At 44.7% G+C, this 58765-nt stretch overlaps 2 protein-coding genes across 3 annotated transcripts; one reads left to right on the top strand and one right to left on the bottom strand.

The window, feature by feature from the left end:
* The first annotated feature begins 3198 nt into the window (after positions 1–3198).
* Positions 3199–26890, top strand: coq6 (coenzyme Q6 monooxygenase). Its single transcript, XM_078407228.1, has 12 exons — positions 3199–3545; positions 5846–5980; positions 8173–8231; positions 11264–11390; positions 14709–14839; positions 16345–16452; positions 17453–17515; positions 18520–18627; positions 23244–23446; positions 23858–23973; positions 25134–25300; positions 26724–26890. The coding sequence occupies exons 1-12, from the start codon at positions 3314–3316 to the stop codon at positions 26751–26753; spliced, it is 1479 nt and encodes a 492-aa protein (XP_078263354.1). The 5' UTR covers positions 3199–3313; the 3' UTR covers positions 26754–26890.
* Positions 26891–30123: 3233 nt separating this feature from the next.
* On the bottom strand, positions 30124–57963 carry entpd5a (ectonucleoside triphosphate diphosphohydrolase 5a). Of its 2 annotated transcripts, none has more exons than XM_078406890.1 (14): positions 57867–57963; positions 49655–49952; positions 48965–49041; positions 47879–48022; positions 44415–44490; positions 41951–41986; positions 40402–40490; positions 39182–39261; positions 37132–37193; positions 35776–35877; positions 35513–35653; positions 35376–35432; positions 33017–33132; positions 30124–31717 (listed from the first exon to the last, which is right to left on the bottom strand). In XM_078406890.1, the coding sequence occupies exons 2-14, from the start codon at positions 49878–49880 to the stop codon at positions 31631–31633; spliced, it is 1293 nt and encodes a 430-aa protein (XP_078263016.1). In that variant the 5' UTR covers positions 49881–49952; positions 57867–57963; the 3' UTR covers positions 30124–31630. The 2 variants fall into 2 exon arrangements, with proteins under 2 accessions (XP_078263016.1, XP_078263017.1); XM_078406891.1 differs by having other exon boundaries at positions 35776–35874.
* Between the last annotated feature and the right edge of the window lie 802 nt (positions 57964–58765).

The following is a 58765-nucleotide window of genomic DNA, read 5'->3' as shown; positions in this document are numbered from 1 at the left end:
CAGGCAAGCAGGTTAGGGGGAAGATCTGGGATAGATTGGATGGTCGAAGAGATTACATGCGAACAAGGAATGATGCAGCAAGGTAAATGAGAATGGCAATGGAACAAATGATGAAGACCATTCTTCGATACAATGCGATATAACTTTATTTATCCCAGGAGGGAAATTGATCTGCCAAGTCATAAAAACACAAGATACATGAAATCAAAGTGACGACTGGAAAGGATTGGGGATGTGCAAAGATTGGGGAGGAGGAGTCAGTCTACCCACGACTGAAAGGGGAGGAGTTGTACAGTTTGATAGTCACAGGGAAAAAGGATCTGCTGTGGCGTTCTGTACTGCATCTTGATGGAACCAGTCTGTAGCTGTAGGTGCTCCTCAGGTTGACCAGTGTGTCATGAAGGGGGTGAGCTGTATTGTCCAAGATGCTCCGCAGTTTGAGGAGCATCCTCCCCTCAAAGACCACCTCCCATGAATCCACCTCCGCCCCCAGGACAGTGCCAGCCTTCCTGATGAGCTTGTTAATCCTGTTGGCGTCCACAGCCTTCGCCGTGCCGCCCCAGCACATGACAGCAAAGAAGATAGCACTGGCTACCATCGATTGGTAGAACATCTGCAGCATCTTACTGCAGACGTTAAAGGAGCGGAGCCTTCTCAAAAAATAGAGTTGCTGCCTGTCCAGCTGAGTTACCCCAACATTTTGTGTCTACCTGCATCTATTCTTTCTCTCCAGAGTTGCTGCCTGTCCAGCTGAGTTACCCCAGCATTATGTGTCTACCTGCATCTATTCTTTCTCCCCAGAGTTTCTGCCTGTCCAGCTGTTACCCCAACATTTTGTGTCTACCTGAATCTATTCTTTCTCTCCAGAGTTGCTGCCTGTCTTGCTGAGTTACCCCAGCATTATGTGTCTACCTGCATCTATTCTTTCTCTCCAGAGCTGCTGCCTGTCCAGCTGAGTTACCCCAGCATTATGTGTCTACCTGCACATGTTCTTTCTCTCCAGAGTTGCTGCCTGTCCAGCTGAGTAACCCCAGCATTATGTGTCTACCTGCATCTATTCTTTCTCTCCAGAGTTGCTTTCTGTACAGCTGAGTTACCCCAACATTATGTGTCTACCTGCATCTATTCTTTCTCTCCAGAGTTGCTGCCTTTTACCCCAGCATTATGTGTCTACCTGCATCTATTCTTTCTCTCCAGAGCTGCTGCCTGTCCACCCGAGTTACCCCAACATTTTGTGTCTACCTGCATCTATTCTTTCTCTCCAGAGTTGCTGCCTGTCCAGCTGAGTTACTCCAGCATTATGTGTCTACCTGCACCTATTCTTTCTCTCCAGAGTTGCTGCCTGTCCAGCTGAGTTGCCCCAGCATTATGTGTCTACCTGCACCTGTTCTTTCTCTCCAGAGTTGCTGCCTTTTACCCCAACATTATGTGTCTACCTGCATCTATTCTTTCTCCCCAGAGTTGCTGCCTGTCCAGCTAAGTTACTCCAGCATTATGTGTCTACCTGCATCTATTCTTCCTCTCCAGAGTTGCTTTCTGTACAGCTAAGTTACTCCAGCATTATGTGTCTACCTGCATCTATTCTTCCTCTCCAGAGTTGCTTTCTGTACAGCTGAGTTACCCCAACATTATGTGTCTACCTGCATCTATTCTTTCTCTCCAGAGTTGCTTTCTGTACAGCTGAGTTACACCAACATTTTATGTCTACCTGCATCTATTCTTTCTCTCCAGAGTTTCTGCCTGTCCAGCTGAGTTACCCCAGCATGTGTCTACCTGCATCTATTCTTTCTCCCCAGAGTTTCTGCCTGTCCAGCTGAGTTACTCCAGCATTATGTGTCTACCTGCATCTATTCTTTCTCCCCAGAGTTTCTGCCTGTCCAGCTGAGTTACTCCAGCATTATGTGTCTACCTGCATCTATTCTTTCTCTCGAGTTGCTTTCTGTACAGCTGAGTTACCCCAACATTATGTGTCTACCTGCACCTATTCTTTCTCTCCAGAGTTGCTGCCTTTTACCCCAGCATTATGTGTCTACCTGCATCTATTCTTTCTCTCCAGAGTTGCTGCCTGTCCAGCTGAGTTACCCCAACATTATGTGTCTACCTGCATCTATTCTTTCTCTCGAGTTGCTTTCTGTACGGCTAAGTTACTCCAACATTATGTGTCTACCTGCATCTATTCTTTCTCTCGAGTTGCTTTCTGTACGGCTAAGTTACTCCAACATTATGTGTCTACCTGCATCTATTCTTTCTCTCGAGTTGCTTTCTGTACGGCTAAGTTACTCCAACATTATGTGTCTACCTGCATCTATTCTTTCTCCCCAGAGTTTCTGCCTGTCCAGCTGAGTTACTCCAGCATTTTATGTCTACCTGCATCTATTCTTTCTCTCCAGAGTTGCTGCCTGTCCAGCTGAGTTACACCAACATTATGTGTCTACCTGCATCTATTCTTCCTCTCCAGAGTTGCTTTCTGTACAGCTAAGTTACTCCAGCATTATGTGTCTACCTGCATCTATTCTTCCTCTCCAGAGTTGCTTTCTGTACAGCTGAGTTACCCCAACATTATGTGTCTACCTGCATCTATTCTTTCTCTCCAGAGTTGCTTTCTGTACAGCTGAGTTACACCAACATTTTATGTCTACCTGCATCTATTCTTTCTCTCCAGAGTTTCTGCCTGTCCAGCTGAGTTACCCCAGCATGTGTCTACCTGCATCTATTCTTTCTCCCCAGAGTTTCTGCCTGTCCAGCTGAGTTACTCCAGCATTATGTGTCTACCTGCATCTATTCTTTCTCCCCAGAGTTTCTGCCTGTCCAGCTGAGTTACTCCAGCATTATGTGTCTACCTGCATCTATTCTTTCTCTCGAGTTGCTTTCTGTACAGCTGAGTTACCCCAACATTATGTGTCTACCTGCACCTATTCTTTCTCTCCAGAGTTGCTGCCTTTTACCCCAGCATTATGTGTCTACCTGCATCTATTCTTTCTCTCCAGAGTTGCTGCCTGTCCAGCTGAGTTACCCCAACATTATGTGTCTACCTGCATCTATTCTTTCTCTCCAGAGTTGCTTTCTGTACGGCTAAGTTACTCCAACATTATGTGTCTACCTGCACCTGTTCTTCCTCTCCAGAGTTGCTGCCTGTCCAGCTGAGTTACCCCAGCATTATGTGCCTGCCTTCTGTCTGAAGTTCCCTCCTCCACGGAAGTGAACGTGTCTGCCTCTTGCCGCGGTTGGCTGGGTGCTTTCCCCACCCGGATGTGATTCCTCGCACCGTCTCCTGTGAGAGGAAGGTGACCGTCTCCATGGCGGTTGAGCCGCTATGATCCCTTGCAGAGTGTCCGGGCTGCTGCGCGGCCTCCGGGCCCAGGCCAAGGCCCAGGCCCAGGCTTGGTTGTTGGCCGGCAGAGGCCGCAGGAAATGTTCGTCCGCCCAGCAGCAGCAACAACAGCAGGAGGAGGAGGAGGAGGAGGGAAAGTCCGAGGCTCCGGATCTGTACGATGTGGTGATCTCGGGCGGCGGGATGGTGGGCACGGCCATGGCCTGTGCTCTCGGTAAGGCTGGGGCCTGTCTGGGTGCAGGCGGGGGGCGAGGCGAGGTGGGCCCCTCACTACACGGGGCCAGGCGATGGCTGGCTTGTGAGAGGACTGGGCCGCCAACACTACACTACACAAAACAAACTATACAAGACTATACTACACCAAACTAAACAAAACTACACTACACACCACCACGCTACACAAAACCACACTATAAGGTTATACAAGATTATACTACATAAAACTACACACTACATAAATTGAACTATACAAGATTATACAAGACTATACTACACCAAACTTTACAAAACTATACTACACAAAACGACACTAGACAAGGTTATACAAGACTATAAACACCAAACTACACTACACAAAACATTGGACAAGATTATACAAGACTACTACATAAAACTACATTATATTACACAAAACTACACTATTACAAGACTACAATACACCACACTACACAAAACAACACTATCCAAGATTATACAAGGCTATACTACACAAAATGACACTATACAAGATTATACAAGACTATACTACACAAAACCACACTACACAAAACGACACTATCCAAGATTATACAAGACTACATTACACAAAACTACACTACATTACACAAAACAACACAAAACATGACTGTACTACACCAAACTACACAAAAATGGACTGATTGTAATCATGTGTTGTCTTTCTGCTGACTGGTTAGCACGCAACAACGAGCTTTTCACTGTACCTCGGTACACGTGACAATAAACTAAAAACTACACTACACCACACAACATAAACCTCCGTTCTAAACTTCTTTGGACTTTAAAGTTTTTTTTGCACCAGCATTGTGGTAATCAATGTATTGATATTTAGTTTACTATATTATCCGTCTGCTTTAATCTGTTGTTTTCACACCTTACCGTTCTATATCTCTAGTCTACCTCTCAGTCTGAAGAAGGGTCTCTCCGGAGATGCTGCCTGTCTCGCTGAGTTACTCCAGCATTTTGTGTCTATCTTCGGTGTAAATCAGCATCTGTTCCTTCCTACACATTAAGAATATCGTTGTTCAATTGACAGTACTTATGACAATTAAACACTCTTGACTTCTGTGGAAGAGCAGGTGCCAAGGGGCAGTGTACTGAAAAGTAAATGCTCAGCCATGATCTTCCTGATTTGCATAGCAGGTACAGGCAACGTATATTCGCTACTACAAATAGAGTCTTACAGCATGGAAACAGGCCCTTCGGCCCAACTTGTCCACACCGACCAATGTGTCCCATGTAATCCCACCTGCCTGCATTTGGTCCATCTCCCTCCACGTCCTATCCATGTACCTGTCCAACTGTTTCTTAAACGTTGCAAGGCACCTGCCTCAACACCCTCTGGCAGTTCATTCCATACACCCATCACCCTTTGCATTAAAAAAAGTTACCCCTCAGATTTCTATCGAATCTTTCCCACCTCACCTTAAACCAATGTCCTCTGGTTCTCGGTTCGTCTACTCTGGGCAAGTATTTGGATTGTAATGTCTTGAAAAGTTTCTTTGTAGCCTGCTGGTTGTCTGACCGGTTGTTAGTGGGCTTAATATTTTCTCCCCTTTTTTTCTAAATAGGAAGGTAATATATGTAAATACTCCTCTGTATCAGGATAATTGGAAGTTTATGACCTCCCATTCCCCTAAGTCCCTCAAGCTGTCTACCTCCAATGCCTTACTCACCCAAGCTGGCTTCCTCCCATGCTGGCATCTCCGAACCATACACACATGGATAATATAGGGAGCAGATTATGATAATTGGAAGATAGGGTCTCTGCACTTTCCACCCCTATTGTCCTCTGAACAAGATGAGTTTCTAGAAGAATGCCATCATTTTTCAGTGTCTCTCATTTTATTTGTTCTGTTCCCTAACCACTAGTTATACTGGTTTCCCCTTTCAATGTTCCATTGATAGCATTCTCCTCTGCAATGAAGTTAAATAGAGTGTACAAACTCTGTGTCCACCCAAAAAAATTCCATCCTTGTTTGCACCATTCTTCCTTTGATTACAAGCCAAGAAAGTCCCTTTCATAACTTTGGATACCCAAAAACCTTGCAATGAATCACTTCTGGAGGTGTTTTCACTGGCTGCTTGGTATTAGATGGGTGTCATCATTATAAACCATCCATATTATAAAGTCAAATTTTGATTTATTTTGGGAGCTGTTGAGGAATATAAAACATTTGCTATATGTTGAAGAAAAATGCATTTTTGACTGGATCGTTACTCAGTGATGGAATATGGCCAAATGACGTGAAATTTATGCCTTTATCCTTCCCTCAGCCTATGATCAAAATCTCTCTGGGAAAAGGATCCTTCTACTGGAGGCCGGAAATAAAAAATCAGATGGCAAGCTGCCAGACCTGCACAGTAACCGAGTGAGCGCCCTTACTCCAGGATCTGCCGCTTTCTTAGACTGTAAGTTCCAATTACTCCATTTTACCTTCATTCTAAAAACACAACTGCCGAGACTGGAAATCTGAAACGGGAACAAAGTACTGGAAATGCTCAGCAGATCAGATGGCATCTGTGGAGAGGTGATTAATCGTTTAAGGGGAACGATCTGATAAAATATTACTCGCCTAACTATGTATCAATGCACAAAATGATGGAGTAACTCAGCGGGTCAGGCAGCATATCTGGAGAACATGGACAGGCGACGTTTTGTGTCGGGACCCTTCTTCAGACTTGCATCTGTATTGATGCAGGTTTTTAGTATTTCTGGCATTTTAGCACTTATTTTTCCAGGGAGTTTTTGAGCCGAGCATTTGAGTTGAATCATATTGTTGAGGTACAAGTTTTGATTAAATTGTAAATCATGGGAATCCCGTGTTAGTGTGCAGAGGTTGTACCTCTTACTTTTCTGACACTCTAGACCCAAGTACACTAACATCCTGCTTGGTCACTGAAAGGAAGCATGCAGGTACAGCAGGCAGTGAAGAAAGCCAATGGAATGTTGACCTTCATAACAAGAGGAGTTGAGTATAGGAGCAAAGAGGTCCTTCTACAGTTATACTGGGCCCTGGTGAGACCGCACCTGGAGTACTGTGTGCAGTTTTGGTCTCCAAATTTGAGGAAGGATATTCTTGCTATTGAGGGCGTGCAGCGTAGGTTCACCAGGTTAGTTCCCGGAAAGGGGGGACTGTCGTATGTTGAAAGGCTGGAGCAATTAGGCTTGTATACACTGGAATTTAGAAGGATGAGGGGGGATCTTATTGAAACATATAAGATAATTAGGGGATTGGACTCATTAGAGGCAGGAAACATGTTCCCAATGTTGGGGGAGTCCAGAACAAGGGGCCACAGTTTAAGAATAAGGGGTAGGCCATTTAGAACGGAGATGAGGAAGAACTTTTTCAGTCAGAGAGTGGTGAAGGTGTGGAATTCTCTGCCTCAGAAGGCAGTGGAGGCCAGTTCGTTGGATGCTTTCAAGAGAGAGCTGGATAGAGCTCTTAAGGATAGCGGAGTGAGGGGGTATGGGGAGAAGGCAGGAACGGGGTACTGATTGAGAATGATCAGCCATGATCGCATTGAATGGCGGTGTTGGCTCGATGGGCTGAATGGCCTACTCCTGCACCTATTGTCTATTGTCTATTGGTGCTATCCTCCAGAGCTCCTGATCAGGCAGTCTGAACAATTCGCAAGCACCTTAAAGGCCTCTGCTCAGGCTGTGCGTTGCCTGTATGAGACTGAAGGACTGAAAGACTGTATGAAAGAAGACACAAAATGTTGCCTATTCATCTTCTCTGGAGATGCGGCCTGACCCGCTGAGCTACTCCTCTTTGTGTCTTCTTTTGTAAACCAGCATCTGCAGTTCCTTGTATCAACGTGTGTGCTGCCAAGCTAGGAAATCAGGTGCATGTACCTCTACCCACGGCGCAGAAGGCTACTGAGTTTGTTACTGTGCAGAGATCTCGGGGCGAGGAACAGCCATGCAGCCAAACATAGAGGAGGAGGCAGCAGTTTCTATGACATCCAGCAGAAAGTATCGGAAGTGGCCGTAGAGCTTGTAGCTGGGCTGTTGACAGCTGAAGCAGGGTCAGCCCCCAGCAATGGCCCACACTCGCTGAGCTGTTCAGGGTGCAACCCTGAATTTTCACATCTCTGTACCACGCAACCTCACTGTCTACCCGAGCCTGCTCAACACAGCCAGCCTGAGCACACCGTCTCACTTCATGACTCCACACTGAGCCCAGGGCAATACAGTGCCGTGGGAGCTTGCCAGGAGTTTGTGCCAAGGCTTGTCATTCTGAGGAGGTTACAGAGGTGAGACCTCTATAGGATTTGAAAACCAGGATAATGTCTAAAGAAGGGCCGCGACCTGAAACGTTGCCTATCCATGTCCTCCAGAGATGCGCCTAACCTACTGAGTTACTCCAACACTTTGTATCCTATTGAGGATTTTTTTAAAGTTGTTTTTACCAAGTATTAATTGAGGTTAATAAGTGCCTGTGTGTGTTTTGGCTCATTCATTAAATCTGACCAGTGTTTTACTTCATAACAATAAAATGGTCTGGCTTTGCTCACGCACTGTGCACAGCTGTAGTTATTACTAAATTAACCCCTTCCATTGTTTCAGCTTTGCTTTTCAACCACTTTCACTTCTCTAGGTTTTGGAGCTTGGGATGATATTTGCAACATGAGATGCAAGCCGTTCAAGAGGATGCAGGTAGATAGCATCATTGTTATGTTACCGAACTGGTGATTCAGACGCGTTCAAATCTCCATCATGATTACAAGACCACTGGATTGTCATAAAAATCCAACTTGGCCGCTCAGCGGGACAGGCTGCATCTGTGGAGAGAAGGATGGGTAACGTTTTGGGTGGAGACCCTTCTTCGTCACCCACGCCTTCTCTCCGCAGATGCAGCGTGTCCCACTGAGTTACTTCAGCATTTTGTGTCTATCTTTGGTGTAAACTACCATTTTCAGTTCCTTCCTACACATCTTGGTCGCTGTTCTTCAGCCTCTCTTTCTTGCTGGGTCTGACCTGGATGAGATAACTGCATAACACAACTGGAGGGGGAGTCTGAAATTCCGAGCAAGTTGTTCCGTTGAAGTTGACTTAAGGATGGGTGATAAGTGCGGTTTTTTTTAAACCAAAAACCCATGAATGAATTATAAAGCAAATTACAAATTAAATTCATTCTTGGCTTCATGGGATGTTTTTGGATTTGTTCTGCCATTTTATTTATATGCTTTTAAAAAAAAAATCAAAAGGTTAAATTCCACCTCGAGTGTTGATTCTTACCTAATTTGGCCATTGGGAGTCTGAGCTGTACACCCAATGGTTCAGTTGCTTCTCTCGGGTGGGAGTATCCTGCTTCAAATTATTCAAGGATGTCCTTTGTATCTCTAAATTAGCAGTATTCGGGGAATCCCTGCAAAATATCCAGAAGTATATTTCCAGGATTTTCTAGTGGGAGAAATGCTGCTAAAACTGGATTCCTAAGCTTGAACCTCATTTATCTGGTGAACCAGTTTCTTCTCTTCCCCCCCCCCCCTCCAATCCCTTTAAGGTATAATCCAAATTGGCTCCAAATGGTCATCGTCTAGATTTGGATAAGGAAAATTCAAGTATTTTCCTTATTCAAATCTAGACGGTGACCATTTGAGTCATTGCTGGTTATGATACTTAGTCAGCTTATGCCTCTGTTAGGAAATGTGTAGTGAGAAAAGAGGCCCCGGAGGTGTGCATTGTGGCTGCTGGGTGCACTTATTTGACTTCAAACATCTGAGTGCATTAGAACTCACGGAAGACTTCCCGAGTCTAATTTCCAATCTGAATTATTGTGCAATAATGCTCATCTCTTGGATTCATAAGTTGATTGAGCTTTCCGCCTTCAACCACCCTTACCTGACAGACTTGTTCAAAAAGGTACGGTCAAAGGTACGGTAATCAAAAGGTTAAATTCCAGCACGAGTGTTGATTCATACCTAATTTGGCCATTGGGAGTCTGTACACCCAATGATTCAGTTGCTTCTCCCAGGGGTGGGGGGAGGTTAATTTTAGTCTGTACTTCAGTCTTTAGAGATGCAGTGTGGAAACAGGCCCACTGAGTCCGCGCCGACCACCGATCACCCCGTACACTAACACTACCCTACACACACCAGGGATAATTTGCAATTTTACCGTAAGCCGATTACATAGAAAAACATAGAAACATAGAAAATAGGTGCAGGAGTAGGCCATTCGGCCCTTCGAGCCTGCACCGCCATTCAATATGATCATGGCTGATCATCCAGCTCAGTAGCCTGTACCTGCCTTCTCTCCATACCCCCTGATCCCTTTAGCAAAAAGGGCCACATCTAACTCCCTCTTAAATATTAACTTACAAACCTGTACGTCTTTGGAGTATTGGAAGACACCGGAGCACCTGGCGAAAACCCACGGAGAACGTACAAACTCCATTCAGACAGCACCCATAGTCAGGATCGAACCAGGATCCCTGGCGCTGTAAAGCAGCAACTCTACCGCTGCGTCGCCGTGCTGCCCTTATAGTTCCTTGTGTCTCTATATTATTTCCCTACTTCCCAGCTCCCCTCACCCTATGGGGACATCTGCTGCATTATGTTTGGCCTTTGTTCTCTTCTACTTGATCCTGCTTATTATTGGCAAGAGCCCCCACTGTGCCCTTTAAGGGTCGAGTTGGGTTCTGCGATTAATATCTTATGCAGTTTGCTGGCGAGGCAAGTTTAAATAATGCAGCAAGGTCAGCTAATGGAGGTAAAGGAAGGAGATTGCTGATGCGTTTTTCTTTGTGTAGTTAATTTTACAGTTTGGTGACTAAATAAACCAAGCGTTTGCATGTCAGCTTTTGCTCAGCTTGTCGGACTTTCACCTTTTCGGTCAGAAAACCGGAGGTTCAAGTCCTGCCCCAGAGACTTCAGCACAAGCCTCGGGTATCTGTGCTGCCCTTCTGAGACCAGGAGACTTTAGACTTTTGAGACACAGCGTGGAAACAGGCCCTTTGGCCCACCGAGTCCGTGCTGACCCGTGATCACCCCGTACACTAGTACTATCCTACACATTAAGGACCTGGGTTCGATCCTGCCTACGGGTGCTGTCTGTACGGATTTTGTACGTTCTCCCCGTGACCTGTGTGGGTTTTCTCCAGGTGCTCAGGTTTCCTCCCACACTCCAATGATGTACAGGTTTGTAGGTTACTTGGTGTGGTAAAATTGTAAATTGTCCCTAGTGTGTGTAAGACAGTGCTATGTATTATATTTAAAAATTAAGCTATGATGAGCGTTTGTCGGCACTGGGCCTATACGCACTGGTGTTTAGAATAATGAGGGGGGACCTCATTGAAACATACAGAATAGTGAAAGGCTTGGATAGAGTGGATGTGGAGAGGATGTTTCCACCAGTGGGAGAGTCTAGGATTAGAGGTCATAGCCTCAAAATTAAAAGACGTTCTTTTAGGAAGATGAGGAGAAATTTCTTTAGTCACAGGGTAGTGAATCTGTGGAATTCAGAAGGCTGTGAAGGCCAAGTCAGTGGATATTTTTAAGGCAGGGATAGATAGATTCTTGATGAGTACAGTTGTCAGACGTTATGGGGAGAAGGCAGGAGAATGGGGTTAGGAGGGAGAGATAGATCAGCCATGATTGAATGGCGGAGTAAGCTTGATCGGCCGAATGGCCTACCTCTACTCCTCTCACTTATAACCTTATGAAATTTGTGTGTTCTTTGCTCAGGTTTGGGACGAGTGCTCGGATGCAATGATCACCTTCGATAAAGCTGACCTGTTGGAGGACATGGGCTTCATCGTTGAGAACGACGTGGTGTTCATGGCTTTATCAAAGCAGCTGGCAGCTGCCGCTGGTGGGTGCTAACCTTCAAAGCGGGGCGTTCACAGCGGGGACATGGGGGTAGTTTCAGTGGCAGTGAGTGCGTACTCTGCACTTCCATAGACTTTACACCACCTTTTGAATGATCCTGACAAATGCATCTCTATGTTTTGAAAAAGGAAGGAACTGTAGATGCTGGTTTTCACAGAAGATAGAAAGTTAGACCGTAGATCTGTCTAGACCGTAATGGTGTATCCTTATTGTTTTGATGTGTTTATGCTTTATTCTTAATTGTTAACTGTATGTTTGTGTTGTCATTTGTGAGTGGAGCACATTCCTTGTATATGCATACTTGGCCAATAAGCTTATTCATTCATTCATTCATAGGCACAAGATGGTGCAGTAACTCAGCAGGACAGGCAGCATTTTTGGAGAGAAGGAATAGGTTGGGTCCGAAGAAGGGTCTCGTACCGGAAATGTCACCCATTCCTTATCTCCAGAGATGCTGCCTGACCTGCTGAGTTACTCCAGCATTTTGTGTCTACTACGTTTTATATGCTCTTCTGCACCTCCCCTTTAGACGAGACATTAAACTAAGGCCCATCTTCCCTCTTGGGGACATCAGAGGTACTGCAAATGTTCTTTTGAAGAAAAGCAGAGGTGTTGCTGGTGTGACCAAGTATTGATCTCTGCATCATTATTAGCAGGGTATTATCATATTACAGTTCATGCTGTGTGCAGATTTGCTGCTGATATAAAAGTATTTGGAGTGATATGGCGTGGAAAACAGCCCTTCAGCCCAACTTGCCCGCACCGACCTAAATGCCCCATCTACACTAGTCCCACCTGCCTGCTTTTGGCCCATATCCCTCTAAACCTGTCCCATCCACCTACCTGTCTAAATGTTTTTTTAACATTGTGATAGTACCTGCCTCAACTACCTCCAATGGCTCTTTCCATATACCTACCACCCTTTGTGTCTAAACAAAAACAAAGTTGCCCCTCGGGTTTCTATCAAATCTGAAACCTTTTCCCCCCCCCCTCACCTTGAACCCAGGTCCTCTGGTTCTTGATTCCCCTACTCTGGATAAAAGACTGTGCAGTTACCCTATCTCTCCCTCTCATGATCTTAAGCAGCTCTATAAGATCACACCTCATGCACTGCGAGGAGTAAATTAGTGAGTGCCAGCTGGGAGTTTGGTTGTGAGAACGATGGTCAGGTCTAGAGGCAATGTGTAGTAAGGAACTACAGATGCTGGTTTACACCGAAGATAGACACAAAATGCTAAAGCATTTCTCATTCAAGAGAGAGCTAAATAGAGCTCTTTTTATTCACAAAATGCTGGAGTAACTCAGCGGGTCAGGCAGCATCTCGGGAGAGAAGGAATGGGTGACGTTTCGGGTCGAGACCCTTCTTCAGACTGATGTCAGGGGGGCGGGACAAAGGAAGGATATAGGTGGAGACAGGAAGATAGAGGGAGATCTGGGAAGGAGGAGGGGAAGGGAGGGACAGAGGAACTATCTAAAGTTGGAGAAGTCGATGTTCATACCATTGGGCTGCAAACTGCCCAGGCGAAATATGAGGTGCTGTTCCTCCAATTTCCGGTGGGCCTCACTATGGCACTAGAGGAGGCCCATGACAGAAAGGTCAGACTGGGAATGGGAGGGGGAGTTGAAGTGCTCAGCCACCGGGAGATCAGTTTGGTTAATGCAGACCGAGCGCTGGTGTTCAGCGAAATGATCGCCGAGCCTGCGCTTGGTTTTGCCGATGTAAATAAGTTGACATCTAGAGCAGCGGATGCAGTAGATGAGGTTGGAGGAGGTGCAGGTGAACCTTTGTCTCACCTGGAAAGACTGTTTGCTCTTAAGGATAGCGGAGTCAGGGGGTTTGGGGAGAAGGCAGGAACGGGGTACTGATTGAGAATGATCAGCCATGATCACATTGAATGGTGGTGCTGGCTCGAAGGGCCGAATGGCCTACTCCTGCACCTATTGTCTATTGTAACTCAGCAGGACAGGCAGCATCTCTGGATACAAGGAATGGGTGACGTTTCGGGTCAAGACCCTTCTAGTATATAGTGTGAAGAAGGGTCTCGACTGAAATGTCACCCATTCCTTCTCTCCAGAGATTACGCCAGCATTTTGCATTTACCTTAGGTCTAGAGGTAATGTTTATTTAGTTTAGAGATACAGCGCTGAAACAGGCCCTTTGGCCCAGCGAGTCCGCGCCGACCACACATTAACACTACCCTACGGACACTAGGGACAATTTTACATTTGATACCAAGCCAATTAACCAACAAACCTGCACGTCTTTGGAGTGTGGGAGCTAACCGAAGATCTCGGTGAAAACCCACGCATGTCAGAGAGTGGTGAAGGTGTGGAATTCTCTGCCTCAGAAGGCAGTGGAGGCCAGTTCGTTGGATGCTTTCAAGAGAGAGCTGGATAGAGCTCTTAAGGATAGCGGAGTGAGGGGGTATGGGGAGAAGGCAGGAACGGGGTACTGATTGAGAGTGATCAGCCATGATCGCATTGAATGGCGGTGCTGGCTCGAAGGGCTGAATGGCCTACTCCTGCACCTATTGTCTATTGTCAGACAGCACCCGTAGCATCTCTGGAGAGAAGGAATAGGTGATAATTCGCAGTCGAGACCCAGATCCAGGTTGGAAGTTGGGGATGCACTGGATGTTTCCAAGAGAGAGTTAGATTTAGCTCTTAGGGCTAAGGGAATCAAGGGATATGGGGAAAAAGATGGAAGTGGGTACTGATTATGGATGATCAGCCATGATCACATTGAATGGCGGTGCTGGCTCGAAGGGCCGAATGGCCTACTCCTGCACCTATCTTCTATGTTGTCAGGATCGAACAAGGGTCTCTGGTGCCGCCCTGTTTGTGTGGATAGGTGTCTCGAGCAGATGAGCTGAGGCTGAATGAAACCAAATAATATTACAAAGGTCCAAATAAGGCCGCCTTGTCGGTGGTGGCAAGGATGTGGGTTTGCAAACTCAACCTGGTAACTTTATTCTGTGTGTCGCATTCTTTTGGGGCAACATCACATCTCCTCGGGGTTGGAAGTCGTGGAGGTACTGGCGGGAATGTCATTGGTGGGGGACTGATGTAGATCTGAAGGATCTCCGGGGGGGGGGGGGGGCTGTGAAAATGTGGTGTAATAATCGTGGATAGGACAGATAAAGTGAAGGAGTAACTCGGCAGGTCAGGCAACATCTCCAGAGAACGTGGATGTTCTCCAGAGGTGCTATCCATGTTCTGCAGAGATGCTGCCTGACCCGCTGAGTTACTCCAGCACGTTGTGTCCCTTTCTGTAAACCAGCATCCTTTTGTTTTTCCCCAGACAGGGTTCACGTGTTGTACAGGAGCAGAGTGGTGAAGTACACCTGGCCTGACCCCTACCAAGTGCCCGACACCAAACCATGGGTGCAGGTTGAATTGGCGGATGGGAGTAAAGTGGAGACCAAGTTACTGGTGAGCAGCAAGCAACCCATGAAACTGTCTGCAATAGGGAGTGTTTCTTTATTCTCCTTTTCTTCGCTGAAGGTGACCGATCCTGGGGGTGTACATTTCAGTGGGAGTACCAGCCCCTCTTGCTCTATTCTCTACCCCTACTCTATTCATGTGGGCAGCCCCCAGGATGTTGGGTTGGATATCACAGTGGTCCTTAATCTGGCTTTGGCTTGGTCCTATTCATTCGTACTTTCATGACTTGAAACTTGGCAATTAGTTTAATTAAACTGTACCTTGGTACACGTGACAATCAACTGAACTAATCTAGTTCCCCCTATCGGCTTTGATGGGTACAATGTTCCAGCACTGCTTGGCAGAGAATCAGCTCTGAACACGGATAGTTCATGTTCATAAGTGATAAGAGCAGAATCGGGCCATTCAGCCCATCACGTCTACTCCGCCATTCAATCATGGCTGATCTATCTCTCCCTCCTAACCCCATTTTCCTGCCTTCTCCCCATAACCCCTGACACCCGTACTAATCAAGAATCTATCTATCTCTGCCTTAAAAATACCCATTGACTTGGCCTCCACAGAAACGAAACCCATTCCTTCTCTCCTGAGATGCTGCCTGACCTGCTGAGGTACTCCAGCATTTTGTGAATAATGGCCTCCACAGCCTGCTATGGCAATGAATTCCACAGATTCACCACCCTCTGACTATATAGCTTTCAGTAAAACACGGTGCTGGAGTGACTCAGTGGGTCAGGCAACATCTCTGGTGGAACGGGAATAGGTGACTTTTCGTGTTACTTCAACACTTTTGCTTCCCTTGAGATTCCAGTATCTGTAGTTCCTTGCGGCCTCACTGATAGTTTTCAACCTGGGTGTTTCATGCTCTGTATTGTCAGGTCCCTCGCCAATGGTGCATGTGTCCCCACACCGCATGGTGTTTACTCCCATTTCATGGAGGCTCATGTCCCGTCCTCCTCTCAGCAACTCCAGCCTGGCCTCGAGGTGTGAAAGTTGCCCAATGGTCTGCACTCCAGTGCTGGTGTGCCAAAATCAACATGGCTAACGTACTGATCCATTGACTGATAGAAGAATTTCTTTAGCCGGTGGGGGGGCGGGGGGTGAATCTGTGAAGTTCATTGCCACAGACGGCACTGGAGGCCAAGTCATTGATAGATCCTTGATTAGTAAGGGTGTCAAAGGTTTGCGGGGAGAAGGCAGGGGAATGGGGTTGAGAGGGAAAGATAGATCAGCCATGATCGAATGGCGGAGTAGGCTCGATGGTCCGCTGTCCTAATTCTGCTCCTGTGTCTAATGGATTCATCATTCATGTGTTCAGAAAGTGGGATCACTCTTGTCCCTTCCAAAGGTTCCAGGGCTGAGGGAGAACCTAGCTGACTCCGCATAACCAGTAAGGGTCAGGATGGGTGACAGTTCACTGTCTGGTGTTAAGTGATCTTTCTGTTCAATTTGGCTTCACTACATTAAACAGGTTGCATCTCTCCTCCAAGTAGATTGGAGCAGATGGCCCCAACTCCATGGTGCGGCAGTCCGCCGGCATTCAGTCCGTGCAGTGGAAGTACGATCAGTCCGCTGTTGTCGCCACCCTCCATCTTGCTGAGGTAAGCAGACATCCTCTGCCCTCGCTCTGTGTTGTGAATGATTTGGGCAGCGGACGCTCCCGGCCTGTAATGAAGTGTGAGGTTGCCGCGGCGATCGGTTCCCCTCGTGGGCTTTGACGTTGATGTAAATGGGCGAAGATAGACACAAAATGCTGGAGCAACACAGCGTCTCTGGAGAAAAGGAATTGACGTAATAAAAGGAGGGAAATTAGCTGGTTCTGCGGTCGAGGAAGAAACGGAGGGCTTTCGGGCCTTCCCGGTGGGGGATTAGGATGTAGAGTGACCGAACGTCCACAGTGAAGATGAGGGAGTGGGGGCTCGGAAAGTGGAGGTCATTAAAGAGACAAAGGGTATCTTGGACATAGGTCGGGAGGGACTGGACCAGGGGGGATAGGACGGAGTCGAGGTACGTGGAAGTGATTTCAGTGGGACAGGAGCAGGCAGAAACAATGGGTCTGCCTGGGTAATTAGTTGTGTGTAAGAAAATAACTGCAGATGCTGGTACAAATCGATTTATTCACAAAATGCTGGAGTAACTCAGCAGGTCAGGCAGCATCTCGGGAGAGAAGGAATGGGTGACGTTTCGGGTCGAGACCCTTCTTCAGACCCTTCTTCTGAAGAAGGGTCTCGACCCGAAACGTCACCCATTCCTTCTCTCCCGAGATGCTGCCTGACCTGCTGAGTTACTCCAGCATTTTGTGAATAAATAGTTAGTTGTGTGTGTGGAGTTCGGGTACAAGGTAAAACCGGGCCGTGTGGTGCTGGGGAACGATAAGGTTGGAGGCTGTGGAAGGCAGACAGCCGGAAGTGATAAATATCAGAAATGGTCTGAGATTATGGCCTGGTGCTCGTCTGTGGGACCATGGTCCAGGAATAAGTACGAGGAGCGTCCTGGTCGATTTGGATGAGGAGGGCGGGAGCTGATGATACAATGATGAAAATCAACAGCCATTGTGACAGAATACCTTTGTTCCTCTCTGTTCCTCTTTTAAATCGTTAGCCAACGGACAACAACGTGGCCTGGCAGCGGTTCCTGGTGACCGGACCAATCGCAATGCTCCCGGTAGGTTTAAAGTTTTAAGATTTTCCACGTTGAGACGCTTATTGTGCACAGAAAAGTTTGTTACTAAGTCATGGACACTTGATCTTCTTGCTAATGAAATTCTTTCGTTACTCGTTATGCGTAGAATTTGCAGCACATGAATATGTTCATAAGAGATAGGGAAGAATCAGGCCATTCGGCCCAGCCGCCTTTAAATCATGGCTGATCTATCTTTCCCTCTCAACCTCATTCTCCTGCTTTCTCCCTATAAGCCCCGACACCCGTACAAATCAATAATCTATCCCTGTCATCCATTGACAAAAATATCCATTGACTTGCTCTCCACAGCCTTCTTTGGTAATGGATTCCACAGATTCACCTCCCTCTGACTAAAGAAATTCCTCCTCATCTTCCTAAAGGAACGTCCTTTAATTCTGAGGCTATGAACTCTGGTCATAGAATCATAGAGTGATACAGTGTGGAAACAGGCCCTTCGGCCCAACTTACCCACACCGGCCAACATGTCCCAGCTACACTAGTCCCACCTGTCTGTGCTTGGTCCATATCCCTCCAAACCTGTCCTATCCATGCACCTGTCTAACAGTTTCCTAAACATTGGGATAGTCCCAGCCTCAACTACCTCATCTGGCAGCTTGTTCCATACACCCACAACACTTTGTGTGGAAAAAGTTACCCCTCAGATTCCGATTAAATCTTTCCCCTTTCACCTTGAAACTATGTCCTCTAGTCCTTGATTCCCCTACTCTGAGCAAGAGACTCTGTGCATCTACCCGATCTATTCCTCTCATGACCTGGACTCTCCCACTAGTGGAAACATCCACTCCACATCCGTTGGGCCAGACTATGGCAACTGCCACAGGAGCTGCCTGATCACCATGAATCATTTACTCAGTGCCTGTGCTGAGGCTGGTGCATTTTAATAACCTGGCCTGAGGCGTTCCTGCGATGTACTATCAAAGTAATAGTTGAGCCTCTCTCTCTCTCTCTCTCTGTGTCTCTTCTAGCTCTCCGATAATCTCAGCTCCTTGGTGTGGTCCACCTCCCACCAGCACGCGTCTGACCTGCTCAGTGTGGACGAGGAGACGTTTGTGGATGCCATCAATTCCGCTTTTGTAAGTGGATGCAGAGGTTGCTTGCTGCAGAGCAGAGTAGGGATTGACGTTGGTCTGTACAGAGCTCGCTGCTTTCAGCTATTTGGTATTAGCAGTACAGGGCGACACAGCGGTAGAGTTGATGCCTTGCAGCTCCAGAGATCTGAGCTCGATCCTGACTACGGGTGCTGTCTGTATAGAGTTTTGTACGTTCTTGTTGTGACTGCGTGGGTTTTCTCCGGGTGCTCTGGTTTTCTCCCATGCTCTACAGACGTACATGTTTGTAGGTTAATTGGCTTTGGTAAAATTGTAAATCGTCCCCAGCGTGTAGGATGGTGTTAGTGAGCAGGGATCGCTGGTCGGCACATTGTCTGCATGGAAACAATGCAGTTTCCATGCTGTATCTCTAAAGTCTAAAGGTTAGGGGGGGTGGGGGGGGGGGGAAGAAAAAACAGTGATACTGCTTTTGAGTATAGGCTTCCAGGTTTGAGCATGTCTGGAATCAGGCTGCAGCTTAACACCGTCCATATGGGCAGAAGTTTGTAAGTTATAGGAGCAGAATTAGGCCATTCAGCCCATCAAGTCTACTCTGCCATTCAGTCACGGCTGATCTATCTTTCCCTCTCAACCCCATTCTCCTGCCTTCTCCCCGTAACCCCTGACACCCGCACTAATCAAGAAGAATCTTGCGCTGAGATGCTTCTTGTCTCACTCCCAGATTACTTTCTAAAATCCTTTCTAAATTACCTGCATAAACATTCACAATGAAAAACACGCTAACTCTGTTGCTCTGGCCATTAGGTGGCATTGTGGAGAAGAATTTTGAAACATGCCTCAATTTATTAGCTGTGAACTACAGATGCTGGTTATACACTGAACATAGATACAAACTGTTGGGGTAACTCATCGGGACAGGCAGCATCTCTGGAGAGAAGGAATGGGTGACTTTTTGGGTCGAGACCTTTCTTCAAAGTCTAAAGAAGGGTCTAGACCCGAAATGTCACCAGCATTTTGGGACTATCTTCAATGTACTATCTGTTCTGCTCATCAAATAATTAGTGAAATACCAGGGGATGTTTGTCAATGATGATTTAAAAGTGCAGGTACTTGATGCTTATTGCATGGAGCTTCCTCTGCAGAATGAAGGGGGGGGGGGGTAATAAATTGGACGCAACACAGCAGGGATTGCCACCTTGGGGAGGGAGTTAGAGTGAAAATTGACGGAAAAGGATCTGTAGCCTCTGCTGCTGTAAATTTTAGTTTATTTTTGTGTAATTCTGTGAAGGTGAACACTGCAAATCCATCTCCTATTGTTTTCCAGCACAGTTTTTTTTTGTTTTCAGTTGGCAGGGATTGAAACGTCTCTGTCCAAATGCTTTCATTTTGCAAAGCTCTTCTCTTTTGAAGGTTGGTGAGCTGCAACATGGCTCTGCAGGGTCAGTAGCCCTCCAGTTCCCATGTTGGGCCCTTTGATAATGCACGTGCCTGCTGATTATCACTGCCTGTTTAGTTTAGTTTAGAGATACAGCGCAGAAACAGGCCCTTTGGCCCACCGAGTCCGTGCCGACCAGCATATTAACACACATAATGCTGGAGTAACTCAGCAGGTCAGGCAACATCTCAGGAGAGAAGGAATGGGTGACGTTTCGGGTCGAGACCCTTCTTCAGACTGATGTCAGGGGGGCGGGACAAAGGAAGGATATAGGTGGAGACAGGAAGATTGAGAGAGATCTGGGAAGGGGGAGGGGAAGAGAGGGACAGAGGGACTATCTAAAGTTGGAGGACAATGTTCATACCACTGGGCTGCAAGCTGCCCAGGCGAAATATGAGGTGCTGTTCCTCCATTTTCCGGTGGGCCTCACTATGGCACTGGAGGAGGCCCATGACAGAAAGGTCAGACTGGGAATGGGAGGGGGAGTTGAAGTGCTCAGCCACCGGGAGATCAGATTGGTTAATGCGGACTGAGCGCAGGTGTTGAGCGAAGCAATCGCCGAGCCTGCGTTTGGTTTTGCCGATGTAAATAAGTTAACACCATCCTACACACATACTAGGGCAAATTTTTTAGATTTACCAAGCCAATATACCTACAAACTTGTACGTCTTTGGAGTGTGACTGGGGGAAACCAAAGATCTCGGAGAAAACCCACGCGGTCACGGGGAGTACGTACAAACTCCGTTCAGACAAGCACCCGTAGTCGGGATCGAACCCGTGTCTGCGGTGCTGCAAGTGCTGTAAGGCAGCAACTCTACCGCTGCTCCACTGTGCCACCCGTGCCACTGTTGCTCTTAAATACACAACTGAAGTTCGCTCATCCCTTGGACAGTCTTAGATGTGCACATTCTTCCCTCACTGATCCTGTAATGCTATTTTGAGTTTTAAAACTTTTTGTGGTGTGGAGTGTTAGATTTTTAGATTTAGATTTAGAGATACAGCGCAGAAACAGGCCCTTCGGCCCACCGGGTCCGCGCCGCCCAGCGATCCCCGCACACTAACACTATCCTACACTAGGGACAATTTTTACATTTGCCCAGCCAATTAACCTACCTGTACGTCTTTGGAGTGTGGGAGGAAACCGAAGATCTCGGAGAAACCCACGCAGGTCACGGGGAGAACGTACAAACTCTGTACAGACAGCACCCGTAGTCAGGATCGAACGTGAGTCTCCGGCGCTGCATTCACTGTAAGGCAGCAACTCTACCACTGCGATTGCGAATCCTTCCGTGGGAATTTGAGCAATTTTGTTGGGCAGAAAAATATTCTTCTTCAAGGTGCGTGTAAATAAACAATTGGCATAGAGTCCAGTCAGACTGGGTAGTTTAAGTCGAGTGAGACAAGCCATCAATTTAGGAGAGTGTGGCCTGTTTAATTACTTGGTATCTGTACTGTCAGAGGTGGTATCTTTGGGATGAGATTCCGTCTGCATTCTCTGGTCTATATGTAAAAGCTGCTGTGGAGAATTCTCTCTGGGTGCCAGGCTAACATCCTATCCCTCAATAATGTAAAATAGATAATCTGATTGGTTTCACATTCTGTTTGTGGGATCTTGTTGTGTGTCAGAAACCCACTGAGTTTCCCACATTACAGTAGTGATACCTTCCAGAAAACTTCATTCGTTTTAAACTACTCTGGATCATCCTAAGGCATGGAATCCATCTTTTTATTGCATCCAAACGCACATTGAACTGATTGAATGGGTTTCCATTGCCCTATCCTTGGTCTTTTACGTGTACACTCTGTGAAGTAGAGCAACTCAATGATTTTTAACATGTGTTTACTCCGTTCCACTGCAAAACTTATGGCAATCAGGTATGCAAAAGACACACATATCCTGTTCAGGTTAGAGGGGCTTTGTGTCTGACTGACTGAAAGATGGAGCACCCAGAGAAAACTCTCGGAGGTCACAGGGAGAACCTACAAACTCCACACAGACAGCACCCATAGTCAGGATCGAACCCGGCCCACCAAATCCATGCTGAACATTGATCACCCCTTCATACCCGTTCTATGTTATCCCACTTTCTCATACACACTAGGGGCAATTTGACAAAGGCCAAATAATCTGCAAACCTGTAACTCTTTGGGCTGTGGGAGAAAACCGGAGGAAACCCATGCAGTTACAGAGAGCACGTGCAAACTCCACACATACAGCACCCAAGGTGAGGGTCGAACCGGGTCTCTGGTGCTATGAGGCAGCAGCTCTACCACCATACTTGTGATGCCGTATGGCCTCTGCTCAAATTGTGAGATGCTCTAACTGCTTCAGAGATTGACCATTGTACCAAACAAGTATACATGGCAGGGCCCAGCACTTACAGGTTCAGTTTAGTTTATTGTCACGTGTACTGAGGTACGGTGAAAAGCTTTTGTTGCATGCTATCCAGCCAGCGGAAAGACAATACCTGATTATAATCAGTCCATTAATGGTGTATAGATGGTCAGGGTTTGGGTTTTAGATTTAGATTTTAGATTTAGAGATACAGCGCGAAAACAGGCCCTTCGGCCCACCGAGTCCGCGCCGCCCAGCGATCCCCGCACATTAACACTATCCTACACACACTAGGGACAATTTTTATATTTTACCCAGCCAATTAACCTACATACCTGTACGTCTTTGTAGTGTGGGAGGAAACCGAAGATCTCGGAGAAAACCCACTCAGGTCACGGGGAGAACGTACAAACTCCGTACAGACGGCGCCCGTAGTCAGGATCGAACCTGAGTCTCCGGCGCTGCATTCACTGTAAGGCAGCAACTCTACCGCTGCGCCACCGTGCCGTTGTAACGTGCTGATTATTGTTGGACAATCGGTGGCGCAGCGGTAGAGACCCAGGTTTGATCCTGACTGTGTTTTGTGTTTGTGGAGTTTGTACTTTCTCCCAGTGAGTTTTCTCCGGTTGCTCTGGTTTCCTCCCACACTCCAAAGGTTTGCAGGCTAATTGGCTTGGTATAATTGTGAATTGTACGTGTGGGATTGTCGTTAGCATACGACAATCGCCGGTCGGCGCGGACTCGGTGGGCCGAAGGGCCTGTGTCCACGCTGTATCTCTAAACTAAACTAAATTAAATGAATAAAAGAGCCTGATGTTGAATCATGACTAATGATCTATTTTATCTTGTAACGCTATTGATCTGTTTCAGTGGAGTAATGAGAATCATTCTGAATTTGTCACCGCGGCCAACTCCATGTTCAAGACGGCGTTTTCGTTCCTGATGCCGTCGGGCGTGACGGCACGCCAGCTGCCCCCGAGCGTGGCCCGCATCGACCCACAGAGCAGGGCCATGTTCCCCCTCGGCCTGGGCCACGCCACCAAGTATGTCAGGCCGCGGGTTGCCCTCATTGGGTAAGTTCATGGTAACTTCTTTGCACACGTTTTGTTGACCCATGCCAGGGCGGAAGTCGAGGAAGCCAGGCGACGGCCTGGTCTTGCCAATGCTGCCCCCACCCCCCACCAGGACGGGCACAAAACCCAGCTGAGGATGACACTTGTTCGATTCCTGCAGCAGGGTCTAGTTTAGAGATACAGCGCATAAACAGGCCCTTCAGCCCTTCAAATCCACACTGGCCAGCGATTCTTACCACACTCTAAAGACGTACAGGTTTGTAGGTTAATTGGCTTGCTAAGATTGTAAATTGTCCCTCGTGTGTAGGAACGTGCTAGTGTGCGGGGATCGCTGGTCGGAGTTGATGTTGGCTCCAGTAACCTGTGGGCGGATGGTTTCATAATCACAATACCTCTTCCCTCTCGCTTCAGTGACGCTGCCCACAGAGTCCATCCTTTGGCAGGCCAGGGAGTCAACCTGGGCTTCGGAGATGTGGCCTGCCTCTCGCAGCACCTCAGCGAGGCCGCCTTCAATGGCAAGGACTTAGGTAAGAGTCTCCTTGTGCCGTGTGAGCGTTAATCCGGCTCGGTTTTGTGGAGAGGGGAGGCAGAGGAAACCGGGTTATCTTTCTCGGCATTTCAATTGGTCTGGACCTCGAGCCATGCAGCCATTACACTGCAGTTGTAAATCCACTCCAGGGGGTTATGAACCTTTGTGTGACAGCAACACAGTATGTATGAAGGAACTGCAGATGCTGGTTTACACCGATATGCTGGAGTAACTCAGCGGGTCAGGCAACATCGCTGCAGAAAAGGAATAGGTGACGTTTTGGGTCAAGACCCTTCATCAGACTGGGATTCAGGGCAAAGGGACTGTGGGCTCTACCTTTCCTTGATCATCATTACTTTTTGCAATGATTTCATTCATTTGTTCTATATCACTCTATATCACCATCTACATCTCATTTCCCTTTTCCTTGACTCTCAGTCTGAAGAAGGGTCTCGACCCGAGACGCCACTTATTCCTTCTCTCCAGAGATGCTGCCTGACCCGCTGAGCTACTCCAGCATTTTGTGTCTATCTACCACGTGCATGATATTTTCTCCAGTAAATTCTTGTGAATTGCCTGTCCGCCAGGTTTCAAACTATCGTGATGCGAAGAAAAGCAATTGATCATCTAAAATAGACACAAAAAGCTGGAGTAACTCAACGGGACAGGCAGCATCTCTGGAGAGAAGGAATGGGTGACGTTTTGAGTCAAGACCCTTCTTCAGACTGAAAGTCACGGGAAAGGGGAACGAGAAATATAGACGATGATGTAGAGAGATGTAGAACAAATGATCGAAATATATGCAAAGCAGTAACAATGATAAAGGAAACAATTCATTGTTAGGTGTAGCTAGGTGAGAACGAAAGACTAGGGTGTGGGGGGGGGTGGGTGGAGAGAGAGGGAATGCAGGGGTTACTTGAAGTTAGAGCAATCAATATTCATACCGCTGGGTTTTAAGCTGCCCAAGCAGATGCGAAAAATGAGATGATCACGTATGGAATATTGATAATCTATATTTCACGGTAGGCTTTGATCTACTTTTGATGAGACTTTACCTCCTTGAGAAAGGGCACTTGCCCTTCTAGCCAATGTTATCTCTGTGCAATGAAGCTCGCTTTGCTGCCACCACTCCGTCACAGTCTTCTGCTGTTCCTCCAGGGTCCATCGAACATCTGAATGCATTTGAAACGGAGCGCCAGAGACATAATGTTCCAATCATGGCTGCTATAGACCTGCTGAAGAGGCTGTATTCAACCAAAAGTACACCAGTGGTCTTCCTGAGGAGCCTGGGCCTACAGGCAACAAATGTCCTTGCACCCGTTAAGGTAATTAGCGGCACCATTCTGCTGTTGTTATGAGGATAGGCTTGGGTTTTGGCAGGTACTCCTGCAACATTGAAGAAACAATTAGACAGGTACATGGATAGGACGGGTTTGGAGGGATATGGGCGTACAGGCAGGCAGGTGGGACTAGTGTAGATGGGACATGTTGGCCTGTGTGGGCAAGTTGGGCCGAAGGGCTCGTTTCCACACTGTATGTCTATGACTCTTATCGAGTATTGTGTATCGAGATGCAGTGGAAGGCTTTCTTTTACATGCTACCCAATCAGATCAGATAATACTCCACATAAATACAATCGGGTCAACTCGAGTACAGTCAGTAGAGCAACGGGGAAGGCAGAGAGTTCAGAATGTAGGTCTCAGCATTGTAGCTCATCAGTTCCACACACAAAGTCCAATGTCCGCAGTGAATTGGACAGTGCCCCAGTTTGTGGAAAGACTGTTCACAACGCTGATAACAGAGAGGAATAAACTGTCCGATACAAGATGAGGGTTTGAATACTCCATGTTATTTACAAGGGTTTGGGAAGGAAAAAGGATTACACACTTGTTATTCAGTATTAAGGGATTACGGCCAGTGTGGCGATGAAGCAGTTAGTGCTGCTGCCCCCACAGCCCCAAGGACTGAGAAGTTTCTTAGAAACATAGAAAATAGGTGCAGGAGGAGGCCATTCGGCCCTTGGAGCCAGCACCGCCATTCATTGTGATCATGGATGATCGTCAACATTCAATAACCCGTGCCTGCCTTCTTCCCATATCCCTTGATTCCACTAGCCCCATGAGCTCTATCAGCTCTATTCTTGTGCCGAGAAGGAGAGTTTGATGAAACTGGCTTAAGATTTTTCTTCTGTGAGCAATTTTGGGCCCCATATCTGAGGAAGGATGTGCCGGCTCTGGAGAGGCTCCAGAGGACGTTCACAAGAATGATCCCAGAAACGAGTAGGTTAACCTATGATGAGCGTATGTCGGCACTGTACTCGCTGGAGTTTAGAAAAATGAGGGGGGAACCTCATTGAAACATACAGAATAGTGAAAGGCTTGGATAGAGTGGATGTGGAGCGGATGTTTCCAATAGTGGGAGAGTCTTGGACTAGAGGTCACAGCCTCAGAATTAAAGGATGTTATTTTAGGAAGGAGGAGAAATTTCTTTAGTCACAGGGTGGTGAATCTGTGGAATTCATTACCACAGAAGGCTGTAGAGGCCAAGTCAGTGGATATATTTAAGGCAGAGATAGATAGATTTTTGATTAGTATGGGTGTCAGAGGTTATGGGGAGAAGGCAGGAGAATGGGGTTAGGAGGGAAGAGATAAATCAGCCATGATTGAATGGTGGACGATGGGCCGAATGGCTTAATTCTACTCCTATTCCTTATGACCTTATGACAAGTAAGCATCCACTGTTTTGCAGGAACAGATCATGGCATTCGTCAGTAAATGAGCTGCATTCTGCGACTGTTTCAGACTTCTTGAAGCTGAGAGTGCCGGCTGCGATAAAGCTTCTACGTTCCTGCTGTAGGACTGAATTATCTTTTTGTAATTTATTCATTTTGAATGGAATGCATGGCAAACATTAAACTGGTTTGTATGATCTCCGTTTCCCAGTTTTCATTCCGTGTGGTCTTTCCATTAGATGTTGGTTGCACTCTCACGGTCAGCAGTTATTGCTCATTTTTGAACTTGCTGCCTTGAACTGGGTGGTCAACACAAATTGCTGGGGTAACTCAGCGGGTCAGGCAGCATCTCTGGGGAAAGGGGAATAGGTGACTATTCGGGTGGAGTCTGAAGTCTGAAGAAGGGTCCCGACCCGGAAGGTCACCTGTTCCTTTTCTCCAGAGATACTGCCTGACCTGCTGAGTTGATCCAACATTTTGTGTCTATCTTCAGTATAAATCATCCTCTACAGTTCCTTCCTACACATACGAACTGGCTGGTGTTTGTAGAAAGCTCTTTTCCCACTCACGTTTGTGGATTGGTTCTGAAGAGATTTGGATGGGTTGGATGTGAGGAATTGGGCAAAGCTGGGACCCCAATACTTTGACCTCTAATGTATTTATTTTCCCCCCAAAATGTTTCAAGCTTTTCCAAAATGTTCCCTGCCTTTTTGCCACCAACTGTTAATGGCAACAGTTCATTCTATGGTGATTTTGCAATTATGGGTGTTTATCATGTGCGACCTTTGTTCTGCAGAATTGCATATTTAGCTTATTTATTCCTCTGCACTGGAAAGTGGAATGAAAAAATAACTCTTCCCCCCCCCCCCCCCCCCCCCCCCATGTGGCTTTCAAGGGCGAAATTCAGTGTCTCCGCGAGAAACGTAAAATATCTTCAACTTCTTAGTGCTAAGTTTAGCATATCTTAGTAAGCACTACTGGATTGATATTTTAGTTTAGAGATACAGCGCAGAAACAGGCCCTATGGCCCACCAGGTCCACGCCGACCAGCGATCCCCGCACACTAACACTATCCTACACACACTAGTGTCAATTTTTACATTTACTAGCGAATGCAGCGCCGGAGACTCAGGTTCGATCCTGACTACGGGCGCCGTCTGTACGGAGTTTGTACGTTCTCCCCGTGACCTTCGGTTTCCTCCCACACTCCAAAGACGTGCAGGTATGTAGGTTAATTGGCTGGGCAAATGTAAAAATTGTCCCTAGTGGGTGTAGGATAGTGTTAATGTGCGGGGATCGCTGGGCGGCGCGGATCCGGTGGGCCGAAGGGCCTGTTTCTGCGCTGTATCTCTAAATCTAAAAAAATACCTGTACGTCTGTGGAGTGTGGGAGGAAACCGAAGATATCAGAGAAAACCCACGCAAGTCACGGGGAGAACGTACAAACTCCGTACAGACGGCACCCGTAGTCAGGATGGAACCCGGGTCTCCGGCGCTGCAAACGTTGTAATGCAGCGACTCTACCGCTGCACCGCCTGCCATCTGGTGAAGATTGAGTCTGAAGAAGGGTCTCGACCCGAAACGTCTTCTGTTTGAAGAAGGGTCTCGACCCGAAACGTCTTCAGTCTGAAGAAGGGTCACGACCCGAAACGTCACCCATTCCTTCTCTCCCGAGATGCTGAGTTACTCCAGCATTTTGTGTCTACCTTCGATTTAAACCAGCATTTGCAGTTTTAATTCTTACACATCTGGTGAAGATACACAGCTTCATATGGTTACTGAAAGGGTTCTCTGGCTAAAGGCAGCTGTGTTCTCAAAGTAAAAATGTCAAGGGGTGTATTTAAGTCGTTATGTTCACTGATTTGATTTGCAGCACATTGCTGTAATGTAGCCTTTCTTAATCAGCAGCAAAATACAAAGCGCTGGAGGAACTCAGTGGATCAGGTAGCATTTGTAGAGGGAATGAATAGGTTACGTTTTGTATTGAGACCTCTTAAGACTCTGCCTTCTGAAGAAGGGTCCTAACCCAAAATGTCACCTGTCCATTTCCTCCACGATGCTGCCTGACCCACTGAGTTCCTCTAGCACTTTGTTTTGCTCAAGATTCCATTCCATAAAAGGTGCTTTTCACCTGGTGAAAGGTACTTTTATAAAAGGCTTGAGTATTTTCATTGAGCAGTGTCTTTGTTCTGGGCTGTTAGAGAAACAATGTCACAGCAGGGCCATCTTAGCTTTGAGGTTTTCCCAGGTGCAAAGTGAAACTCAAGTTTTACTGTTAATCTACATAATGTACAGGGAGCCAAATTTGACAGTGTATAGAATGCTGTGCATACGGAATCAAGGGATATGGGGGGAAAAACACAGGAACAGGGTAGTGATTTTGGGTGATCAGCCATGATCATATTGAATGGCGCTGCTGGCTCGAAGGGCCGAATGGCCTCCTCCTGCACCTATTTTCTATGTTTCTATACAAAATGGGTTTGATTAGTTTACAGGTTGCGGGCTTGAATAGCTGTGAAAAGGATGCAAAATCTTCCTCTTTTTCGGCTGTGGGACATGGAGGAAGGATGTCATTAACTTAAAGAATACAAAAGACGATTCACGAGAATGTTACCAGGGCTCGAGGGCTTTAAGGTACAAGGCGAGGCTGGGATTCTTTTCCCCGCAATGCTTGGAGGCTGAAGGGAGACCTTTATAGAGGTTTATAAAATCATAAGGGGTGGAGATAAGGTTAATCGTCAGTCTTTTTCCCCAGTGTAGGGGAGTCTAATGCCAGAGGGTGTAGATTTCAGGTAAGAGGGGAAAGATTTAATGGGGTCTTGAATGGCAAGTTTTCCACACAGAAAATGGTGGACACATGGAAGTCCAGATTCAGGGACGGTTCCTTCCCAGCTGTTACCAGGCAACTGAATCATCCTACCACAACCAGAAAGCAGTCCTGAACTACGATCTACCTCATTGGTGACCCTCGGACTATCTTTGATCGGACGTTTTTGGCTTTACCTTGCACCAAACGTTATTCCCTTACGTACACTGTAAATGGCTCAATTGTAATCACGTATTGTCTTTCTGCTGACAGGATAGCACGCAACAAAAGTTTTTCACTGTAGCTCCGTACACGTGATAATAAACTAAACTAAACTGAGGAGCTGCCGGAGAAAGTGGTGGAGCTGGGTACAATAATGTTCAAAAGACAGTCGATAGGAAAGGTTGAGAAGGATGTGGAGCAAACGGAGGCAATTGAAACTAACTCAAATAAACATCTCAGTTGAAATGGATGAATTGGGCTGAAGGATCTTTGTGTGCTGTATGACTCTTGACTCTTCTTGCACCTTGACAGTAATGGAGACCACAAACAGCCACACACTATTAATTGTTCTTTAATTCAAAAAATTGAATTTTGATACAAAACATTCAATAATAAACTGAATTTACATGACTCAAGTTACTTTCTTTTAAAATTTGCAATAATTCCAAGTGAATTTTTGTACAAAATACTAATTACAGCCAAAGTTAAGTGCAATAAACATTATTTAAAAAAATAAGTATTTTGTTTCACAGGAGCTAGAATGAATTCAGGAATTTTGGGGGATTTAGAGATCAGGTGCAGTTGCAAGAAATTCATATATAGCAGTCACTTGTTTCTGCAAAAAAATGATTTCTAGAACCGAGCCGTACTTAGTCGTAAACAGATTAGTTTTAAACTTAAGAGGCATGTTGCTAAGTAGAGGGTACAAGTAGTTATCCCCCACTAGATTATAAATTAAATGGATGAACTCTCATTCAAAGGGCAAAGAAACAGTTCAATTGCCACGTGGCAGAAAAAGATGATTTGGTCTTTCCAGTGTCACTGTTATAGAATCATAAATCAGCAACCAGATACCTCAAAAGAAAAAATAGTGGTGTTGTTTATTGTACGAGTCAATGTGTAGGTTTGGTCTAATTAAGGCAGGATATTGTTCCCTCTGTGTACCCAGGGAACTCCATTTTGTACCTTCCATGAAATTCAAGAGGTTGCATTTAAATTTATTTGTGGAGGCCGACAGATAGGTCACGTAAAACTACGATCGAAGTATCAATATTGATGATATCAGAGGAAGGGAGATTCCATCCTCAATCCTATTCTTCTCTGCTTCTCCTCAGCCCTCCTCTCCCGAGGCAGACCAAACGTGCAAGTGTGCAACTTGAATTAAATTCTGGGCAGCAAATTAATATTGTTAGTAAACATCCAAGACTGATAGGGCAGCATTCTCCTATTGTTCACAGGTAAAGTTAAGCCTGGTTCTCCTATTCTTCATAGGTAAATTAAGCCTCTGCCTCTGCACTCCTTTCATCTGCTGGGAGAGACAAAACTGGTTCAAGGGGAAAGTTTAACAATCATTGCCTTTTAACATTTTAAACGATTAAAAACATTAAAGAAGGAGCTTCTTTCAAAAAAAATAATTTAGAATTGATCCAAGTTTGGTGTCAATGCCATTTTTCAACATTAAAGGAACACAGCTTTATTTTCTTGATTTCCTGTTGGAGTATTACTATTATTTTTTTTAACTGAAAACTCAAAGCTTGTTCCCTGAAATACAATACGAGAGCAGAGTTTTGAATAAATGATCACAATGCAGTATTTTAGGACAAGGTTATCCATCCGTATCACCTGTTGTTTTTCCAAGTCCATGAACTTCTGTGCTTTTATTTTTGCAATCGTTTTCGAAGGGTGATGAAAAAATAACCTTTTATCCCACATCTTCCTTATGAATCAACGGGAGAGGACATAGCCAAGAGAACCCTCCCCTCTGGTTTATTTTCAGTGCGTGCAATTATAATTACTTCCTCCATGGCTTGGCAAGTGTAAACCGCTTTCAAGTAGCAACGCAATTATGTGCATCAGTGGCTCCAGAAATATGGCATTAATAGGAATTTTCTTCAATTCAGGGTGCAGTCTTCAGTGACTGGATGAATTGGAACGCTGCTCCCAGGGCCCAGCTGGTTTCAATATCATTCACTTTCTTGATCAGCTGAAAATAATAGCAACGGATGAGAATGTTATCGCAACATAAACCTCCATTCACAACAAGGTCACTTTATAGAGTCATACAGCATGGAAATAGGCCCTTTGGCTCAACTTGTTCATACTGACGAGGGTTGCCCATCTATGCCCTTGTCTCACCACGGCATATCCCTCTAAACGTTTCCTACCCCGTAGACCTGCCCAAATGTCTTTAAGTGCCGTTATGGTATGTAGCTTCTCCCATATACCCATTATCCTGAGTGGGAGTAAATGGAACAATTTAGTTTAGAGATGAAGAGCGGAAACAGGACCTTCGAACCACCGAGTCCCCGCCGACCAGAGATCCCCGCACACTAATGCTGTCCTACACACACTAGGGAAAATTTACAATTATCCCAAGCCAATTAACCTACAACCCTGTTCGTGTTTGGAGTGTGGGAGGAAACTGGAGATCCTGGAGAAAACCCACTCTGGTCACGGGGAGAACGTGCAAACTTCGCACAGTCAGCACCCGTGGTCAGGATCGAACTCTGGCGCTGTAAGGCAGCAACTCTACCGCTGCGCCACCGTGCCGCACCAAAGTTGGCTCTTTCTTTTCAATTAGCCTCACTTGGGGCAAAATTGAAAAGAAAGAGCTGCCATCAATTGGTTATTTAGAAAACCAACAGGTTCATAAGTGAACTAAACTCTATATTGAAATTTCCAGGGTGACTTCTATTTTGTTTAAGTATACATGAAGCCCTGCAAAGGTGGCACAGTGGTGCGGTGGTAGTGTTGCTGCCTTACAGCATCAGAGACACAGATTTGATCCTGACTACGGGTGCTGTCTGTACGGAATCTGCACCTTCTCGCTGTGAATGCATGGGTTTTCTCCCACATTCCAAAGACGTGCAGGTTTGTAGGTCAATTGGCTTCTGTAAATTGTCCCTAATGTGCAGGATAGAACTAGTGTACAGGGTGATTGTCAGTTGGTGCGGACTCGAGTGGCCGAAGGGCCTGTTTTCATGCGGTGACTCATTAAAAAAAAATACAGGCTTTGAAAATGGGTGAATATAACAGGTGAAATTCCCAAGATGACATCCATTTTCGCTTGGCAATACACACTTGAGACAGAAATCATCAATTTACTTCTGTCTGAGCTGACAGTTTATATGTCAAGTTACATGACTATCCATCTCTCTGCTTTGTTCATAGGCCTGGTCTGCATTTGGTGTGCCCAACAGTGAAATAAACCTCATTGTAACGTTCGATAACTTTTTTGCATTGACTAAAACATAAAGAAACCCAAAGTAAGTGCTATGCTTACGTGGAGTTTTGTGTCATCGTTGAATCCAAACCCTTCCTTGAGTAAGGTAGTGATATATGTTAGGTCCATGCATAGGAAAGGACTGCCTGTCGTTACCTCATTGAGGGCTTCACATACTGCAATACAAAGGGACCATAATAAAGACCACAGGTTAACAAGATTCAATTTTACTTGAGATCCTTCAGAGTGACGATGTATAAAATATCACAGATGTAACGCATGTCACAGGTGGTCACCCTCCCTGTGCTTTAACACCTACATTTTCATGGTAACGTACAACGTAAAGAATGAAAGAGGACCATTAGCTCTAACTGCCCAATGTGTACCTCATCTCTTAAACCAAATGTATATCCCTTCTAACAGCATATCCTTTTTTTCACATCCATTGTCTGGCTTTCTCCTATAAGTTCGTAAGTGATCGGAGCAGAATTAGGCCATTCAGCCCATCAAGTCTACTCCACCATTCAATCATGGCTGATCTATCTTTCCCTCCTAACCCCATTCTCCTGCCTTCTCCCCACAACCTCTGACACCCGTACTAATCAAGAATCTATCTATCTCTGCCTCATATATATCCACTCATGGCCTCCACAGCCTGCAATGGCAAAGAATTCCACAGATTCACCACCCTCTGACTAAAGAAATTCCTCCTCATCTCCTTCCTAAAAGAACGTCCTTTAATTCTGAGGCTACGACCTCTAGTCCTAGACTCTCCCACTCGTGGAAACATCCTCCCACATCCACTCTATCCAAGCTTATCACTATTCCGCACGTTTTGGAGAATCCTAGAAATCCTATCAAAATCCTAGAATCAAGCATACAGTTGTTTCCTGATTGTTGTACCTTCATATCTCTTCAATGTCCTTGCAGAATAAGTGAACAGCAAAGGTTACCTAATATTTCCAAAGCATCAAATGCAATGTTTCAAGTTTTTCGTGGAGTTACCCTCAAATTAGTTTCATTTTCAATAAAAATGATCAATACCATTCAATAAAAGTTGGGCTTATCAGATCATGGCCTCAACATCTTCTTGCCTGTACCTTGTAATCCTAGTCTCCCGTTGCATGAAACATCTGTCTACTTTTGCCTTTAATTTTCTAATCATTCAGCCTTTGGCTCTGAAATAGACGATTCAAAAGATTCACACTGAGAAAATCTGCACCTTGGTCTTGAATAGGCACTTATTATTCAGAAACACTGTCTTCTAACGTTAAGTCCACCAGAAAGAGAATTCAGCAATCACCTCGTCAAGTTCCCTCAGGCGCTAGATGTTTCAAAAAGTTTGCTTTGCATTTTCTAAACAATTGCAAATATTGGCATAACCTGTTCAACCACCCTTCAATCCCAGGCATCAGTCCAATGTACCGTCTGTGCTTTCAATACAAACACTTCCCACCCCTAAATGTTGAGTCCAAAACTCTCCACAATATGTCAGAGTTGGTTTTACCAACCCCTCTGCAGTGACAACAATGACCCTACTTTTATATTACATCCCACCTCTTTTTTTAACCTGTTCATGTGCATGTCTTACATGCCTCTTAAACATTGCTATTATATCTGCTTCCACCATGAAACCTGAGATCCATCTTCAGGGGTCTGTGCACATGGACTCTCGCCTTATTTAGCTCTCTACCTTTAAAATGTCCAACTTCATTGCTTTGTGCACTTCCCCTATAATCAAATGCACTACGGGATCTCAACCCGAAACATCACCCATCCTTTTTCTCCAGAGATGCTGCCTGACCCGCTGAGTTACTCCAGCATTTCATGTCTATCTGCACTGTATCCCAAGAATGAGTAGGTTAACCTATGATGAGCGTTTGTCAGCACTGGGCCTGTACTCGCTGGAGTTTAGAAGAATGAGGGGGGACCTCATTGAAACGTACAGAATAGTGAAATGCTTGGATAGAGTGAATGTGGAGAGGATGTTTCCACTAGTGGGAGAATCTAGGACTGGAGGTCATAGCCTCAGGATTAATGGATGTTCTTTTTGGAAGGACATGAGGAGAAATTAATTTAGTCAGAGGGTGGTGAATCTGTGGAATTCTTTGCCACAGAAGGCTGAGGAGGCCAAGTCAGTGGATATTTTTAAAGCAAAGATAGATAGCAAACACAGAGTCATAAAGGACAGAAACAGGCCCTTCAACCCATCTTGTCTTACTTGTTGCCAACATGGGGTGTAAGGTGCCAGATTGCAAATCTTCTGCCAAACTACTATCAAAGAATAATACGCAAGGTGCTGGAGTAACTCAGTAGGTCGGGCAGCATCTCTGGAGCACTTCTCAATCCAATGTTTCAGGTCGGGACACTTATCAGGCTATGAAAGAATATTCCAAATTCAGAGATTAAATATGGTTACCTTCCTCTGCTTTTAATTCAAAATCCTTCACAAGTACTACTCCGCCTTTTTCGTGATCTAAAACAAAACAAAAAGATCATCGACACTGGTTTCTAAAAACTGTGCAGAAGGACTAAGAAAATGTTTTCCTTGCTCACCAATTATTCCCGCATCCACTGCTCGATCGTAGTAATAGGAGAAAGCGTAAAAACAACGTTTCTTGATTTCATCTTGCTGATCGAGCTTCTTCCCTACCACCTTAATGACTTCCTTGTAGCAGGATTGGTAGCTGGAGGGAACTGAGATGACAAACATGATTCTATTTACACAGGCTGCCTAAGTAAGAGGGAGGTTACATTTTACCACAAATAGTACTTTTTTGTTCCTCTACTCAAGAGTCGACAGGTTAAACGTTCCTTACCATCCTTAATTCCACCAAACTTGTAGTTGACACCACTGAATTTCCATTCAGCCTTCAGGAACGGTGGTAAACATGAACTTCTGTATCTTTTGGTCGCATCTGCTGAGAGGAAGAACGGCTTTCAGAACAATTTTACTTAAAAGAGATGAAAGGTACGTAGTGAAGATGTTGCAGATTTTAAAAGCCCCCATGTTGGTGGGTCTCTTATTATTGATCATCATGTGCAAACGACACACTGCTTCTTCCTTCACAGTCCCGCCTTATTTGTTTGTTTGGAGTTGCAGCGGGAAACAGACCCATCAGCCCACCAAGTCCGTGCAAGACCAACGATCCTCGTACACTGACACTAACCGCCACACTAGGGACAATTTATAATCTTTAACAAAGCCCATTAGCTTACAAACATGTGCGTCATTGAAGGGTGGGAGGAAACCAGAGCTCCCGGAGAAAACCCACGCAGGTCATGGGGAGAACACACAAACTCCGTATAGACAGCACCCGTAGTCCGGATCGGGCCCGGGTCTCTGGTGCGATAAGGCAGTAACTCTACCGCTGTGCCACCGTACCGCCTTTTATTACAGATTCACTTCCCTCCTGATGGGTAGGGGGATGGGGAAACAATTCTTGTGATCAACACCATCAGGACCTGCCTCAAGTCAAGTCAAGTCAAATTTATTTGTCACATACACATACTGTGCAGTGAAATGAAAGTGGCAATGCCTGCGGGTTGTGCACAAAAAAGAATTACAGTTACAGCATATAAATAAAGTTAATAAGTTACTATTAGTGTCGCCAAAAATTTAGTCTCTGGGGTTATAAAAGTTGACAGTCCTGATGGCCTGTGGGAAGAAGCTCCGTCTCATCCTCTCCGTTTTCGCAGCGTGACATCGGAGGCGTTTGCCTGATCGTAGCATCTGGAACAGTCCGTTACTGGGGTGGCAGGGGTCCCTCATGATCTTGCTTGCTCTGGATCTGCACCTCCTGATGTATAGGTCCTGCAGGGGGATGAGTGTAGTTCCCATGGTGCGTTCTGCCGAACGCACTACTCTCTGCAGGGCCATCCTGTCCTGGGCAGAGCCTGGTTCAGGCTTTGTTATATTCATGACATAACATTGAAACAAATGTCCAGCAGTCCTTATATTGTCTCCAAAGCAAGGATTCTTCTCTGTGGTGTAAAAGGGTTTAAATTCTAGACCACTGGGAGCCGGCACATTAAATTACGTTATCAGGAGTTATATAATCTCCTCTTCTCCAGAACCCTGTTCAAAGACAATTGATCCAGGGAAGAAGTCTGATGTATTTCATTAAGTTGTACAGTCAAAAAATCTTTAACATTGAAAATTAGACAGTGCTTACCTTTAGCTTCCAATGCTCCCAGTACCGCCTGCCTTGCTACTTTCAATCCAAGGCCCAAATAACTATTAGCCAAGAAGGTAGAAAACGTCAGAATCTTTAAAAAAATCTTAAAGATTATTGAGAGCAATAAAATAGTTGCAACAGTATATTTAAAGAAACATTACATATAGATACATAGACAACAGGAGCAGGAGTAGGCCATTCGGCCCTTCGAGCCAGCACCGCCATTCAACGTGATCATGGCTGATCATCCACAATCAGTACCCCGTTCCTGCCTTCTCCCCATATCCTTTGATTCCGCTAGCCCTGAGCTCTATCTAACTCTCTTTTGAATGCATCCAGTGAATCGGTCTCCACTGCCTTCCGAGGCAGAGAATTCCACAAATTCACAACTCTCTGGGTGAAAAAGTTTTTCCTCATCTCAGTTCTAAATGGCCTACCCCTTATTCTTAAACTGTGGCCCCTGGTTCTGGACTTCCCACAACATCGGGAACATGTTACCTGCATCTAGCGTGTCCAATCCCTTAATAATCTTATATGTTTCTATAAAATCCCCTCTATACCTTCTAAATTCCAGTGAATACAAGCCCAGTCGCTGTTTTTCATCGAATGACAGTCCCGCCATCACGGGAATTAACCTCGTGAACCTACGCTGCACTCCCTCAAATTGTAAGAATGTTTTTCCTCAAATTAGGAGACCAAAACTGGTCAGACATACAATGTTATCTCAAGACAAAAGCAAATAAAAATACTGTCTTTCAAAATGCTGACTGCATTAAATATCTGAGACCCAAAAACAAGGGTTTCAGTGTGTACTTGTCGAGAAGGAGCAATTAACCTGGTCGTACTTTAGCAGTCTAGCTGTAAATGAACTGGTGGTGCCCCCAACAAGAGGCTCAACAAATAAACCCACCCTATTGTATGGAGAAGAGCTTGCTGGCAGAAACTTCAGTGTTCAGTCCCTGGTGTAAAATGGGATGGTTATTTGCGCAAACAAAATATCCCTGGAGGCAAAGGCAAAAGGAGGACGTGGCAAGTGTTTACTGCCTCAAGAAGGATTTGGAACTTCAATGATGGTGAAAACTAAACCCTGCATCTTTTAGCATCTTCCTGCTTTACTCGTTGGTAATCATATGGCCAATTTTTGTATCATTTGCAAACGTTTTAATTTTAATTTTAACATATAAAATTCTTAAGGGGTTGGAGAGGCTAGATGCGGGAAGATTGTTCCCGATGTTGGGGAAGTCCAGAACCAGGGGTCACAGCTTAAGGATAAGGGGGAAGTCTTTTAGGACCGAGATGAGAAAACATTTCTTCACACAGAGAGTGGTGAGTCTGTGGAATTCTCTGCCACAGAAGGTAGTTGAGGCCAGTTCATTGGCTATATTTAAGAGGGAGTTAGATGTGGCCCTTGTGGCTAAAGGGATCAGGGGGTATGGAGAGAAGACAGGTACGGGATACTGAGTTGGATGATCAGCCTTGATCATATTGAATGGCGGTGCAGGCTCCAAGGGCCGAATGGCCTACTCCTGCACCTATTTTCTATGTTTCTATGTTTTCACGTTTCCTACATTGAGGACTAGATCACGAACATGCGTTACAAACAGCTGGATAGGGAGTACTGAGCCCAGTGCAACTCCACTGGAAATAGTCTTCTCGTCATGAAAGCACCCAATAACCATTTCTTTGTTTTGCTGTGTGCCACTGAGCAAATTTTAGATCCAATTTGTCATTCTCACTTGGATCAGCCTGCAATCTTTGTTAAAAACCTACACAGACGACAACAATGGCACTGTTCTCATGAATTAATACCTTGACTAAATCTTTTACCTTTAGGAATAAAGATTGAATTAAATTCAAAGATATGACGTATCAGACAATTCACTCAATAAACCTTTAACTAGATTACCTCACAAACAAATATTGAATTTGCCATGAATTAGAAACTCGATCAATTTTCTTCAACAAATATAGTGTACTTAACACTAAATAATCATCAATGGTATCTTTACAGTAAGGACGATTAAAAGTTTGGTATTAAAAGACAGACCTGTGGCTGTAGAGTTTGTAGGAATTGTTAAACATTTCAAAGGAACTGATATAGTCTTCAGGAGCAGCGTGAAGTGTACTCTGCAAGATTGAAAAAGACGAACCACATGTTTTAGTTTAGTTTAAGAGATACAGAGCGGAAACTGGCCCTTCGGCCCACCGGGCCTATGCCGACCAGTGATCCCCGCATGTGCCGTGGGCGGCACAGCGGTAGAGTTGCTGCCTTACAGCGAATGCAGCGCCGAAGACTCAGGTTCGATCCTGACTACAGGCGCCGTCTGTACGGAGTTTGTACATTCTCCCCGTGACCTGCGTGGGTTTTCTCCGAGATCTTCAGTTTCCTCCCACACTCCAAAGACGTACAGGTATGTAGGTTAATTGGCTGGGCAAATGTAAAAATTGTCCCTAGTGGGTGTAGGATAGTGTTAGTGTGCGGGGATTGCTGGGCGGCGCGGACCCGGTGGGCCGAACGGCCTGTTTCTGCGCTGTATCTCTAAAAATATATATATTTTTAAATTAACACTATCCTACACACACGAGGGGCAATTTTTACATTTACCAAGCCAATTTACCTACAAACCTGTACGTCTTTGGAGTGTGGGAGGAAACCGAAGATCTCGGAGAAAACCCATGCAGGTCACAGGGAGAATGTACAAACTCCGTACAGACGACGCCCGTAGTCGGGATCGAACCCGGTCTCCGGCGTTGCAAGCGCTGTAAGGCAGCAACTCTACCGCTACGCCACTGTGCCGTCCCAAGTGCGATATCAGGAAATACATAGATTGAGGTACAATTCCATAATTTTCTTCTGCAAATGGCAAGTTTTAGTTTCTTCCTATTCTGAGATTTTTAATTATCTTTGGTTAAGCAGACATCAAGGAAGCAAAGGCAAAGCTAGGTGAATGGAGTCAGGTGACCAATCAAATGCAATTTTATTGAATAAGGCAAGAGACTCCAGGAATAAATAGCTTGCTTGATTTTCTATTGTACCGGCGATGTCTGCTGTCCATTAAATTGCGTGTGCTATACATTTCAGCAACTGTAAATGTGCGTCACATCAGGTATTAATTGGCATGTTCTTCCCCCGCACCCTGATGATAGATGATAGAGAAAGAGGTGGGTGTGTTTTTAAACAAATGGGGTGGGGAAAGGGATGTTATTCAACATTAGTTGCAACAAGTTCAACTTCAGATTGATTCAAGTATTTGGTATTTTACTTACCTCAGCTTGAGGAAGGAATGTGATCTGTGTGGAAGCACCTCCCAGGTCCAGGATTCCAACACTGCTCTCATTTGTACTGTACAAGTGACCTATAAATTGCATGTAAAGAAAGTCACATTCCTATTCTGTTAGAAACCTTTTTCATCACTTTCATACTTTGGAAATAGAGGCTACTTGGCTCATCGGCCGAATGGACCGTTCAAATTAACCCCTCCCCACTGTGGGTGTAAAATTAAAAGGCAAACGGGTTTCACAAAGTTGTTGAGAGACTGACTCAACTAATTGATACATAATTCTTGTCCGGGTGGCACAGCGGTAGAGTTGCTGCCTTACAGCGCCAGAGATCCGGTTCAATCCTGACTGCCTGTACAGAGTTTGTACGTTCTCCCTATGACTGCAGAGGTTTTCTCCAAGTGCTCCGGTTTCCTCCCATATTCCAAAGACGTATAGGTTCCTAAGATAATTGGCTTCAGTAAAAATTGTATATTGTCCCTAATGTGTAGGATAGTGCTTGTGTATTTCCAGTTTAAGAATAAGGGGTAGGCCATTTAGGACTGAGATGAGGCAAAGCTTTTTCAGTAAGGGAGTTGTGAATCTGTAGAATTCTCTGCCACAGAAGGCAGTGGAGTCCAATTAAATGGATGTATTCAAGAGAGTGTTAGATATAGCTCATAGGGCTAACGGAATCAAGTGAGTCTGAGAAAGGGTCTCAACCCGAAACGTCACCCATTCCTTCTCTCCAGAGATGCTGCCTGTCATGCTGAGATACTCTAGCATTTTGTGTCTACCTATAGAATCAAGGGATATGGGGAGAAAGCAGGGACAAAGTACTGATTTTGGATGATCAACCATGATCATATTGAATGGCGGTGCTGGCTCAAAGGGCCGAATGGCCTACTCCTGCACCTATTTTGGGTGTTTCTATGTATGGGGTGATTACGGGTTGGCGCGGACTCCGATGGCTGAAGAGTTTGTTTCCACACTGTACTCTATAGCCTAAAGAATACTTTTCCTGTTTTGGCCTGCGGAAAGCTTTTCCTATTTCACAGTTGAATCAAGAATTACGAGTTAGAAACCAAGCATTACTTTATAGAATCATACAGTGCAGAAACAGGCCCTTCAGCCCAACATCCATTCGGACCAAGATGCCCCAAGTAAGCTAGTCCATTTGCCCATGTTTGGCTCACATCCCATTCGACCTTTCCCTTCCATCTACCTGTCCAAATGTCTTTTAAATGCTGTTATTGTACCTTGATATATAGTTTATATAATTATATGGAATTAATTATTTAACAAGAATCACATGGTCCTCAAAGCTGACAGTTTGACAACACCTTTGCCAAATGCCAATACAATGGTTTGCATTTTTTGTTCAGACTAAATCAAGAAAGATTGAAACATTCCATGGATTTCTGGATATGAATTGTGAACCTAAACATGCTACAGAAAAAAAGAAAAGCTAAAGCATTTTGTAAAAAGAAATTCCAAGAAATAAAATAATTATATCTTGATGGTGGCAAGAGGAACATAAAATAAATTATCAACGTACCAGTCAGGAAGTTTATTGTGATCCAGGCGAAAATTCCTGCGAATATAAAAACAAAATGGAACAATCATCATCAATAGCAACATTTTCAGTTTAGGTGTTTTATAAAGAGCAGTCAAATCAAAGAACATAAAGCCCTGCCAGTTTAGTCTTTTGTTTAGGTTCATTGCCTGGATACAATTTTAACAAATGTTAAATGTTAACATTTAACACTCGTTAAATGTTAATGTTAACATTAAAGTTAACTCTGTACTCTTTCCTCACACAGCCATAACTTTACGAGCCTTGAACAAGCTGTTAACCTTGCTGCAGTACTTATAAAACAAATAACATGATTATCAAGTATGTTTAGTTTATTCTTTATCCGGTTGAAGATTTCTTTCGATACTTGCCCCACTGGAATTTTTGGTCATCTTCCTTTCCGGGTACAAATACCAACAATTTCAAAAAAGGTGATCAACAAAAATGTTAGGGGTGGGGAATTGGGGAAGAGGGGAAAATGACCTTTCATTTCATCCACAATTTAATTATCTAGAATGTAGGCCAGAAAGGTTGGTGGGAACTATTCGAACTGTTCACTCTCAAAAGGTGTTGGATAGTTGTTAAGAAATGGAGATTTGCAGAGTGGGACAATGGAATTGTTCCTTCAAGCTTCTGTGCTATATGATACATAGAAAACATAGAAACATAGAAAATAGGTGCAGGAGTAGGCCATTCGGCCCTTCGAGCCTGCACCGCCATTCAATATGATCATGGCTGATCATCCAGCTCAGTAACCTGTACCTACCTTCTCTCCATACCCCCTGATCCCTTTAGCAAAAAGGGCCAAATCTAACTCCCTCTTAAATATAGCCAATGAACTGGCCTCAACTACCTTCTGTGGCAGAGAATTCCACAGACTCACCACTCTCTGTGTGAAGAAATGTTTTCTCATCTCGGTCCTAAAAGACTTCCCCCTTATCCTTAAGCTGTGACCCCTGGTTCTGGACTCCCCCAACATCGGGAACAATCTTCCCGCATCTAGCCTCTCCAACCCCTTAAGAATTTTATATGTTTCTATAAGATCCCCCCTCAGTCTTCTAAATTCCAGCGAGTACAAGCCTAGTCTATCCAGTCTTTCTTCATATGAAAGTCCCGCCATCCCAGGAATCAATCTAGTGAACCTTCTCTGTACTCCCTCTAAGGCAAGAACGACTTTCCTCAGATTAGGAGCCCAAAACTGCACACAATACTCCAGGTGCGGTCTCACCAAGGCCCTGTACAACTGCAGCAGAACCTCCCTGCTCCTAAACTCATACCATACATTTAAAAAAAAATACAGCTCCAACAGTCATCTGATCCAATTTCAAAGCCAGTACTTTGTGGAGTCCATTCCAAGATCCTTTTCAGAAACAAAGTAATCAAAACAATCAATAGGAACAGAAGGACAGCTTTTATATGGTCAATGCACTTGGCTTTCCAAGTAAACCATGGTGACATGCATTATAGGCACAGCCCTCTCCACCATTGAGAGCATTTACATGAGGTGCTGCCTCAAGATGGTGGCATCTATCATCGAGGATCCCACCATCCAGCCCATGCCCTCTTCTCGCTGCAACTATCAGGTAGGATGTACAGACAGACGTCTGACGTCCTCCATCAACAGGTTCAGAAACAGCTACTATCCTACGACAATCGGATTCTTGAACTGACCTGTACAACCATAAACCAACCTCAGCAAAGGAAAATCACTGACCACCTCCTGCACCTGAAGTTTGAAGAAGGGTCTCGACCCGAAACGTCACCCATTCCTTCTCTCCTGAGATGCTGCCTGACCTGCTGAGTTACTCCAGCATTTTGTGAAATAAATACCTTCGATTTGTACCAGCATCTGCAGTTATTTTCCTACACCTCTTGCACCATCATACGCAGTCGAGATGGATATCAGGAATTACAGCAGTGTGTGGGAAGGAACTGCAGATGCTGGTTTACACCGAAGATAGACACAAAATGCTGGAGTAACTCAGCGGAACAGGCAGCATCTCCGGAGAGAAGACAATAAAGTAAGGTAAACTATGTCAAAGAATAAGAAAAAAATTGGCCATGGTCCAATCCTTGAAAGTGCCATTATACCAATTTGTCATTACAATGACATCATGCCAAGTTGCTTCCCAGAAGATAAATGAAGTAAAGATTAACATCGAGCTGAAGACATGACGAGAGATGAAGCGGACGTCATGATCATTGTGGAGGCAAATCTCAATATATCAGATGTAATTTCAACAACGACAAAGTTTGTAGGTGAATATCATTATGCAGTATTGTTATTGCCCCCTTTACTAACTTTATACAGCCTCATGGAATCACAAGATACTCTTTCCATTTCATTTGATTCAGCAGAAAGTAGCTTACTTTTCATCATTAACCCCAGGGATAGATACAATTTTCAGCTGCAGAGAAACAAAAAAGTATTAAATTTGGCACCAACCTTCGTATGTACCATTCATGATACTAACACAGTCATCTGGCACCAGAAAGGGAGAATCCTCAAAAAGTTCCTTGATCTAGATTGAGAAAGCACACATCAGAACGTTTAGATTTTACATGATTATTGTTTCTTTATGTTGTTTCACTTCTCTTATTTCTTTATTTTGCTGCTACAAGTTCCACTGTCGGAGCATATGACACTTAAACACTAGCGTCGATCTATTGGTTCCCCTTACTTCCCATTTATGTTCCCTTGGTGGCAGCATGAAAAACCTGAGGCGATAGGTTTAGAGTGAGATGAACACGTTTTAACTGAGAATTGAAGGGAGAGCTTTTTTATTCTCAGAGAGTCTGGAATGGTGGGGGGGGAAATCAAACACAATCGCTATGTTTGAGAGACACCTAAATAGGCAGGGCATAGTAGGTTACGTTCCTAACGCAGGCAAATAGGTAGATGGTCAAAGGGCAAAGTAGATGGGCGAAGGGGTCAGCATGGATGTAGTGGGCCAAAGGCCCCATTTCTGTGCTTCATAACAGCCTGACTTTATGTTGCCGTTCCAACCATCATATTGGTAGCGGATGGAAAATAACTCTCCAGCTTAATCCAGGATTTGTCTAAAACTCTTCACGGACACACCCAGTACTGCTTCACCGTACCCATTATAGTATAGAACATATAACAGTACAACATAGCAACAGACCTTTCAGCCCAAGAAGTGTGTGCTAACCAGGATGCCAAAATACATCTCAGACATAGTTTCTCCCACTTCCCTTGGCAGCATGTTCTAGGCACCTACCACCCTGCATAAAAGCCATGAGCAGAAAATCTCTCTTAAATTTGCCCCCTCTCATTTAAAACCTAAGCTCTTAAGTATTTAATATTTCCATCTTGAGGAAAAAATAAAATCTATACCATTCATGCCTTTCATAATTTATTTACCTCTGCCAGACCGCACCTCAGCCTTCTGCACTCAATTAAAAACAATCCAGGTTTGTTATATAGCAAATGTATAACAAATGCACTCCAGTTCAAGCAAATCCTGCTGAACCTCTTCTACGCCCTCACCGAGACCTCCGCGTACTTCCTACACAGAGCTGGGCACGATACTCCAAATGTGGTGCAACCAAAATTCTATACAGCTGCAATGTGACTTGCCAACTTTTGGACTCAATGCCCCCAATGATGAAGGCAAACACGCCATATTCCTGCTTTACCATCCTATCCACTTATGAGGCCACATTTAGGGAGCTCTGGATTTGGACCCCAAGTCCTGCTGTACATCAATGGTCTTAAGGGCCTATCAGTCTGAAAAAGGATCCTGACCTAAAATTGCCTGTCCACTCCCTTCACAGATGCTGCCTAACCCACCGAGTTCCTCTAGCACTTTGTTTTTTGCCAATATCCTCAGGATTTTGTTTTTTTTGCTCATGAATCTGCGATCTCTTGTTTCTCAGTACTAAGGGTCCCGCCATTTATTATATACTTTCCTGTTGCATTTAACCTCCCTAAAGTCATCACCTCACACTTATCTAGATTAAACTCCATCTGCCCCAGATTTCCAACTAATCTGTACCACTGGTATGCTTTGATAATCTTCATTACCAAACACAATTCCACCAAGTTTTGCATGTCTGCAAACTTGCTAATCAGGTCACCTATATTTTCAATCAAATTATTTGTATATATTATAAACAGAGGTCCCAGCACTAAACCTGTGGAATACCATTGATCACAGATCAGTCAGAATAACACCCTTCCCCCACTACCCTCTGTCTTTAGACTTTAGAAATATAGTGCAGAAACAGGCCCTTCAGCCCACCGAGTTCGCGCTGACCACCGAACATCACATGCACCAGCACTATTCTACACCACCAGGAACAATTTACAAATTTGAACGAAGCCAATTAACCTACAACCTTGTACATCTTTGGAGTGTGGGAGAAACCCGGAGCGCCTGGAGTAAACCCACGCAGGTCATGGGGAGAACGTACAAACTCCATACAGACAGCACCTGCAGTTAGGATTGAACCCGGGTCTCTGGCGCTGCAAGGCAGCAACTGTACCTCTGTGCTGATCCCATTTGGTGTCTATGAAAATTTGCCATTCTTTCTGTCCAATTTAAACTATCCATATCCTCCTGCAGTCTCGTGCTCTCCTTCTAGAAGCTCTCCTTCTCACAGTCAAACGATCAATTTTGCATCATCTGCAAACTTCTTCATCTTACAATTAGATGGAAAAACATGTGGATGTCACATTCAAATACCGTTCATTCCCCCCACTGCTCCTCCTCCTCCCGCCACATTCCAACTCTCCCCCATATCCCTCCTGCTCCTCCTTCCCCCAACCACACTGTGGAAAAGCCAGTTGCCTAGCTTGTAGATGGACACAAAAAGCTCAAGTAACTCAGCGGGTCAGGCAGCATCTCTGGATGAAACAAAATACAGAGCGGAGGTGCAGAACCTGGCGGACTGGTGCTCTGATAACAACCTGTCCCTAAATACCACCAAGACCAAGGAGCTGATCATCAACTTCCGTAGGTCACATAACGGGGAATACGCCCCGATCTTTATCAACGGGGACAGTGTGGAGAGAGCGTCCAGCTTCAAGTTTCTGGGCACTCACATTTCGGAGGATCTGACATGGTCCAATAACACCGTTGCACTGGTCAAGAAGGCATAGCAACGACTGTTCTACCTAAGAACACTGAAGAAGTCTGGTCTACCCCAACAGCTGCTGACGACCTTCTACCGCTGCACCATAGAGAGCATCCTAACACATGGCATCCCTGTGTGGTACCTCAGCTGCACGGAGGCAGAAAGGAAAGCTCTACAGCGGGTAGTCCATAGAGCTCAGAGGACCATCGGAACACAGCTACCAGCCTTGGAGGGCATCTAAAACACACGATGCCTCAGAAAAGCCACCAGCATCCACAAAGACTCTTCACACCACTGCAACAGTCTGTTCGAACTCCTTCCATCAGGCAGACGATACAAGGCCTTCTACGCTCGCACCTCCAGACTCAGGAACAGCTTCATCCCCAGGGCCATAGCTGCTATGCTGAGCCGGATGGTCACAACGCACAGTGATCCGGCACAGATCTACTTGCACTTTATTCTGTCTTAAAACTGTTACAATTTGTTTCATTGGGTTGTTGTTGTTTAAATTAATACTGACTAGCTAACTAAATTATTGCATCGTATGGGAGGCGCATTCCCAATCTCGTTGTACCCCTGTACAATGACAATAAAGATATAATGTTTTGTATTGTATTGTATTGTATTGTATTGTATTGTATTGTAAAGGAATAGGTGATGTTTTAGGTCAAGACCCTTGTAAACCTGTAAACTGAATGCCAGGCGGAGCGACCCAGGATACCAGATATTCTCCTCCCAATGTAATCATAAGAAAATAGTGTATCAGTATTGATGATTTTCTACAACACCACGCGTGTTACAAGATCTTACCTCCAACAGCAAAGCTTGTGCTTTCTGCTTGGGAAGTAGTCGTAGTCCTGCAGTGGCTTTGAGTACCACTGGGGTAGTGTACCAGTGTGTTGAAGGTATTGCCTCCTTTGCCACGTTCAGCAGTCCACGCACAGTCTCTGCGCCCTAAAACACATCACATTGCTTTATACAACATTCCTTTTTCTGCCTGTTCTGCACAAGTAATTTGAGTGCCAGAGCTAGCATCCGAGGCAGAGAAATTTATTCAAACTAGCATAACAAGTAAAGCCCTGTTACAACACACAGTTTGCCAATAATGGTGCCACTGTTTGATAATATAAAAGGCATTGTGCAGAGCCAAAGTTGTTTGTAACGTGTTAAAATGTAGTCATGTACAAGACGATGACAGAAACGCCAGATGGGTCAATGGTCATCAAGCTAGACTTGCGTATCTGTGGCCACGGGTTAAATTCCAAGAGATTGTGAACTGGTTTTTACAATTCTGCCCACAGATTAGATATCAAATAGGACTAAAGGATTGTTTTCCTCCACCTGCCTAATTCCTCGGAAGCAAAACAAGGCAAAATGAAAGAGAACAAGAACAAACTTGCACCAATGCACTGATATCTCTTGGAACTCTGCCTCTTGCGTGCAATGATTAAAAGGCACAGCATCAGCTCGTGTGTAGGTGTGTAGAGCAATCTGTCTAATTAAGTTGCATAATTGAAATTCTCCAAACAAGTAATCCAGCATTCTGAAGAATAATATTTGAAATATGTCTTCATTGTGGCGATTTCAATTTTACTGTAAACACCCAAACCTGGTTATGACTTGCAAGACAACTAAATAATTGAGATAGACCCAAAGTGCTGGAGTAACTCAGCGGGACAGGCAGCTTCACTGGACAGAAGGAATGGGTGAAGTTTTGGGTCGAGGCCCTTCTTCAGACTCAACCCGAAATGTCATCCATTCCTTCTCTTCAGAGATGCTGCCTGTCCTGCTGAGTTACTCCAGCATTTTGCGCCTATCTTCGGTGTAAACCAGCATCTGCAGTTCCTTCCTACACATAAATAATTTAGATTCCCTGTGAAGAAATGCAGTACCCACCTTTTCAGGGTCATCTACATAAGCGGAGAGACCAGGTTTTACTGATTCAAAGACTTCATTGAACAATTGAGGGGGTTCTGTTTAAAAGAAAAATACGTGTTACTAATTTGTACAATATAGTGAATATTTTGTTTAAGAGGAAGCCTTATTTCAAATATCCAACAAGAAGAGTTGTCTCTAAATGTTATCACATTGCTCAGGCAGTTTAATGTATTAGAATGGGGCAACTTATGCAGTTAAAAAATATATTAGCAACTCTATTTTATATTTAATCAAGGGCACAAAAGGTTATAATCACTCCATTCTGCCTACCATACCGTTCAAAATATAATTTAATAATAAAGTCAAATTTAGACAACATTCTGTAGATACAAGCCCTTTGTCCCACATTGTCTGCTGTTTCCATCTGCCGTTCCATTACCCAGTTTCCCAATTTGTCTGCATCCTACTTCTCGGTCCACTACACCACCAATTTTGGTGTCATCTGAAAACTCACAAATTTTACTACCTATATTCTCATCCAAAATAATTAATATCTACGACAAACAACAGAGCTCTTAATTTGTTGGATACTACAAGCGAGGCCAATTGCCAGCATTAAATACGAGCAGATTCAACTAAATGAAATTAAAAATTATGAAGACGAAGTCAAAATAAGATCATTATATTGTATGCATAAACTGTACTCACCAGGATTCTTCTGTACAAAAGTGTAGACGTGTATGCGTGTCCCTGTGCTTCCAGCATCAAATACAATTCCATAACACACGTCGGATAGATTTCCAGATCTTGATCTTGAAGGCAAAATGTCCTGATTTCCAATTGTATAATCCAAGTGAATATCGACTTCTGACGATGAAATGCAAGCCAAGAACACAAGGAACAGCAGAACCAAGAGCTTTCTTAAGGATTCCATCTTTCTATGGTGGAGTACACTGCAGTATTGGAGGTGGAGATCACTTCTGGAATTTAATCTGACTTTATAAATCTGGAAATACAAGTTTAGCAAAACATTTGTTTAGCAAAACATTTGCTCTCATGAGCAAAACGTTCCAGCCTCCTCCTATACTCGGACTTTGCATAAAGATGGCCAGAAGGGATTGAATAAAGATGGCCAGATGATCAGCCATGATCACAGTGAATGGTGGTGCTGGCTCGAAGGGCCGAATGGCCTACTCCTGCACCTATTGTCTAATGTCTATTGTCTTATAGTCCAATAATCAGCAGCTCCTCAGGCAAGGGTTCTGACTTAAAATGTCACCTACTCATTTTCTCCAGAGATGCTGCCTGATCTGTTGTTACTCCTGCATTTTGTGTCTAGTTCCCCAGGCAGAGTCTTCTTCAAAAATTAACATTGTACCAGAATGCTTAGAAACATAGAAACATAGAAAATAGGTGTAGGAGGAGGCCATTTGGCCTTTCGAGCCAGCACCGCCATTCATTGTGATCATGACTGATCATCTACAATCAGTAACCTGTGCCTGCCTTCTCCCCATATCCCTTGATTCCACTAGCCCTTAGAGCTGTATCTAACTCTCTTTTAAATTCATCCAGTGAATTGGCCTCCACTGCCTTCTTTGGCAGAGAATTCCACAAATTCACAACTCTCTGGGTGAAAACGTTTCTTCTCGCCTGTTTTAAATGGCCTCCCCTTTATTCTTAGACTGTGCCCCCTGGTTCTGGACTCCCCCAACATTGGGAACATGTTGGGGGAGTCCAGAACCACGGGGCAGTTGATATGCTAAGTAACCTCAACAAAGTACACTCTGATTACTTGCTTTCAAAAACCACCAAAACCACCTCTTTTATGCTAGGATTGACACCAGCCCTTATACAACTATCTCCTTGGATTCTTTGAATTCAATTTCACTAATATCCTGGTTTTCCACAGCTATCTTTTCCTAATGCTTTTGTGTGTGTGTCTGAGAGATCTCCTGAGGCCTTTTCTAACAGAACTCTCAGTGCAGCAACAAACACCTTGAAGTCTATGCTTCCACATATTGCACCACATATCTACTTATTAAGTAGAGTAACTGTATTCAATAATCCAACTGGGTTTTGAATGACTGTCCACAGACACAGGGAACCGCAGATGCTCATTTACATGAAAAAAAAGACAAAGTGCTGGAGAACCTAAACCAGGTCAGGTGGCATGTCTGAAGAACATGGATGGGTGATGTTTCAGGTCAGGACCCTTCTTCAGAATCGATGGATGACATTTCAGGTCAAGGCCCCTCTTTAGTCCAAAGAAGGGCCCTGATCCAAAACGTTACCATTCATGTTCTCCAGAGATGCTACCTAGCCCACTGAGTTACTCAAGCATTTTGTGGTTTTTTTTTGGTTATTTTTAAGAATTCTGTCTTGCTGTGCTTAAGAGCTGCATAATTTAAACTTGTTCAACTTGCAAAAATGTATTTGCCTGGATCATCACCAAACTAAAGAAGTGCAAGATTATTTGATTAGACACTATGATTACAATCCAATGCCATCCCAATGATCAGCATACCTTAAACATGTTTACTTTACAAACTAGTTGCCGAGCACACCACCCCCACAAATTAAAAGTTATACAGGATAATTTGACCTAATCTTTTGCAATCTTCTGACAATATCAAGAACACCCAACACAGAAGCAACCTTGGAATAAAATCTAAAGGTACCCGGTTATCCCCAAGAGTTTGACGTGTTAGTTTGCAGTGGGGTGGGTGAGACCCACATGCTGGTGGGAACAGAGGCAATCAGTACATTCAAGAGGGAATTGGATAGGAAAGGGTTAAGGGGAAGGAATGGGAGAAAATGGGACGATGAGACTGCTTCGCTAGGAGCTGATGGGTCAAATATACTCTTTTTACAATTCAATATGACCATCAAATTGATTGCGTAAGAAAATAACTGCAGATGCTGGTACAAATCAAAGGTATTTATTCACAAAATGCTGGAGTAACTCAGCAGGTCAGGCAGCATTTCAGGAGAGAAGGAATGGGTGATGTTTCGGGTCGAGAACCTTCTTCAGACTGATGTCATGGGGGCGGGACAAAGGAAGGATAAGTTACTCCAGCATTTTGTGAATAAATACCTTTGATCAAATTGATTGCAATTATTTTCACATGTCCCAAGATACAGTGGAAAAACTTAATTTGCAAGCTATTCAGTCAAATCATACTAACCACTAGTATAAATAGGCCATACACAAGTACAACAGGTAATGCAAAGCGAAAAATACCAGGGTGCAGAATATAGTGTTATAACAATAGAGTGTTATGGTGCAAGGGCCATAATGAGCTAGGTTGGGAGATCAGGATTACATTGTTATTTTTTTTTTACACCTTCTGCATTGTGTTGGCCTTAACTCTGGGTAATACTCTGACCTATGCGGTCAGTTTGGGTCTTTGGGTCACTAGACACATGTTGACATGGTACCATGCCCTCAAACAAATCTGCTCTCCATTTTTGAATTTTCTCATCCCATCTGCAAACCTCATACAATGTACCGGGAGATTGCAGCAAATTGTGGACGCAGCCCAGACACAAACCAACCTCCCCTCCATATACTCTATTTATACCTCACGCTGCCTCAGCAAGGCCAGCAGCATAATCAAGGACGAGTCGCAGCTTGGCCACTTCCTCTTCTCCCCTCTCCCATCGGGCAAAAGGTATAGAAGTGTGAAAACGCACACCTCCAGACTCAGGAACAGTTTCTCTCCAGCTGTTATCAAGCAACTGAACCATCCTACTACCACAACCAGAGAGCAGTCCTGAACTACTATCTACCTCATTGGAGACCCTCAGACTTTGATTGGACTTTACTGGCTTTATCTTACACTAAACGTTATTCCCTTATCATGTATCTGTGCACTGTGAATGGCTCCATTGTAATCATCAACAGTACAGTCCTTCCGCTGATTGGATAGCACGTAACAAAAGCTTTTGACTGTACCTTGGAACACGTGACAATAAACTAAACTAACTGACTAAACTAACTAAATAGGAGGTGAGCTAGTGGATGCCATTACACAAGTATTTTTTTAATATATTTCTCTTAAGCATTAATCTGGAAGTTTACAAGCTTTAGCAGAGAGGGATGTTCAGAACCTTGACACCAGGATAACTGAACCCAATGACTGGGGATCAACAAACTGTTATGTACAGCACTGTTTAGTCTGTGTGTGACCCATGATCCCACTTGTTTGAAATGGGTAAACCTAAATTGTTTTAAAGCATTTACAGATACATTATAGTACACTATCACGTTTGTTATTAACTTTAATAATGGTTAAAAAATGTTTTTAGATTAGCTTTAGACAAACCAGGTTCATTGTAAAGGTCGGGGTAGACAATAGACAATAGGTGCAGGAGTAGGCCATTCGGCCCTTCGAGCCAGCACCGCCATTCAATGTGATCATGGCTGATCATTCTCAAACAGTACCCCGTTCCTGACTTCTCCCCATACCCCCTGACTCCGCTATCTTTGAGCTCTATCTAGCTCTCTCTTGAATGCATTCAGAGAATTGGCCTCCACTGCCTTCTAAGGCAGAGAATTCCACACATTCACAACTCTCTGACTGAAAATGTTTTTCCTCATCTCCGTTCTAAATGGCCTACCCCTTATTCTTAAACTGTGGCCCCTTGTTCTGGACTCCCCCAACATTGGGAATATGTTTCCTGCCTCTAACGTCTCCAACCCCTTAATAATCTTATATGTTTCGATAAGATCCCCTCTCATCCTTCTAAATTCCAGTGTATACAAGCCTAGTCGCTCCAGTCTTTCAACATATGACAGTCCCGCCATTCCGGGAATTAACCTAGTAAACCTACGCTGCACGCCCTCAATAGCAATAGAGGAGGAGCAGTTGAGTGCTGTTGCCTCAGAGCTCCGGGTAGCTGGGTTCGATCCCGACATCAGGTGCTGACTGTGTGGATTTTCTCTGTGTCCTCAGATTTCCTCCCACATCCCAAAGATGTGCTGGAAGGTCATTTGGTCACTCTAAATTACCCACTCGTGTAGGCAAGTGGCAAAAGAATCAAAAGGGAGCGTTGGTGCTTATGTGACAAAGAATAAGTTACAGGGCTGCAGGGGAAAAGGAGACAAAGGGCAATAGGATGGTTGATATTGCTCATTTTTGTGCCAGCATGGATTCAATGTGCAGAATTCAGTGTTGTAACAAATCTGTTAAAATAATTAATTAACCAACGCCAACAATTGATAAAGTCCAGATGGAGGCCCTCAACCCGTAACATTAACTATCAGGTGTTATGGGGAGATGGCAGGAGAATGGGGTCGAGAGGGAAAGATATATACATCTGCCATGATTGAAGTAGACTTGATGGGCCAAATCGTCCAATTCTGCTCCCAGAACTTATGAACATGTCCATTTCCCTCACCAGGCGCTGCACGACCAGCTGAGTTCCTTCAGTAGCTCTCCCTTCCTTGCTCAAATAACAGCAATTTAATCTTATCTGAGCAGATGAGCCTTTTACAATATAAAATGCTAATCCACCCTCAGAGCCTAACTACCCCCCCCCCCTCCCCTTCAAAAGCAAAGTTCTGAAAATTCATTACTTCTAAATCAGAATACTTTACTCCTACAGATTTCCGTGTCAATTTTTTCAAGCACAGAAAGGACTTAATTCTCATTAACGAACAACTATAAAATACAATTTGCCAAATACATTATAGTTTATTCTTGCAATTCCAGATTATTGCTCAAAGCAGTAATTACAAGTTAATTGCAATGAAGACATCAGGCTAAAACTTGGTGGACAAGTCCATTGCCCAGAATACTGCTCAATGTTCATGTTAATGAGTAATAGGAGCAGAATAAGGCCATTTGGCCCATGACTGATCTATCTCCCTCCTAACCCCATTTTTCTGCCTTCTAAGGTTGACCTCTGGTCCTAGACTCTCCCACTAGTGGAAACATCCTCTCCACATCCACTCTATCCAGGCCTATTTGGTAAGTTTCAATGAGGTCCCCCCCCCCTCAATCTTCTAAACTCCAGCGAGTACAGGCCCAGTGCCCTCAAACACTCATTTAATGCTTTTATTGTTGGACTGTGTTTTGGGGGTTTTGGGGTTGTGTAATTTGAATGCCTATTTAATGCTTTTATTGTTGGACTGTGGGTGACCGAATTTCGTCCAATATTGGATGACAAATAAAGCTATCTTGATCTTGATCTTGATATGTTAACCCTCAGATATGGGGCCCAAAATTGCTCACAATACGACAATGTACACAATACAATGTTCAATGTAACCAAGGTGCTCACGAGCTAGTCCTATTGGCCTGAAATTGGCCTATATCCATCTAAACCTTTCGTATCCATATATCTATTGCCTTTGTAATTGTACCAACCTTTACCACTTCATCTGGCAGCTTGTTTCATGTACCTGCCACTCTGTGTTTTACAAAAGAAGACATAAAATGCTGGAGTAAATCAGCAGGTCAGGCAGCTTCCCTGGAGTTTGAGGAAGTTCTGAAGAAGTGTTCCGATCTGAAATGTCACCTATCCTTGTTCTCCAGTGATGTGGCCTGACTCGCTGAACTACTCCAGCACTTTGTGTCTTATAACTGATCAACTGATTTTGTTGGACTATTCAGCAAATTATTAGGGCGCAGCCGTATGAGTCACTTCCCTTAAATTATATTAAACATTTGACAGTGCCATTTGTAAATGAATAACAAGTATGTTTGTCAAATAATTAAAGAAAACTCAACATCATTGTTTAAAAATTGCACACACAGGTTTAGGAAGATCACGTCCTTTCTAAAACTAACATCCCTCTGGGCAGGGAAAGTGGATTCAAACATTGTTCATATTACACAATAAATGACATATCTGAATGTCTTCCCATGGGAACCTTTCTTTCCCCATTTTACAACACTGGAGCAAGCCAGCATCCAATAAGAAACAAATCCAATTTCTCTGTCCATGCTTGTTTTCATATCCTGTCCCTTACTTAAAAGGTAATGATGGATTCTATTTGCTGTGGGATAAAGAATACTGTATATGCAGGCATAACATTGAATTTCAGTGAATGGAGCTACCTAACTTTGCTTTTCCCACCTCCTTTTGAGAACAATTTTAAGAAGTTCACGGGTCATAGAGTCAAACAGAGTGGAAACACAGGCCCTTCGGCCCACTTGCCCATACCGACCAACATGCCCCATCTACACTAGTCCCACCTGGCCGAATTTGGGCCATATCCCTCAAAATCATTCCTATCCATATACCTGTCTAAATGTTTCTTAAACGCTGCGTGGTACCTGCCTCACCTACCTCCTACGGCAGCTCATTCCTTACACCCACCACCCTTTGTGTGAAAAAGTTTCCCCTCAGGTTCTTATTAAATCTTTTCCCCCCACCTTAAATCTAAACCGTCTTTAAAAATAAAAACAGAACCTGCTGGAAAAACTCAGCAGGTTAGGCAGCAACTGTGGAAAAAAGACCTGTTTTTTATTTCAGATTTCCAGCAGTTGCAGTTTACATCAAAGATTAAGAATGTTTTATAGTCATATGTCACAGACAGAACAATGAAATTCTTACTTGCAGCAGCTCAACAGAACATAAACATAGTAAAAAAAAGGACAAAACCGATGCCCCCAGGTCTACGTAGTTGAGAGATTATTTGGAGGTTTAATAGCTGTAGGGAAGAAGCTGCTCCTGAACCTGGACTTTTCAGGCTCACTGCATCTACCATAAGAAGAGAATTGTTTGATAGTTAGACAAGCTGCAATCTTAGGAGTGAAATATAAGCAGGGAAGAAAATGTACAACGCAGCAAGATAAAACTTCTAAAATAAATCACGCGATTAAAGGGGAAAATGACAGGGAAAGTAAAACCCTCAGCATGGTAGAGGCAGCCTTGTCAGCTCAGATCAGATGACAAAAGTTTGGCACAGCTCCCTGGGCCACAGAGAGAGCAGGGGTTCAGATGACACTTGTGGCCGGTGTCGCTTCGCTTGGGTTTGGACAACTTACAACCCTGCGGTATAAATTTGATTTCTTCAACTTCAAGTAACCTCTCTCTCAGTTCCTCCCCCACCCTATTTCTCCACCTAGTTTCACTGTCCTCCTAATTAATTCTCCTGACTGTATGCCTCGTTGTCACCGTCCCCTCAGGCAACAATGAACCATTCAACATTTCCTTGATCATCGCCTGCTTTGCTCTGACATCTTCACACCTTACCCTTCCATAAAGCTTTTCACTGTACCTTAGTGCATGTGTCAATAAACTAAACTAAACTCTCTAACTAAACTAAACTAGTCTCCCTCTCATAGTCTGAAGAAGGGTCTCGACCCGAAACTTCACCCATTCCTTCCCTCCAAAGATGCCGCCTGACCCGCTGAGTTACTCCAGCATTTTGTGTCTGTCTTCAGTGTGTAAACCAGCATCTGCAGTTCCTTCCAACATATAACGACAGAGGCATAACATTGAATTTCAGTGAATGGAATATACATATAATGGAATATACATATACATGTATATTCATATACAATATACATGGAATATACATATAATGGAATATACATGGAATATACATATAATGGCAGTTGGACCAACCAACCATCTAGCCAAGGGTCAGGGGCGTAGGAGATTAGAGATATGGCAGGGTAAGGTGTGACAACGACAAATCAAAGCAGACGATTCTCATGGAGATGTAGAATTGTTGTTAGTGTGTGTAGGAAGGAACTGCAGGTGCTGGTTTACACTGAAGATAAAGACACAAAATGCCGGAGTAACTCAGCGGGGACAGGCGGCATCTCTGGAGAGAAAGAATGGGTGATCTTCAGACCCAGGCAGGCAGGCAGGCCAGACCAGACCGGCCCGATGGTCGGCGCAGATCACCAGCAACCCGCTGTCAGGACGACAATCGCGGCCAATCACTCATTCACTCACTCACCCTCCAGCCCGTCCGTCCGTCTGACCGACTCCAGCTCCAACGCCGGCTCCACCGCGCCGCCGGGTGAACGCGCGACCTCGCTCTCCCCCCCCCCACCGTGACGTCACGTCAGAATGGCTCCTACGTCACCCGATCCGACGCTGGCGTCGGCCGGCCGGCCCGCGTTTCCATGGCAACAACGGGGCCCTCGCTGCCCCGCTCGATGATGAGGAGGCTCTCGACCCCAAACGTTGAGCATGCTGCCCGTCCCGCTGCCTGTGTTACTTAGGGTCTCGACCCGAAACGTCGCCCATTCCTTCTCCCCTGAGATGCTGCCTGACCTGCTGAGTTACTCCAGCATTTTGTGAATAAATACCTTCGATTCGTACCAGCATCTGCAGTTATTTTCTTACTTACGCCCAGCATGTTGTGTGCCACCTGCTACACCAACAAATACACTCAACTTTGGTCAAAAAAAGGCCACTTCAAAATGTAATCACTACTCTAATCACTCCGACCTGCGCGAGATAAAGTCAAGTCAAGTTTATTTGTCACATACATATACAAGATGTGCAGTGAAATGAAAGTGGCAACACCTGCGGATTGTGCTAAAACTACAAAACAGAATAGAGAAAACAAAAATTAACACAAAAAATAAATTAATACAGTAAATTAAATTAGTCCCTGGTGATATGAGAGTTAACAGTCCTGATGGCCTGTGGGAAGAAATTTCGTCTCATCCTCTCTGTTTTCACTGCGTGACAGCGGAGGCGTTTGCCTGACCGTAGCATCTGGAACAGTCCATTGCTGGGGTGGTAGGGGTCCCCCATAATGTTGCTGGCTCTGGATCTGCACCTCCTGATGTATAGGTCCTGCAGGGGGACGAGTGTAGTTCCACTGGTGCGTTCAGCCGAACGCAC

This window comes from Rhinoraja longicauda, chromosome 10 (genome assembly GCF_053455715.1).
Source record: "Rhinoraja longicauda isolate Sanriku21f chromosome 10, sRhiLon1.1, whole genome shotgun sequence".
Lineage (NCBI taxonomy): Eukaryota > Metazoa > Chordata > Chondrichthyes > Rajiformes > Arhynchobatidae > Rhinoraja > Rhinoraja longicauda.
This window is presented reverse-complemented; position numbering and strand designations above follow the sequence as displayed.

What these genes read in the sequence shown, in the direction of transcription:
- coq6 (XM_078407228.1), top strand. Translation starts at nt 3,314, where the DNA reads ATGATCCCTTGCAGAGTGTCCGGGCTGCTGCGCGGCCTCCGGGCCCAG. An exon ending in GACCAATCGCAATGCTCCCG is followed by an intron (nt 17,516 to 18,519) that starts GTAGGTTTAAAG and finishes TGTCTCTTCTAG; the next exon opens with CTCTCCGATAATCTCAGCTC. An exon ending in ATGCCATCAATTCCGCTTTT is followed by an intron (nt 18,628 to 23,243) that starts GTAAGTGGATGC and finishes GATCTGTTTCAG; the next exon opens with TGGAGTAATGAGAATCATTC.
- entpd5a (XM_078406890.1), bottom strand. Translation starts at nt 49,880, where the DNA reads ATGGAATCCTTAAGAAAGCTCTTGGTTCTGCTGTTCCTTGTGTTCTTG. An exon ending in AGTGGATGCGGGAATAATTG is followed by an intron (nt 35,433 to 35,512) that starts GTGAGCAAGGAA and finishes GTTTTGTTTTAG; the next exon opens with ATCACGAAAAAGGCGGAGTA. An exon ending in TGAATTAAAAGCAGAGGAAG is followed by an intron (nt 33,133 to 35,375) that starts GTAACCATATTT and finishes TTTGTATTGCAG; the next exon opens with TATGTGAAGCCCTCAATGAG.